The sequence below is a fragment of the Corticium candelabrum genome, chromosome 15, assembly GCF_963422355.1.
Source record: "Corticium candelabrum chromosome 15, ooCorCand1.1, whole genome shotgun sequence".
Taxonomy (NCBI): domain Eukaryota; kingdom Metazoa; phylum Porifera; class Homoscleromorpha; order Homosclerophorida; family Plakinidae; genus Corticium; species Corticium candelabrum.
The window spans coordinates 6,305,239-6,376,545 of NC_085099.1; the positions used below are offsets into that span (position 1 = coordinate 6,305,239).

Here is a 71,307-nt window from a genome sequence, read left to right on the forward strand (position 1 = left end):
TCTGCCGAATCTAAACTGCACATTCCTGACATCACACGATATGTGCAGAGAGTGTTGTCTATTGCGGGCGACGTCGGAAAAGGGAAGACTTTTTCTTATTTCCGGGTCAAAAAGAGAAGATATTTTGTCTCATATCCGAGTCTTGAAAAACGCCACAGTCATTTGCCCATCTACGCCCATCAAAGAGCTGCCAAGTTCGATACACCTGTTCCCCACAACACCAGCAATGTCTTCGAAGTGACGACGTTCAACGAGACTGTCGAAATGGCGAGAGTCACTGTGAGTCGTGACTTGGTATATATACGGGAAACAGATTATCCGGGTGAGTATGCAACTGCACGTGACTTCGAAGTTCCTGCTGCTCAGATATATTTCCAAATGGGATTCGTGTCAAATAGATGTCAGGTTCCAAACACCTGTTCTTCGCAATGGCAGCAGCAACGTCTTCAAAGTAATGCGGCGTCCAACAGGACCATCGAAATGGCTTCAACAGGACAGTTCGTTATGATTTATGATCCAAAGCTGAAAAGCCCTCTAAAACGTGACCATCATTGCACCGCTCATCCGACTTTAATTCTTTGCTTTTCAAATGTTGGTAGACTCATATTGAAAAGAAATATGAATATCGCCCTTTGATATTTTTGTCCCAAGCTAGAGATTTTGAACAATTTTCAAATGCACACTTAGGATCCGTACTACGAGGTCGTGTTGCACGGTAGTAGCAATTCTTTTCAGTGTTCATTGCACTATACAGTTGTCTGTGTAACAAAATGTAATATATAATTAGTAAGTTCGATTAGAACATGAAGCAACGTCAGCGTGATATAGGAAATCACTAATCCGGTACATTCCACAACACTGACCTAATGAAAACGTTTTGAGATTACTTTTAGTAGAAGTACGTGGGAACGTCAGAAGCAAGTACAGAACAAACAGGTTATTAAAAATGATGTAATGAAAGCATTTACGGACTGGATGTACATATGTAGTAGCGTCATGTAAATGTACTGATCGAAAACGAATGCACTCAACATCTACAAATGAAGTCATGAATGTAACTGGAAGAGTACAGCAGTAGCGTCAGATGTACAGTAATGGAAGTGCACTCAGCATTTTAGGTCATATTAGAACTGATGTCACTAGAAGTACCTCCAAAATAGTGCTTAGCGTTAAGTACAGAGTTTTGCATTAAGCTTTCAAATGCCATGCAGCTTTACATGACAAGTGCATGGAACTCAATGCTGGAGGTATGTAGCAGTCGGTTATAATTATTGCTTGTGAATTGGAGGCTACACAAGAAGATGCGAACACTCAATTGCCACTTCATGCAAGGCGGTGCATGCCACTAGTGTCCTAATTCCTTTACACGACACAAATTTCGCCATTATCTAGGGTGCACTCTTGCCTCACAATCTCCTCGTACAATAATATTTTGAACAGGAACAAAACAGCGAGTTCGCAGTATCGATTTGTCTGCAATGTCTCGCATTGTAGGCCCATACAGTTTCCCAAGCTCTCGTCGATTTGTATGCATTTACTGGACGTGATTCCATCAGTTCATTTGCAGTGTGCGATAAAATGCATGGATTTAAGCGGCTATATGGCAATTGAATGTTCATTATGTTACGAGAAACATATGACATTGATGAAAACCTTTTTGGAGTACGGGAAAAGTTTGTGCTTTGTAAGGAAAGTCTAGGCTTTTTTAATGTAAAGGAAAACGTAAGGTATTTCGAATGGAAGGTAGGGGGTCAAAAGGACTTTCGAATTGAAAGTACAAAATGGCGTATCAAACAAATTTTAGCTTCACTGTCTATTCGATATACTTATAGTCTATGATTCTTCTCACTCTCACAGAAATCGCAGCTAGGGTGTGTTTTATTAGAGAAACACTGTCAAGATTTTAGCCTTGGATACCTAGTGTCTGAACACCCCGCAAACTTGAACTTAGGTAGAAAATTTTCAAGTTCACCAAAACGAGAAATCATTGGCAAGTGCGATTTCACTCATAGTTATTGCCTTACCTGCCACGTTTTGGCAATAGATCGACTTTTGTCGTGCTTTGAGTGCCTGACTGCCGATATCATCATACTTGACTAAATCATTACGCATCGATTTGATATGTCGTGTAAGTTTTGCAAATATAGAGCAGGCATAGCGTTTGTTTTTGACTTCGAATGGTTCCTTTCTATGGCAAACACGAGCTCTTTACAAGCCGCACATGATGGACAGGAGTCCCGGAAGTTGTCAACGATATGACATCGATATCTCACAAGAGAAGCCACGGAGGTGCACATTAAGAAACAGGACGCCGCTGCAAGTGCACAGCAAGTGTTATGAAGACCATTCTAGTACGCGTAGTATCTAGTACGTGTTCTATCGTCACGAAATGCCATAATGCTGTCCTAAGAACCCCGATGTAAGTTTGCGCAAAGTGTGACACGCCTAGAGCGAAGAAGCATGCCCACAAATCTTGACACTGTCGTTTTAATGTGCAAAGTGTAAAACTTTTTCTGGTAATCAAGGAAGTGTTGCCTAACACCCAGGGGAGTAAAGGTGCCAAGTGCTATATGTTCACAGGGTAATATTGCCTTCTTGCAGTTTGCAATAAGAATGTACTGCCAGCTGAGCCTCTTTGGAAAGCCTGATTCTCGTAGAAAAGTCTATCAACAACACTCCGAGGAACAAGTATGACAAACTTGTTAGTGCTCTTGCAATGTGATCTGCAGATGTTCCATTGAGTGAAGTCAAGCGTTGTGCAGATATGCCTGTTATAAATAAGAGGACGTCTCCAGGTGGTCAAGTCCCCCACCTCCAGAGATCAACTATTATCAGATCTACAATACACCTGGAATTGCATCTATGAACAGCAGCAGAACTATGATTAAGACAACTCGGCTATTGCTCACTATTTCTGATTTTCACAAATCGCAAGCAATGGTAGATCTTCACGTCCTAATTTCAGTGTGCTAATTACAATGTACAATTACCTTCACAGATATCTGAATTGCTGCTGGTAAAATTGAAGAATGTTGATTTACAGATGTCACACCTCTGACCGCCTGCATTTCCTTTGCAGTCACAATAACCAGTCTCATTGCACTGAGGTGAGTTTGACCCAATGACATCACACATACAGGCTGCAATACAAATACACAAAATGTCAAAAAACAATCCTTAAATTCATGCTATCCTACTGTACCCTACCAAATTGCTACACATGCTAAAATTTGTGATTAAGTGCATTTATTCGCTTAACCAGACTAATCTAGTCAGAATGCAGTGTTTTGCCAGAGGGGCTATGACAGCGTTTTGCCAAGCTCACACCAAGATAACTCTGTCAATCATTTCCATTAATATTACATGTCATCGGAAGCACTTTTGCTGTAATTTCACAAATGATTATGTTTCCTAACCAGCAGCTGTGCCCATTCTTTCCACGTGATATGTTAACAGGACAAGCAACAACTATTTACTAATGTAGATGTTCCTTCTCTCGCTCACAGTCAGTTCTCTGTTGAGCGATACAGTCAATGGCCGCTACCGCCAGTCAAAGACCAGGTCAGGTCATTTCTACTCCTGAGGCACACATCTAGATATTTCTGCAATTTAGATGACAAAGACAAAGACGTCAAACACTTGTGATGTCATTGTCGATTGACGTAACAACTGAGCAAAAACACCGCTCATGGTCTACTACAAAGAACACAAACTGCTACAAGATACTGAGCTACATGTGTGTCTTTAAAGGAGAACTCTCACCAAATACTAAAAACTTGCTGAAAGAAAGATACAAGGCTAGTATCTTCTTGCAGGAAGCTTACGGTTCAGCCAGCCACAGAAGCTGAGAATGAACCATGAGTTGTTCAGACGATTTTCCATATTACCTTACTCTCTGTTCTCGTTTGGAAGTAAATACTTTAGGTTGAACCAAACCAAGTGCTCCTAACACACCCAAAATGCAACAAGACACTATCTATGAACTAATCTAAGAAGGGTCTCTTTTTGAGGCTCCATGGTTCTATTGACACAGTCGATACTTGCGTGATAAGTTTGGGGTTCCAGTTGTTTTAGTCAATAAATCACAACACATTCCTTACCTTGAAAAGTGCACAGGTATCGGGCTTCCTTGCCAACCAGCAATCAGAATTTACTTACTTATAAGGGTACTAAACATGCCCACACAGGTAATTTCAATGCTTTACTTCTCTGTTATGGTAAATGTCTGCAGTAAATGGTTGCAAAGGGTTGTGTCACAACGTGACTGCTTTCATCTGAGAGATTGTTGATTTGGTGAGAGTTTTCCTTTAATTAACCAGAGCTCATACGTTGCAAAATACCATTAAGATGAAATATTGACAGGGAATATATTTTGGTGGACTGGCAGATTTTCCAGTAAGCACTAATATACAATCTGCCATTCAGCTAACGAGTTATTGTGACGCCATTAATTATGTGCATCAGGCATCATTGCGATGTGGCGGTAAGTCACGCAAATGAGGCCAAACAAACGTTTCCTCTCAAACAAAGCTTTCTTTGCAAAATTGAGCCAATTTAAGCACCCACCCATATGATTCAAATCCATTCTGCCATGTTGTAAATCAAAAGCTTTAGAAGCCAGGTGAATCAAACAGCAAGATGGCATGCAGGCGCTCAATCACATGCACACACACACACACACACACACACACACACACACACACACACACACACAAATTACCTTCACAGCCAGCACTGTCAAATCCAAAATATGTGTAGTCACACGCTGAGCAAGTTCGAGTGACAATGTTTGATGCACAATTACACTGACCACCTAGCTTTTCACACAATTGACTAGAACCCAATGTTCCCACATTGTCACAACTACAATCTACACACATCACAAAACATTCTTAATTCAAAACTACAAAATCAAACAAAGATTGTCTTCATACTCAATGCTCCATTGAAAAGAGCGGCATTGATTAGAATAGTGATATTTCTGCAAAACTCTGTGAGACTTGCTGAAGACGACTGTGGTACAGATTCCCGCACATCATTGCAAGTGAATGGAAACACTAATTGATCACCAAAAGATAACGCCTGAAACTCAGGAAGATCGGTGTGTAATGGCATAAGTAGAAGCTGTAACAAACCCACAATTAAACAATACTTTATCCAAATGTCACATTCATCTAAAACAGACCGAATCAACAAAAAATCCGTCGACGGGATTTCCAGCTCCAGCATTAAGACTGTAAGTAAAGTTAACAATCAGTTCAGAGCCAGCAATCTGCTGTCCAATTAACGGTCTTTCGTGAGGATTGGCAAATGTAGGTGCAGATGGTAATATGCCTTCATCAGCAAGTACACTTGCCCCATCACCTGATCTCACTGCTGTCAACACGACACTGTCAAATGAACTTGGTGCCTACACCACATAATGACTTACTCTAACTCTGACAAGCCCAAGCAACAATTGCTCACCTCATAACGAATAATCAGTCTATACTGAATTGATCTCTGTGGAACGATCACACGAAACGTAATGCGATTACCATCACCACTCATTCTCACTCCACCCGTTCCAGTAAACTTGCTAAGATCACTGACTCGTCTCTCAACCATGGCTCCTCCCTGTGTTGGCAAGCACATAAACGTTTACTAATAACACAACACAAGTCTCTAACTTACACTAAGCCAAGCAGACTCTGCTTCATAGATGAGACCCTCTAAGAAAGGCAACCAGTGGAAGTCTTCGATGATGCCACAAGTGCGACCAGTCAAACCAGATTTACAAGGACATTGTCCTGTTAACTGGTTACATGACAGTGATACTGCAGACGACAGGGAGCAACCACATTGTTGACAGCCATTAGCAAAATCACTACCAGTCAGAAAGAACTCGTCCTAATATATCAACAAGACATGACAGAACTACATCATCTGTATACCATTACAATTCTTACTTGACAAGTGTCACATTTCAGGCCAATCACATCTGCCTTACAATCACACTGACCAGCATCATTACATGCACCCATCGATGCTGCAGTAGATCCATCAACATTGCAGTTACAAGCTACAACATGTGACATAAGTATCAAGATCTGTCACCACACAATTGCTTTCTTACGTTCACATCCATCAACATCTGATGCTTGCAGATTAAAGAATCCTGTCTTGCAAGTATCACATTTCAACCCCTTCACATTGGCTTTACATGTACACTGTCCTGTCGTAGCATTGCAGCTCCCACCAGCTGATGATTCAGAACCAGCAACATTGCACAAACAATCTGAAAGTGACACCAACATCAGAAGATATAAATTTGCCTTGCAAAGTCTATCATGATCATGATATAGTTTTCTATTTGCAAATGCCTTGCGTAATTAGAACAACTCTTGCTGTTCAAGTGTCTTCAGAAGACACAGCACTTCACTCCACATCTACAATGTGTTAGTTAGTGCACAAGCAAATTTCAAATACACAGACTTTTAAAAATGTATGTGGATGCGACCATGCAAATTAAAGTAGAATTTCGTAAGACACAATGTAGATTTGAGTCAAAGTACAAATTGGTTAGTTCAGATGCAGACTTAATGTGCCCGTAACGGTTACGTACTGCATCTATATATATATATATATATATATATATATATATATATATATATATATATATATACATTGTATATAAAGGAGAGCTGTCAACTTCTGTCTGTCCGTCTGTCTATGTGTCTGTCTATCTGTCTGCGTGCGCGTGCGTGTGCATCTGTGTGCGCATCCGTGTGTGTGTGTGTGTGTGTGTGTGTGTGTGTGTGTGTGTGTGTGTGTGTGTGTGTGTGTGTGTGTGTAAATCAGTTCTCCAGGAAGGGCGAGTCCGATCTTCACCAAATTTGGCTCACGCACGCCGAATCCGTCCATGTTGAAGGTGAGATTGTCGTCGTCTTCCATACTGCTCCCGCAAAGACACGATTTCCTGCGGATGGAAGTCTCCGCTCACACGCGAATATCTCAGTAATGGCAATCTCTGCCGAATCTAAACTGCACGTTCCCGACGTCACACGATATGTGCAGAACGTGTCGTCTATTGCGGGCGACGTTGGGAAAAGGGAAGATATGTTTCTTATATCCGGGTCAAAAATGAAAGATTTTTTCTTATATCTGGGTCTTGAAAAACGCCCACAGTCATTTGCCCATCTACGCCCATCAAAGAGCTGCCAAGTTCGATACACCTGTTCCCCACAACACCAGCAATGTCTTCGAAGTGACGACGTTCAACAAGACTGTCGAAATGGCGAGAGTCACTGCGAGTCGTGACTTGGTATATATACGGGGAACAGATTATCCGGGTGAGTATGTAACTGCACGTGACTTGTAAGTTCCTGCTGCTCAGATATATTTCCAAACGGGATTCGTGTCAAATAGATGCCAGGTTCCAAACACCTGTTCCTTGCAATGGCAGCAGCAAAATCTTCGAAGTAATGCGGCGTCCAACAGGACCGTCAAAATGACTTCAACAGGACACTACCAATCGATAATCCGATCAGCAAGATTTTCGGAAACGAGACAGTTCGTTATGATTTATGATCCAAAGCTGAAAAGCCCTCTAAACCGTGACCATCGTTGCACCGCTCATCCAACTTTAATTCTTTGCTTTTAAAATGTTAAAATGTTGGTAGACTCATATTGAAAGAAATATGAATGTTGTTGCCCTTTGATATTTTTGTCCCAAGCTAGAGATTTTGAAGAACTTTCAAATGCGCACTTAGGATCCATATTACAAGGTCGTGTTGCATGGTAGTAGTAATTCTTTTCAGTGTTCATCGCATTATACAGTTGTTCGTGTAACAAAATGTAATATCTAATTGGTAAGGTCCATTACAAAAATGAAGTGACGTCAGTCTGATGTAGGAAATTACTCAGAGGCCATGTTGCACGGTAGTAGCGATTCTTTTCTGTTTTCATTGCATGATAGACTTGTTCGTGTAACAAAATGTAATATATAATTAGTAAGTTCGATTAGAACGTGAAGCAACGTCAGCGTGATATAGGAAATCACTAATCCGGTACATTCCACAACACTGACCTAATGAAAACGTTTAGAGATTACTTTTAGTAGAAGTACATGGGAACGTCAGAAGCAAGCATAGAAAAAACAGGTTATTAAAAATGATGTAATGAAAGCATTTATGGACTGGATGTATATATATAGTAGCATCATGTAGATGTACTGATTGAAAACGCATGCACTCAGCATCTAAAAATGAGGTCATGTACGTAACTGGAAGAGTACAGCTGTAGCGTCAGATGTACAGTAATGGAAGTGCACTCAGCATTTTTGGTCATATTAGAACTGATGTAACTAAAGTCCGTTCAAAGAATGGAGAGCCCGTGGGAAAATTCTCGTATCTCGGCAAGTACACCCCTACGCCGTTGATAAACATATCATTCGAGAGCACGTGACTAGGTGGAGTCAGATCTCTGGACAAATTAACTCTATTAATCCTGGGTTAGTAGATACAGCATGCTTCCGGAAAGAGACTCCTCCCATGCATTACTGACAAAGAATACCGCCAGTAAATGACACCCATGAGACTAATTGTATTAATCATTGTTGTCATTCTCGTTGTCTCCTAGGAGGATCTCGTCACTGTCTGAAGAGTCCTCTGCACCTACTAATCTCTCTACCGCTTGTTCTACCACGCCGTCTGACGTTCTGTAATGGTTTTCCACTTTCTGGATGACGTGGTCGACACACTTCTTCCATTTCGCCTCTGTCACAATTTCAACGCCTTCTCTGGCCAGTTCGAATTGCAGAAAACTGTTGAACAGGACAGACCCTGACGTACTAAAGTAGATAGATAGTAGGCAGTGAAGGCTGGGTAGCAACTATTGCTCTAATTGCTCATGTATCGATTGTTAGTATTACAATCCAGGATGATAGCAATATTGTTGTTTCCGCCCTATATGTCTTATCTGGTACCCACATTTCCCATGGGCTCTCCATTCTTTGAACGGACTTTAGAAGTACCTCCAAAATAGTGCTTAGCGTTAAGTCCAGAGTTTGCATCAAGCTATCAAATGCCATGCAGCTTTACATGACAAGTGCATAGAACTCAATGCTGGAGGTATGTAGCAGTCGGTTATAATTATTGTTTGTGAATTGGAGTCTACACAAGAAGATGCGAACACTCAATTGCCACTTCATGCAAGGCGGTGCATGCCACTAGTGTCCAAATTCCTTTACACGACACAAATTTCGCCATTATCTAGGGTGCACTCTTGCCTCACAATCTCCTTGTACAATAATATTTTGAACAGGAACAAAACAGCGAGTTCGTTGTATTGATTTGTCTGCAATGTCTCGCATTGTAGGCCCATACAGTTTCCCAAGCTCTCGTCGATTTGTATGCATTTACTGGACGTGATTCCATCAGTTCATTTGCAGTTTGCGATAAAATGCATGGATTTAAGCGGCTATATGGCAATTGAATGTTCATTATGTTACAAGAAACATATGACATTGATGAAAACCTTTTTGGGGTACGAGGAAAAGTTTGTGCTTTGTAAGGAAAGTCTAGGTTGCACAACGTTTAATAACAGGGTTCGATATCAAATATTCTGCAAAAACAGCAGCAGTATCAATCAGTTGCCTCCACGCATGTCGTAATTCTCTAGCTATATCTGTTGCACAAATAACCACGCGGCAGTCTGAAAGTGTAGTCCCAAAATTCTGACTCCTGTCGGTCCGGCCATGGATGGAAATTTCGTTTCTAAAGATCCGACAACATCAGCTATGCAATGGTCAGATCAGCTGTCGGCTCCTGAAGTGCTAATGGCATTCATTTCATATTCTTGCAGCAGTAACTGCACTCTGCATGGGCGCTGCTCCTGTTAAGGCAATGGACATTTCCAGTGCACTGATGCTTCTAGGTGCTCCTAATAGCTATAGGTTGCAATGAACAGGCAGACTGTGAAATATGTGATAACGGTGTCATCTAAAGCGGCGATGATAACTTGATCTTGATGAAATTTTCTTTTTCTAGTGCTATACATTCTAAAGTTAGAATTGTTGAAATGTAGCTCTTCTTAGTAGATTAGTAAAACTATAAAGTCAATAAAAACGATACTACTCTACTGATCACAGCAGTTGCCTCGTATCAACCACCCACTTAGCACATCAAGTCACTATAGACTACTAAACTAAAAGTGTTGTGTTTCAGATGATTTATACTGCACTGCACCATATAACAAGGCAAGTACAGTAGAATACGTAGAGATGTTGTAATGTAAGGTTTTCGATAAAAGAAGTGGGTAAATTACACAGAAAAGGAGTGTATGTCGTGTAGTTGCCATGGCAATGAGCTCATCGTTTGTTTCCCTATTTAGGACACTTTAATCAAAGGGCAACATTTAAATTTGCAATAAGCACCTTTTAGTTAGTACAAATCCACTGAAAGACAATAGTCGGATGAGGGGTGCAATGACATGTCACAATTCTGGAGTTGGATTATAGACTATTACATTTTCTTTGTCTTCAACGGGATACTAGCTATATAACAATCAATAGTCTCAGAACAAGATAACATTGACCGGGATATAACTCTGAACAAAATTCTTCATTGAATTCTGTCCAGCTGATAATTCTTCAGAGATATACTTCATGATAAATTAGAACGGGATACTCATGCAACAACATATAACTTACATTGGGATACTCAATTCTTGCTAATTTCTCAGAACAGGATATAATTGAACGGAATATAACTCTGAATGAGAATTCTGTCTTGCTGCTAATTTTTCAGAAGAGTAAAAATGCATGTGAACTCATGCAACAACAGAAATTTGCATACAACGTTACATTAATTAACTACAACTAATAATAATAATAAAAATTAAAAAAACAATAATAATATAATAATACTGCCAGGAAGATCAAAGCCAATCGTCCAGACATCTGTCTCAGAAATAAGAAGGCAAACACTTGTCTTATTGATATCAGCTGTCCTGCTGATGGCAACATTGGTAAGAAACATGCTGAGAAGTTGGCGAAGTACAGCGACTTGCGAGTGGAGATAAGCTGCATGTGGCATTGTCGAACACTGGTGGTTCCGGTGGTCTTGGGAGCTTTGGGCAGTGCACTCAGGTATTGCACAGTGGCTAGACATTATTCCAGGTCATCACAACCTGCAGCACTTACAGAAAGCAGTGCTTCTGGGATCTACTCAGATCCTTCGTAAAGTCATGTCTTCTTTCTAGACAGCCGTGATGGTCTAAGTATTTCTGAAGCAGGGTTTGCTTCTGGTACTTGTAATAGACTTTACAAACCAGACTGATCTGGTTGAGCACGACAATAATAATGACTGCAACCTATATCGAATTGGCTAGTCATTGATCGCCGTGTGAACTACACAGAAACATGTACCCTGCTAGGCTCACCTGCCGGGTTGGTGGGCGCCCAGATGGGGGGTAAAGACCCCATTTGCCCATTATGAAGGGGCACAGCGACACATAATAATAATAGAAATTTACTAACCATTAGTAATATTGATAGCTAATCTGCCCGTGCGGAGAACGGGATGGTGATCTAGTTGTTGTATAAAAAAATTCAGCAATACCATTGTCAGTGACATTTTATGCAACTCTTGTTGTTGTCATTTGTTGTTAGCCGTACAGCAAAACCTTGCTAATCCGAATAGCACTGTGCCAAGCCCTGTTTGGATTAGTGGAGTTGTTCAGATTACCAAAACACAGACCCAATATACAACTCTGCCAAAACGCATAGCCTTGGAGGTCCAGACCTTGCCTTGAATAACCAAGATCACTGGTGCATTTACGTATGTTTCTACGTACACCTGATGTTAGTAGCAAACGACACTGTCACAGCTTCAACAATTACATACTTCTAAGTAATGTGGCAATCAGGACTTAGAATAGTCAGAGGTGCGAATTTGCTGAAAACTAGATTACTGCTCGTGGCAGCAACTCGGATCAGGAGGAATAATATGATCTGAGTACGAAAGGAAGGGCGCCAAAGGTAATTCGGATTAGCAAGAATTCGGATTACTTAGGTTGAGATTAGCAAGGTTCTACTGCATTACAACCCTTTTGTTTGTACCAGCAAAGAAGCTACTGACTGAAGTGATGGGTAGTGATAAACTGGTGCTGAGTGTTCAGATTTTAGTGTTTTAAATGTGTAAAATTAGTAGTCAGAGTAACATGCCATGAAACTTTGCATGTTTTATATGTCTGGTTTGATTGGCATTGCTTGGAGTGTGACAAAATCAACTCAAGAGTCTCACTAACTATCTACACTATATTATCATACAACTGTTTGTATGTTATTGTGCCTAGTTTAAAGGTGCAGGGTCACGGTTGGACATGCGCATTGCATCCCTTTGAAAACGGTGCACTTTGGTTCTGATACCTTTTACCAAGCATTTTCCTTACGCCTCGCATCTTTGTGCTCTCGTGACTTAATCTGCCACAAGCAGCCGTACCTATATGTATGCTGACTTCTGGATATTTACTCCCGGATTTGATATCTGTTTTGTCAATAAATAGCACATGCTTTTGGTAAACGTTAAGAGAACTTCTGGTTTGGACGCTTTAGTTGAACTTGAATCAATTTGCATCGGTGACACTGACAACGCTCATGACCCAATATGTAAACGTTTACAATATGAAACCCGTCTAAGCTTCCTTGCTCGCAAGAATGAGCGTCCCTGCCAGTGTTCTTGCTAGCATTTTCGCGAGCATCATCAGTGTCATATTGTAAACTAGGCTTTCGACAAGTAGCGTTAAACCTGTTAAATGCAAACTTAACAGCTTTACGTAAATGTAATTTAGAGGTAGTGTTTTAGTTTAGCTCAAGTAGTCTAAAGTCCATTCCCGAACAGGAGAATACGTGGGGGAAAACCGGTATCTCCTGAAACGGACGTCCTAGCGAGTTGATTCCAACATCATTGGAAAGCTCACAAGGAGGAGGTTCCAGATCAGTTAATGAATACTGTGATTGGTTCTTTATTACAGCACAATTAGTAAGTTCCTGTGTGACACGAGCTTGACTCTGCCCTACTCTTGCATTTACACCAGGTGTCAGAAAACTTCAAACTCACTGCTGTAATGCCTACTACTTGAAAGCTGACACGAACGTACTTTGAACCATGGATTGATAAGTAAAACAGCTGCAGCTAGCAAGCTTATGTAGAAGCATTGGCTAAACCTTCCAACGTAATTCATAGCTAAACGTTTCTCCACAAGAAGTAATGAACTACGCCCATCTCTGCTCTTCAATTCCTTTATCTATTAACAGCAGTTCCCACGTATTCTCATATTCAATGATTTGATATGTCTTTAATTTAATGAGCTACTAAACAGCCAACACACTTAGACTCGATCTAATTAGTTACGGAATTGTTACTGACAAACAAGTAAGATTTTACGTACTCACAGCTCAAAATTAACAGTAATTCATACCAGCCAATTAGCCTCATCCCCAGGCGTTCGCCTCGCTCCTCCGTGCAACGCTAGCTCGTCACATGACCAGGCTGTCGGAGCGAGGAGAATGCCTGGTATCTTCAGAGCACATCATGATGGCGTGGGACCCTTGATTCAATTATGTAAAAGATGTAATCTGACCCTAATGAGATAAAAAACATCACGTGAGGACTAAACTGTAAAGTCCCAAGCTAGAATGACAGTTGACAATGCCAACAGACTGAGGTGTAGACATCTAGATGATCCTAACCATGCATGTTTGCTGCAATTCCGAGCTAGCAGACTGTAAGAGTCGGGTGCAAAGTAACATTTTGTTGATCTAGCCCTTCGATATGTCATGATGTACGATGACCATGGCGCGTTTTGGCCACTGCAAGATGATCACTCAGATTCGTGTTGCTCAATCTCACCGAATTTACGCCTACACTAGCCAAAAACAAGACTTCTTTCCCCAAAAGAACAACAACAGAGTTCAAGAATCTACGCCCTTCGCCTACCAAGGCAGATCTATGCACGTCTTCAAGCTTCACAAAAATGGCTTCAAGCAACATACACCTTTGTTTGTCAACCGTGCTCAGCTGCTGTCACAAAAGCGACTTCATAGCAAGCTCATGGAAAAGCTGTCCATTAAACGAGCTACTTAATTTGCATGCTTCTCACAAGACTGCAGTCTAGATCACACCCATCAATTACGGGGCAAAATTGCTACCGTATGAGTGTGCATCTTTTAATTACATTACATAATTGTGCTTGAAAGAAACCAGGCGTTCTCCTCGCTCCGACAACCTAGTCATATGACGCGTGGGTGCTGCACGGAGGAGCGAGGCGAATGCCTGGGGACAAGGCTACCAACCAATGGCCTTGCATAATACAAATCACTTATCGTATGGGCAAATCTCAGATATTGTTGTTATTCCACCTCAGGTAAGTGGCAGCTAATTACCTTGGGGAATAGCAACGATATCCTCGACGTGCCCATACGATAACTAGTAATAAAAATCAGGCAGCCGAGACAGCGTAAGATGTTGCAGAGGGCAAGGAGAGAGTGATTTTTTCAACGTTTCTGACCACCAAATGCATTAATGTCTCATCTCTCACTGCTGCTGTTTATTCACTATCACTGTGCATTCCAACGTGTTGTCCGACACTCTCACCGTTCGACATAGCAGTAGAACAAATTACCGTGGTAAACGTTGAGATCCTGGATAAAGAAAACCGACAAGTGGAGGCACTGCCTAACTAACCATGTTTAGATTCTAAACACAATTTACATACAACCAGTTTAAAGCGCAACAAATGGAGACACAGTCTATACTTTCAGTTTTATAGAAGATGTTGTTTCATGTAAGTATCAGCAGTACATTACTTCAATGGCTTTGTAACAACAGAATTTTGCAGTCTACATTCTAGGCTAGTTTTAACTCACACAATCATAATACTTAGCTTTGCGTGAAAGATGAGTTTTGACGTTTTCTATAAGTCCAATAACAGGCAAGCTTTTCAAGGAGAGGGATTGCTCATGCTCATAGCTATGAATGGTATGTTGGGAAGAGATTTAAAGAAACACTTCACCAATTGACGCACTCGCAGTAGACGTTAACATACGCTAAGGCCTTGAGCTGCGAACCGAACGCTTGCTGTGTTGCGCTGCGCATTGCTTTGGTCTTGCTTCCGAGGCCAACTACTAGAACACACAAGAGACGGGTCTAGACGCTTCAGGTGACTCTCAAAGTGAAAGAGAAGTTACAGTTCATAAGCGGCTCAATCGTTCGTACGTTGTACTCCACATGGGTTGTCTTGAACGACTTGCGATCGCTCGGTCTTTCACACATTCCTCCGTGTTTCTTTCAGCCATACTACAGTACAAAAAGGCTTGCGTGATGCAAAAAACCCATGGAAATGCACATAATCACGTGACACAAAGTGCCTTCATTCTATACCTGAACCATCGCCGTGTGTGTGCTTTTCGCCCTCAATTGAAGGTGAGTCAGCAATGCGAAAGCATGTTTTACTTTCGCCTAAGCAAATTTCATAGTCTACACGAAGCGGTAAAATGAAACCTACACTTATTGGACGTTATTCGGAAAACCGCCTTTTTGTTTTCTAACCTTAGCATAATGCTCTGCTATCAAGTCTGCTCTGAGATAACGCCAAACTTCCCAACTTGTTGTGTGACCAGAAACGTTTAGCGCCAAGGGCAGAGTCAGAGATGCGCAGACCAGTGAAGTGCTCCTTTAATCTTCATAAAGAGCCACTGACATGCAAAAATCAAAAATTATTTTTTAAATTTCTATATGATAGTTCTAAAGGTTTACATACTGGGAAAAATATTTTAGACTTTTAAAAGCAAGGTTTTTATAAGAAAATTGTGCTGTAATGTGCTTCCGGTTTATCGCATCTGGTTCCAAGCAGTAGATTTGGGGAGTGTACACATGACGTAAAAGTGAGAACAGATGTCGTGTTACCGCAAAACGCTTTGATGACTACCTCAGGCAGTGAACACGACAGAGGAAGGGGCTCTAGTGACGAAGACGGCGGCACTCTCAAGAAAGCTTTGCGTAATCATACTCTTCATGAGGTACGATAGTTAGAGGGCAAAACACCATTGTTTACGGCTACGTCAGCCTCCGGAATCATTATTGCATGACGGCTTGAAACAGTCTATGTGAGTAGAACCTTCATTATCGTATCAAGTAGACACTGGTGATGTGGAGAATGGCTCAGAAGACCATGAAAGTAAAGCTGTAGAATAGTTGCAGCTGTCTATAACTTTGAGCCTGTACACCATCGCTGGTTGTACCCGAAGATGAGCAAAACAAACTACTACTTGATTTATCATGGCATTAAACAGTTTAGGATGATCTACAAGTCATGTAGTGGAATTTTGTTTAGGTGTACAACTACATGTATTTGTGGTTGCTGACCTCTGGTCATCATCATGGGTGTTGCCAGGACTTACTTGGGAGTAGACTGCTTTGAAGATGAGCCAGGATTGTGCAAGCAATTTAGTTTAGGCCACCGGGCACCAAAATTGAGACGAATGCCATGCATACTGATTGAGACAGCCCGAAGGCTGGGCAGTTGGAAACACCAAGATGAGATTGGCATACGAAAAACGTGAAAGAAAGAAAGTAGGTTGTATTTAGACTTTATAGAAGTGTACATAATAATAGTGATGAATTAAATTAATAATTAAAATATGAGCAACTAAACAATTTCTATGGTGGTACCGAATCTACTGACAAGAGGCATGACAGCCAGTTTACACCATCTTGCTAATTATGATGGTAAGAAGTATATCTGTAGATGTGTGGGTTCTGCAGACTGCATACAGCAGGACTATGGCATTGCATGAAACTGATCCTCCTGCAATTAATGAGAAACAATTTTACCAACAATGCTGACTTATACAGACATACTTCTTAGGGGTCGTCCATATTTTTCGGCATTTTCACAAGCATACAAAACGTACACTGGGGGAGGTGGTAAAAACCAGGTGTACGCTTTGGGAAAATGCCATTCTAGCGCATGCATAAAACTTTTCACCAAGGTAGTTCAATGGTATTACACACAGGTTCACGTGGTCAAACTAACACCCATTATGTTAATACCTACTACTGCTACTGTTAGCAGTCCACCACATCCGGGTTAATAAGCAATATCCAGGTTTCTACTTTCGCCTCGTGTCTTGATGAAGAATGTAGGAAATTTGGCAGAGTTGTCCAATTGTGCGAGCTCTGTCCATACGCACCCTGTCAATGCCTATCAGCGTTTCGTCAACGCTTTTGTTTATCTAAAATACCAGTTACAGCAGGCAAGATGCTGTCAGGAAGGCACAAGAGTTTGGAAGGTTGAGAGTGATGAGAAGGATTCCATTTTGAGAGAAGCTTTTCGGAAACTAGGGATGACAACGAAGAGACAAAATTACGTCGTATTTTAGACAAGAATTAAAGGAACAGTGTCATTTCTGTATCCTCTAATCTGCTCATAGATTTCTTATGCTGGTTCCTGTTCTCATGGTGTAGACGTCTTCTCAAGCTCAAACCGCTGTATTAATATTAAATCAGCATTTTTCGCGTACGCTTTCGGGAAGGGGAGGGGGAAGAGAAAAGCGTACGTTCTGTACGCTCGTGAAAATGCTGAAAATACAGTCGACCCCTTACCATCAATTAGCAAGATGATGTAAACTGGCTGTCATGCCTCTTGTCAGCAAATTCTGTACCATCATAGAAATTGTTCAGTGGCTCATATTTTAATCATTAATTTAATTCATCACTCTATGTACACTTCTATAAAGTCTAAATACAACATTCATTCTTTCTTTCTTTCATGTTTTTCGTATGCCATTCTCATCTTTCTTGGTGTTTCCAACTGCCCAGCCTTTAGGCTGTCTCAATCGTATGCACAGCATTCGTCTCAATTTTGGCGCCAGGTAGTCTAAACTAAATTGCTCGCACAATCCTGGCTCATCTTCAAAGCAGTCTGCTCTGAAATAGTGACTACACAAGACGAAGAATCACTTGGGGCTTCCTATCGATCTCTCATTTCTCTGACTTGATCTGAACACTTTTGTCTTTGTTTGAGGTCTTCGATAACCAAACGAGCTTCACGCCTTTTTCACAGTATTATAGCACCCAGCTTCGACACATCGTCTAACCATTCCAACCCTACCACATGCTTCAGTCTTGTGCGTTACCTATTTCCTTTGCACTAACGTGACATCCGTTCTCACTTTTATATCATATGTACATGCCCTGAATCTACTGCTCGAAACTGGATGCGATCAACCGGAAGCAGCACATCACGGCAAATTTCTTATAGAAACCTTGCTTTTTACAATCTAAAATTATTTTTCCCGGTATGTACACCTTTAGAACTATCATATAGAAATTTAAATAATTACAATTTTTGCATGTCAGTGGCCCTTTGAAGAAGAACTCTCACCAAATACTAAAACTTGCTGAAACTCTCACCAAATTCTAAAAATTGCTGAAACTCTCACCAAATACCAAAACTTGCTGGAAAAAAGATACAAGGCCCAACATCTTCTTGCATGAAGAGTATGGTCGAGACAGCCCACAGAAGCAGAAATGGGCCACAAGTTGTTCAGCAGATTACCCGTATGTATACAGAGCGTTACTCTGTGTCCTTGTTTGAAAGTAAATACTTTAGCTTCAACTGTGCAAAGTGCTCCTAACACACTCAAAATGCAGCGAGACATGATACATGGACCAATCTAAAAAGGGGCTCCTTTTGAGGCTCCATGGTTGTACCAACAGTTGCTACTTGCATGGTACTGTATGCTACTTTACTAGCAATGCTTTACCCAGATCATAGCTACATCTCCTCTATTCAACAATGTACAGAAATCGTACTCATCTCCCAATAGTATTTGTACCGACAACTATAGCAAGCATGTGTGGGCGTATACAACATATATTAGTAGTTGTCGCAGTAGTTATAATTATGGTCTTGAAGTGCATAGTTTGCAAAAATTTGAAGTGCGTAGTTTGAAGTGCATTAAGAGTGCCTAGTGCCCCAGGCTCACCATATGTGTAGCGCCTACATGACAAAACTTTTCCAAAGCAGATACTAAACGACTGAGAAATCGCACTCATTCTCGGTTTAAAACAGGTGTACCGGCAAACAGAAGAAACTTAGCACTAGCCTAACTAAGTTTCACAAGTGTAAAGGAAACACATCACGATAAGTTTGGGGTCCCAGTTTGCTTTAATCAATAAATCACAACTTGCAACCATACGTCTCACAATCCTTAAAGGTGCCGGGTCACGGTCAGACATGCGCACTGCATCCCTTTAAAAAGGGTGCATTTTTTCAAAACACTCAGTAACCACGAGGACTAAGACGCTCTAATTTGCACTGAACGCAAAAGCTGACTAAGGTCTCTCTCTAGCCTGAATTAGAACGATCAAGACGTTGCAGTATGAGGTTGCGTTAGACCGTGACTCTGGTAGCTAGATTCTAGGCTTTTAGATGTAGTTCTCGGAATTTTTCTTTTAAAATCTCAAATGAGGTTGCTACACGGCAGTTTCGGTAAAATTCGACAATCGCCCTAGCACTTCGAGCCAGATTAGAGTTCGTTACACTCTGCACGTGACCAGAGCACACATCATGTTCCTGCATGTAGCATCTGCAATATGCACGTTTCTCTCTCAGAATAACCAAGCGCAGTCAGTTCATAGTGAGCACCAAAACTTTGTATTGTTTAGAGCCTACACTGCTGCCGTGCCCATCAATCGACACCTAAATAGCCAGTTTTGCAGTAGTCTCGTCTATTGACCTTTGTGCATGCGTAACATATGAACAGCATTTGAAGGGCTTACTGGCGATCGAAACTGACTTTCTTGCCATGACACTTGAACATAAGTTACGTAGAATAGCTACGGCGCAAGAGCTACCTCACTTGAGATTGGCTCAAGTGCGCATGTCCAACCGTGACCCTGCACCTTTAAATATAAAAAATTGCACAAGTATTGATTGACCTTCCTTGCTAGCTAGCAATGAGAGTTACTCTGACGACACATACGAGTACTAAACACACCCACACAGAAAATTTCAGTGCTTTATTTCTATGATACAGTAAAAGTCTGCAGTAAACGGTTGCAAGAGGTTGTGTCATGAAGTGACAGCTTTCATCTGAGAGATGGTTGATTTTGGTGAGAGTTCTCGTTTAAACAAGCAGAGAAGTGACTTAAGCTTGGTTTACAATATGACACTGAGGACGCTCGCTACACTCATGACGACGCTTGTGAGAACACTGGCAAAGATGCCGAGTAAAGCCTGGTTCACAATACACCTCGTGTCGTGTCGTCTCGCATCAAAGGAGGCCGTTTCCGACGCAACGCGCTGGAATAGGAAAAATCCTATCCAGCACATCACGTTGCGTCGGAAACGGCCTCCTTTGACGCAAGGTGTATTGTGAACCAGGCTTGAGTGTCAAAATGCTGACGCTGACATTGTACCATTTACAATATCATTTGATGAGCGTCAGCGATGAGACCACTATGCGCATGCTCATCATAATCGTATACCACGAATACAAAGTCTGTGATTTTATCATTTCCTCCCGCACCAAGTTGTCACGAAGACGCTTCCACATTCTAAGCAGGCTGCTGCTGGGAGCCCAGTTTTTCCGATTCGTTTCATCTATAAGCTACTGTGACTTGATCTGCCACAAGCAGCCGTACCTATACATATAAACTTTCACTAAGTTTCTCTTCCACATTTTACTCCCGATTTGATCTCTGATTTGTCAACAATAGGCACGTGCTTGCAATAGACACTATAGTACTTCCGGTTTGGACGCTAGACTTGAACTTGGATCAACTCTAGTGTTGGCGACGCTGACGACGCTCATGACGCGATGTGCAAGTCACAATATGACGTCTGCTTGAGCATTAAAGTTAGTGTCATAAACCAGCGGCATTGTGAGCGTCGCCAGCGTCATATTGTAAACCAGGCTAGGTCATTCAACAACTGCCAAGAGGTAGAATTCACAGATAGAATGCCTAGTTGTATTTGTCAATGGATGTGTATGCTTCGTTCATATTGAGAGAAAAGGTGTTGAGTGCTGTATTAAGTATAGGGTTTAAAATTCCCGGTCGCCTCCGCGCCATTGGCGACTAACACTTGCGATTTGACAAGTGAACGTGGACCATTTGGTCGCCAAAAGATTCAATGCGGCATTGCACATGGTCGTCCTACTCTTCGTTCGTGTTGGTCTGGCCAACTGTGTAAAACCGCAGAACCTCCCATAACAACAGAAAAGATCTAGCTACCAGGGCTGCTAGAGTTCTGATGTTTGCGCGTACGTGACAGGATTTTAGCGGAAACAGACGGATCACAAACTGGAATTTGGGAAGGGGAACATGCATTGTGCAATAGGGCACATCGGTTTGTTGGACCAAACGACTGACCTGTAGGCTGTAAGTTACAGCTCAGCGGTATTATCTGAAACTCTACTGCCTCCTGTTTACTCTCTCAAGACATTTGGAAGTAATCGGAAACCTTATCTGAGACAGTGGATTGGGCTAATTACCAAACATTATCACGTGACAATATATGATTACAAAGCCTGGTCTTTTTTCTCATACACTTCAAGTAAAAGTGAGCAGAGATTAGGAGGATTTATAGGTAGTTGCTTTGTTACATTTAAACCACATTTAATTTCTACAAGTGCGGCAGTAAGGACAAGAGAAAGACCACACCTACAAATTCCGGATGTTTTTTCAGTTTCAGTTAGAAATGCAATGTTTGCACACTGAAATATAGCCTCGAATTTCCAGACCAAGTCGATACTAAAATGATTTCAGAAGTATTTACCAATAGCGATGCTAAATGGTAGTCTAACAGCGTAAAATCGTTTTACCTAGATCAACATATCATTTGTAAATGCCATGAGATCTCATGAACAAAGAAGAGACGTCTGCAGTGTTTGCGGCGATATCTTGGTGGACGACATGAAACGACGACTCTTTGATTTTTTGGCAGACCGCTAGCTAGTCTAACCGCTCGACCAGTAGTCAAAGGTGATGGTCTAGCAACGCTGCTGTGCATGTCCTGTCACCGCAAGCTTGAAAATATCAAAGAAATGACGCTGAAACTAAAACTAAGATGTGTGCGAGCACCAGAGTCTTCATCACGGCTCTGGCGTGCACTTAGCCGCCCACGGGGGTTTCACACGAGCACAATCAGCGTTGGTGCACTTAGCATAACCAATTACTGCTAAACCAATCAGAATTTACAACCGACATTCCTGCTATGAGGAGCTGATTGGCTTAGAAGGCTATTTCCGAAATCATTTTAGTACCGACTTGGTCCAGACTAGAGTTCTCGCGTTTTGTGCGCACTCTGGTCTGGAAGTTCGAGGCTAACTGAAATATAATAGGAAAAGTAGGCGTGGTCATAAATAAAGTGGGCGTGTCTTTACTTTTAATTGCTCTGCCAACCACCAAATTTCAAGAATTTTAAACCCTGAAGTAGTCTAAAAACAAATAGCACCTTGTTTAGTGATGTCTTGGAGCATAAAGGCTGGTTTACAGTAACTCGCGCAAGCCAAGCGTCAGCCCAGTGTATCGCCAATGTAGCGTCCACATCCTACTGCAACACCTTTCGTCGAGACACTACGTTCTGACAGGCGTCAAAATGGACTAGACCCAAGCTCTATTCAAGTGTCAACGTTACGTAAACTGGAAATAGTGTGGTTTGTAACTACCAATTGGCTGTCATACTTTTACTCACGTGATCCACTTGTCTAACATGGATGACGAAGAGATCATCAACAATAAGAAGGCATACAGCACAGCAGAGGTACTTGCTTCACGTGCGCTAAGAACGGCCTTCGACGCCAGACACTTTTTGCAACTGATAAGGTGTTGTTGGGTTGCGCTCAGCTATGTTACTGTAAATTAATAAGTTTCAGCACCTGACTACATTTACGTTAATGTTCGGCATATGCTCAGGTTGGGTAAATTAGTGTAAACCAGCCTCAACAGATACACCTACTACAAACCAAGAATTTTTGGTGGCGTAAAATTTTGGTACCTCTTCAAAATTCCGTTTCAATAGCGTTCTATTTTCAATGAAACTCTTCAAAGGCTCGACACTCCTGGCTGGATGCACAGTACACTAGACATTTACACAATTATACAACACAATAGTATACGTGTGTACTGCGTACAGTTAGATAACAATTGCAATAATTTACCATGCTCACAAAATCACTGTTGGCTCCTAGACTTTTGACGACTTTCGCAAATTTAGGTACCGTAGACATTTAATTTAGGTACTTCACAGGCTATACCAAAATCATCGAAAATGAATCGTCACCGAAATTTTCTTGGTTTACGCAGTAAGTCAGTGTCATACAAAATCAAAAACAACAAGTACTTGGGCAGATAGCTTATTTGCTCACTTCACAGAAACACAACAACAGATTGGAAAAATACACTGCTGTTCTACGGTAAAAGCACAATACAGAAAATAACTACATCTTAAAAGTATACAAGAAGAGACCCGTTCTTTGCCTGGGCTGATTAGATTACTTATTGTTAGTTAATATCCCGTTTAAGACAAATAAAAATGTAACCAAACATACCTTTGCGAGAAATTAGCAGTGAGTTTCCCTTTCAGAGACATATATCTGTGCAGCAAAAACTGGAAAGTCACATGCAGTCACTTAGTCACTCGTATAATCAGTTTCCCGTATGTTTGCCAGTCACGTCTCGCCATTTCAACAGTCTTATTGCTGTAGACTTTGAAGACATTGCTGCCGTTGTGAGGAACAGACATATCAAACAGAGCAACTATTCTACGTACATACACGGGCAAACAAATGCAGGCTTATTGTTCGAAGACCTGGACATACTAAAAAATATCTTGCATTTTTCGACATCGTCAGCGACAAAAATGACACAATTCACGCACACCATCCGACATTGGGAACAAGCATTTTAAATTCGGTGAAAATCCAATGTGCCGTTCCAGAGCAATTCATGCACGAGCAGAAGCAGGTTTGATATGCAGGAAATCGTGTCATCCTGGGAGAAGTCCAGAAGACAACGACAGCTTCACTGTCAAGCTCCGTCATTTTGGCGTGTGTGAGCCAAATTCGATGGAGATCAGACTCGCCATTTTCAAGAAAGGTTCTTACTGACAGATACACCGACAGCTCTTCATTATAGATTTAGTTAAGACAACTTAGTCATTACTGATAGCTCGTTATTTCTGATCTTTCACAATTGGCAAGCAAAGATATCTGCACGTGCTAATTTTGAATGTGCTATGAAATTACCTTCACAGATATCTGAATTGCTGCTGGTAAAATTGAAGAATGTTGATTTACAGATGTCACACCTCTGACCGCCTGCATTTCCTTTGCAGTCACAATAACCAGTCTCATTGCACTGAGGTGAGTTTGACCCAATGACATTACACATACAGGCTGCAATACAAATACACAAAATGTCAAAAAACAATCCTTAAATTCATGCTATCCTACTGTACCCAACCAAATTGCTACACATGCTAGACTTTGTGATTAAGTGCATTTATTCGCTTAAACCAGATTAATCTAGTCAGAATGGAGTGGTTTTGCCAGAGGGGCAATGGCAGCATTTTGCCAGTTCGGGAAACCTCACAGCCAGTTGAGATGCAAAATTCTTGGTCTTTGTCTGCTGTCCAGTTCACACCAAGATAACTCTGTCAATCATTTCCATTAATATTATATGTCATTGTTAGAAGCACTTTTGCTGCAATGTCACAAATCATTATGTCTCCTAAACAGCAGCTGTGCCCGTTCTTTCCACATGATATGCTAAAAGCAACACCTAGTTACTTACGTAGGTGTACCTTCTTTCTCGCTCACAGTCTGTTCTCTGACCGATAGCTTGCCCTGTTGTTGTTGCACATATCCTTGTCATCAAAAAGCTAGACGTTCTGTTATTGAATGACAATAACAAAACACTAGAATATAGCAACAATGCCAAAACACCCTAATATATGCCTCTGACATAGCATCAGAACCACCATTTGTGCACACTACATGTCAGCTCCTCGAAAAAGGACCAAGAATCAAGTGTGCATATTAAAACCACAAACATAAACGTTAGGACCTGCCTTTCCCAGTCATGCCCCCATCCCTATGCTGGGCTCTTGTGTGCTACTCAGGAGAACTATGCCTGTGCTTAGCAATCTCCTGGAGCCAAAAACATGCAAAAGCACCAGCTTGTCACACACACGCACACACGCATGCATGCATGCACACACGCAGCACACAAGCACGCACGCACTCACACACACACACACACACACAAACACACACACGCGCGCGCGCGCCTTCAACCTTCAACTGCCCATCCACATCGATGATGCCAAAATGTAAAAAGTGTAAGAAAAAGGAAGTCACTACCTGGTAAATACGTCACAAATCTAAATACATAGATGACATTTATGTCTTTTCTTGTCACTCTCTCGTGTGAATAAACGACCGCATCTGTCGCACTTGATTCTGGTCTTTGCTCATTCCCGGGGATCTAGGCGATTTTGTCCTCTGTTGCAATTGTCTTTTTTCCCCTGTTTGTAACTTAAACAGTTGCTTGCAGGTAGTGCACAGCAGAGGCTGTTGGTCTTGACATCTGCTGGGATTGGCTCTGTCACAAGCCTTCTGACTACTTTGGGCATTTTCTAATTCTACTCTTGAAGTGACGATTGAGTTAATTTTGCTAGCACAGACGTTCTTCCACTTCTGCCTGTCCTACACACACACACACACACACACACACACACACACACACACACACACACACACACACACACACACACACACACACACACACACACACAAACAAAACACACAAAAACAAACAAAACACACACACACACACACACACACACACAATGGACAGAATAGACAAATGTTAAGCCCTCCACGTCTTTAGACGTCGACCTTGAGGTCAGTTGCGGAGATAGCTCCCCCTGCCTCTAGAGACAGGACCTCCATGCGCTATGTGAAGTCTTGGGGCCAGTGCTACAATCCACCTGGAGCTTGGCCAAAGTCATCCAGGGGCACTGACAATGGCACAGCTCTGGGACTGGACACCAAGGCCCACACGTACCCGACTGCTGCATGATGTTGCTGCCAAGCCAGCGGTCTTGTCCACCCCAGTCAATGACCAGGTACTCATTTATACTCTTGAGTCGAGAGAAGCAAGTGTGGGTGAGTTTCTTGCTCAAGGAAACTGCGACAGTGTCGCCTCCACCAGGATCAAACCTTCAATCCTCATCACGGAATACAAGATCCCGGATGTCATCACCAACGCTCTACCATCTGCTCCACCGTGCCACACACGCACGCACGCACGCATGCACGCACGCATGCACGCACGCACGCACACATGCACGCACGCGCACGCACACACACACACACACACACACACACACAATTACCTTCACAGCCAGCACTGTCAAATCCAAAGTACGTGTAGTCACATGCTGAGCAAGTTCGAGTGACAATGTTTGATGCACAATTACACTGACCACCTAGCTTTTCACACAATTGACTAGAACCCAATGTTCCCACATTGTCACAACTACAATCTACACACATCACAAAACATTCTTAATTCTAAACTACAAAATCAAACAAAGATTGTCTTCATACCCAATGCTCCATTGAAAAGAGCGGCATTGATTAGAATAGTGATATTTCTGCAAAACTCTGTGAGACTTGCTGAAGACGACTGTGGTACAGATTCCCGCACATCATTGCAAGTGAATGGAAACACTAATTGATCACCAAAAGATAACGCCTGAAACTCAGGAAGATCGGTGTGTAATGGCATAAGTAGAAGCTGTAACAAACCCACAATTAAACAATACTTTATCCAAATGTCACATTCATCTAAAACAGACCGAATCAACAAAAAATCCATCGACGGGATTTCCAGCTCCAGCATTAAGATTGTAAGTAAAGTTAACAATCAGTTCAGAGCCAGCAATCTGCTGTCCAATTAACGGTCTTTCGTGAGGATTAGCAAATGTAGGTGCAGATGGTAATATGCCTTCATCAGCAAGTACGCTTGCCCCATCACCTGATCTCATTGCTGTCAACACGACACTGTCAACTGAACTTGGTGCCTACACCACATAATGACTTACTCTAACTCTGACAAGCCCAAGCAACAATTGCTCACCTCATAACGAATAATCAGTCTATACTGAATTGATCTCTGTGGAACGATCACACGAAACGTAATGCGATTACCATTACCACTCATTCTCACTCCACCCGTTCCAGTAAACTTGCTAAGATCACTGACTCGTCTCTCAACCATGGCTCCTCCCTGTGTTGACAAGCACATAAACGTTTACTAATAACACAACACAAATCTCCAACTTACACTAAGCCAAGCAGACTCTGCTTCATAAATGAGACCCTCTAAGAAAGGCAGCCAGTGAAAGTCTGCAATGACGCCACAAGTTCGACCAGTTAAACCAGATTTACAAGGACACTGTCCTGTCTGCATATGACACTGCAAAGACGTTGCAGTAGAGAGACTGCATCCACACTCTATGCAGCCGTTTAAGCCAGCTAATAAATAAAATCCCACCTACACAAACGACGTTTATTATGCAACCATCAGTATATAGATACTAAATAGTATATCATTTTCAGAATATCATCCTTACTTCACACTGATCACACTTCTTCCCAACTACATTTGGTTTACAGTTACAGTACCCCGTGCTGTTACAGGCACCATTGAAGGATGGATCAGACCCAGTCGAGTCACACTCGCAGTCTGCGACATAAACACACTGTAATATCAGTTAGCCTCACTATCCGGGCATCTTACCATCGCAACCATCAACATTAGTGGCTTGTAAGTTGAAGAAGCCAGTAAGACACTGATCGCACTGTTTACCGCCAACGTTTGTCTTACAATCACAGTATCCCGTTGAATTGCACTGTGAGCTCGTTCTTCCAGCAGCATCACAGTTGCAAGCTGCAGCCAACATCAACACACAATCTGTCAGCCACCAAAACCTACACTACACTACACCTAACTTAACAATGTTACAGTTGGAGTAATGGGAGCTGAACTGCAGTAGAATATTACATAATACATTACTTATGACATCACAAATACGTACACCACACATCACTGTAGTATGGCTGCCGCAAAACTAGCTGTGACGTTGCGACAACTTTGTCAACTTCGACTCTACAACACATTACAACAAAAAACAGAAACCGAATACAACACGAACGTGGCGGATCGTTGGGTATTCGCGTGAGCTGGTCTGTCGTCTTCCGAGACCCGGAAGTGAACGGCAAGCACCCAGTTCCCATCCAACAGTCCACATGAACGTCGACGACAAGTTGACAGTAAGCTATTCATACATCGATCTATCAAGCGTGAAGCAGATCTAGATGCGTCGCTCCCACTCAGAGTACCGATGCAACATTCGTAGAGAAGCTCACAAGTACACCACGGATGTATTCCATGTTAGCACACGAGTCTTGCCCGTCACAATCACGGTGCTTCTCTAGTCGTCTTCTTCGTCAAGTGAACTAACGTAAAAGACGCATGCAAACGAAATGAGTCAATCGCCCACAATTATTGAGACTTCTGGCATTCGGTAGAGAGTCGACACTCTCGATACCTAAATACAACCTGAACGTGACTATGATTACGTCCTTCTCGAGACAAAATGACAAACATCGGAGGAAGAAAATGCAACGAGACAAAGTTGCATTGCGCGCATCTTCGGTAACACTGTCGCTAGGGTGGTGACACAGGTATTCAAGCATCTCATTCCGCACCTACGCGTACGAGACACGGACATTGCTGCGGAAGTGAACACCGCGCACGCGTGGTGGAGTTGACCATGCCCGACTACGCTAGAAGAAACGGTCGTAGTGTAGGTGTATTCACACTATTCATAGAACGAAGGATTGTTATTTGCGAAGTCATAACACTTCAAATTTGCTTCGCTAATTAATTATGCGTTCTGCCACCAGCATGTGTCAGAGTGTCTAATCTAGCCTTGTCGTCGTGTTATACGGGAATTGGGCATGACGGCGCCAGAGGGTCTGGTACGAGGCTAAGATGTGACGTGTTTGGTCTCGTTTCGTTTGAGCATGTTTGTTAACAGTTCTATGGACACCGAGGTGTCTATTGTCTAGCCAGTAATCTTAGAACCCCAATCAAGCAATCTCGTCAAGCAATCTCGTCCCTTACTAATTAATTAATTAATAAGAAATTTTCAATGGGATGAAGTCAGTTGTCCATTCCATTTTCTAATAACTAACGAATTAATCAGCAACTGTCTGCCTTGCACGTGGTCTCGATTCGATGGAGCAAATCATCCATTTCGTTCTTCAGTGCATTCAGTGTTCCTTGCTGATTTTCAACAGTAGTCCTAGCCATCATATACTCACTAAGCAGACCTTCACAGCAACAAGTTTGTTGCAAAATCACACAATCATACAAATACACACAACAAATGCGGCTGCTAACAACTCACTCGTTAGAAGTTCAACTTGTGTGTTGTTTCTTGCTTGTTCATTTATATCTTCAATTTCTTGTCTCAGTTGTGTGACTGTTGTTAAGTCAGCAGCAGCTACTGTAGCAGAAGAATTAGCAGTCAATGTATTAGCAGCTTGAGCATAGGATGTAGAGTTCTACAATGAAAAACAGCAGTTCACACGACTGTGATACATCTGGTCACACAATGATGGCATACTTCCAGTACATTAAGACCAACTACTTGACAGTTGTGTAATGACTTTTGTTCGGTAGATCGAAGTGTATCTAAGGAAACAGTCCGACACCTTTCTACTCTCGACAAAGTGTCAATGGCACTATCAGCTGCATCTTTGGCTTGTTGAGCTGCTGCTGTTGTATCACTACTATCATTTTTAGCCTGAAGTACAAGAAAACTTGCTTGTTACATTGTTTACTTCATTTCAACAATATATAAGAGTCAGTAAAGTATGTGTGCATGTGTGTGTGTGTGTGTGTGTGTGTGTGTGTGTGTGTGTGTGTGTGTGTGTGTGTGTGTGTGTGTGTGTCTGTGTCTGTGTCTGTGTGTGTGTGGCGGCACCCAGAGTACGTTGTGCTCTGTTGCTGTTTGTCTTCATCCGGTCTCCTCTAACTCTAACCACCTATTGGGTGCCAGATACGATGAGGAGCTAGGCACACATAAAGGGCCCTACAGAAGGGGACCAATCTTGATCGTGAGTCCAAGACGTCAGTTTGATGGCATCACTCACATCAAACCTTTTGTACAACTGCAGAGGACTTGCATCCCTCTCAATTGCTATCTCATTTTGCACATAGAACAATGGTGGTGGTTCAGAGATCTAAGCAATAATTTTCGATCAACATTGGTGGTATGCGATATTGAGCATGGATGGCTGAATTGTTTTACAATGGATGAATGGTGTAGACGAGAGCATAGATGACTGATGAGAACAAAAGTGTAGATGGCTGATAAAGACAAGAAGATGGATGGATAGTGAAGGCGAGAGCATGAATGACTGACGAGGGTGGCAGCGTGGCAGGAGAAGAGACAGGAGGGAACTGTAGTTTATTACAAACGTTACATCTATTGCTTCAAACTTTTTTAACTTTTTTACCTTTGTTCCCCAGAATATGGGGTGGCAAAGTTGCTGATGCGGCAGCTCCCTATGTGGGGCGGTGTGACCAGATACCTGGCAGCTGTATTCATGTCATGTCCTGTGTGTGTGTGTGTGTGTGTGTGTGTGTGTGTGTGTGTGTGTGTGTGTGTGTGTGTGTGTGTGTGTGCATGTGTGTTCTACACGTAAGTGAATGTAACTGCTACCTTTTCTAGAGCCGTTTCTACAGCAGTTACAATAAACTTGGTGTTGTCAATAGTTTGCTGAGCATCTTGCCTCGCTGTAGACGCTTGGCTCAATGCCTCTTCAATACGAGCAATAAAGTCTGCAGCCCCTTGACTCACATTCCTATCAATACACAATAAATTCGTCAAATTCAATTCAAACATTGTGGTGATTGTCAATCAATACTGAGCTTCCTCGGCAACTTGAACCACTTCCAAAGCTTGCTTTTTGCTCTCTTGTGACTGGCCTATAGTTGCATTGATCTCAGCTTGGGGAACGATTGATTCATTAATCTGACGTGAGATGTTCTTCGTCTGAGACAGTGGAGGTAAGGACAGTCCCAACACATTAAAAGCTGTTGTATTGGCTTCTGTTAGAGTTGTTGCAGTCTTAGCAACATCATCTCTGATGGATGTCAAGTCAGACAGAGTTTGAATAGCAGTTGAATTGACTCTTGTGGCTTCAGCCTATAAAAAGTGACAAAGTTGGCAACAGTGCAATGGCCAAATACTACACCATACCTTCAAGACAGTTGCATTGTTGTACACAGAGCTAGCCTGGTCCATTAGTGTGGTTGAATCTACAAGCAATTGGTCTGCGTCTGCTTTGTCCTTGCTTGCAGCCTTCACTGATGCTTGTGCTACCTGGTACGCCATTCTAGCAACTACACTAGAAGCGGCTACCTGCACTGTTGCATTCTGGCTCCGTCCAAGATACAAACGAAAGCTGGAATTGAGTGAGTTCCGTTCAGCTGTGAGAGAATTGAGTCGTTGCGTGTTGTTCTCATATACAGAGGTAAAATCTGCTTCAATAATATTGACAGTATTTGTGTCATTACTAGCTGCTTCAAGCCCCTCTTTTGCCTTCATTACCAATTGCAAGGCCTCATTTGAACGATTCTTATAACTCCGGATGGTCGAATCAAATGCTTCAATTTGTTTCAAGTGTACTCCAGCAGCAGTCAGTGCAGAATATGCCGTCCTATTAAATGACTCAGTTTGACTTTCAATCTCCTCCGCAGTTCGGTACACTCCATGTTCAACCATTACGGTTCTGTCAAACATGCCAGTTCGATTCAAGCTCTTTTCTGTAGCTAAAAGCATTTCAGTTATTACGTCACGTAACTTCTCATTTAGCTCCAAATTGGTTGCAACCTTACAGACCACAAAATAATAAAAAGAGGCAAACATGTAAAGTCTTTAACACTTACAGCATCTAGGCTAGCACGAAGTTGAGATACCGAAGCATTTAGAGACATCGTATCAATGCTAAAGTTGCTGATGCTATCAAGCACCCTTTGAAGAGCAGTAATATTCAACTGAAGTTGTTCAGGACTAACATTGTCATAATGCTCATGCAGAAGGTCTGCAAGACGAACATCTTCCTTATCAATAGATGACATCACTTCATCGATAAGACGAGTCCAATTGTCATAGCACTCTCCACAGCCAATGCAGTTGGGAGGTGCACCTAACAATGCACAACTACTTAAATTTGATGAAGCCTTACAGAACAATAAAGATAAGACTTACCAAAAAAACCTGGAGTACATTCAGTGCAAGTGCGTCCAACCACGCCAACACGACAAAGACATTGCCCAGTCACCTTGTTACACACCGCTGATCCACCAAGGCTATTGGTAGTGTTGCAGTCACATGCTAGATTCAATAATTGATTACATACACATCAATAATGTCCAAACCATAGTTACCTTGACAACCAGCTGATGAAAGGTTATAGAACCCATTTTGGCATGTAGCACATTTCCTATCAGTGACATCAACTCCATTCTTACAGTAACACCGTCCACTGACTAAGTCACATGTACTATTCTGTGATCCCAGAACACTACAGTTACATGAATGACAACCAGCACCACTGTCATATCCAAAGTGGAGAGGAGCACATCGATCGCACTTGATTCCAATCACTCCTGGTCGGCACTGACATTTCCCTGTCACTTGATCACAAATGTTGTTCACAGAGCCAGTCAAGTTACAGCTACAACCTGCACAAAATTATAAAATGAATTCATAGACTAATATAATTTCAAACTTCCAATCACTTGCAAATAAATTCAATGCAACTAGAAATCAAACATTTACAATAACACATAAACAACAGATATAACGTCAACACTAGCAACAACACAATGACAAAAAGTACAATTTCATAATATTCATTAAGTAAAATATAGTTTAATTCATGCTTGAACCAATATGCATCAAGCAATCATCTACAAAAACAAACTCTGACAAATTTTAGTACCAGCAGTATTACAACTTACATAGTAACAAAGATACTGTATACAAAGAGATAGCAACATAGTCATATAACTATAAATAATTATAATATCTCTATTCACTAAAGTATACTCTACAAGCAGACAACACTAAATTTCCTAAATACTGTGCTGACAGCGTTACATAAGACGTATGCAGTTCTGTTGCTACCTGTGGCTCTTTCAGTAATATAGACTAATAGCACGTTTACATGAGCATTAGTAAGCAAGCCATCACGCTGTGCTGGCTCGGTTTCTATGGTACGTGTAAACGCAGGCCGAGCCATGCCAGCTCGGCTCGGTATTTCTAGCCGGGCCAGCCCGGAGCTGGCTCGGGTCAAGTACATCGTGTAAACGCATAGCATGCTGAAAAACAAGCCTCGCATGCTCATTTGGTAATCTCGCGTAGCCAGACCCCTTTCTGCCGCGTCATACTTCCAGGCGAACATGGTACAAATAGCATGGAGCGAGACAGAGACTCTGTTCTGTGTCTTATCCAATTATAGAACAACCAAGAAGTTTAGCTTTTGAACTCCATTGCCGCATGCGCGCAACAGTCGCCTGGCAATAGACCTACGACGTCTCGTATATGTCCTACACATTCTCGATATGACTGTTGTAAAGCCATAGAGAAAAAACGCGAGCAGCTTGGCTTCTGTCCATTGCAAACGTGAGCTAACGTAAGCTATGTCAAGCAAGCTCAAATACCAGGCATTTGCTTCCTTCTACAGTGTGTTGCGTGTAAACGCGGGCTGGAATACTGGGCTGGCATGAGCTGGCGCGACTCAGCTCAGCTCGGCTTGCTATGCGTGCTCTTGTAAACGGGGTATAACTACCAATTCAAGACAGTAAGTCAGCCAAGTAATCATCATTTGTATGACTATAGACTTTCCTTTTAAGAAGCCTACATCACTGTGCTCACCTGCTCCACAAGTGTCAATTTCGCACCTCCAAACAATAAAAACAAATGAAATTTCACACTGTACCATATTCGCCCGTAATAACGCCCTGGGTGTATAGAAAAGAAACACTTTTTTCTGGGCATATACTAGGGCATGGGTGTTATTTTGGTCCTAGGCATATACATGGTCACAAATGCTGTCGTTTGGCCAGTCATCATCTAAATACTTGAAGACAGAAATACCACAAATGCTTGCAATTATCCATTTGCAAGATCAAAGGTACTGGTATCCATTCAGCATCAATATACACGCAGAAACTACTATACACACGTGGTCGGCCTGAAGCCTGTCAAGAGCATCAGGGTCAGTAATTGCAACGAAGACATGAGTCTAGCGGCAAGCACTCTCACTCAACACCGACACCAGTTCATCAAACGCACACAGACGGAGACAAATGTTCTGTGAATCCATTTTGTTTTGTCTGCGCATGCGTATCCTGGGCTTATACTTGGGCATGGGCGTATAGTTGGGCATGGGCGTATAGTTGGGCATGGGCATTTTTTTGGGCTGAAAGTTCTGACCTGTCACACATAGGCGTATATACGGGCATGGGCGTTATTTCGGTATGGGCGTTATTACGGGCGAATACGGTATGTTAAATAAGTCTGGAACCTACAGTATCTCTTCACACAGAGAATGCAGCTCCTATTTCTAGCAACAGCTTCAAACTGTGACTTCTAACCATGGGCAGCCTATACTTGAAAGCAGCCTCCACAATGCTCCTAAAGTACAGTACAACTTTGATATTAAACTACAGTGCTGCAATCTCACAACGTCAATCGAGAATTGCCTTGCTCCAATTCAGCTGTAGTCTCTATTTGAGAACAGTATCAAATCAAATCAACACAATAATGGTGTAATCTTAGAAATTTGTTGTAGACAGCAGTATTTGGTACTTCTTGAAGTTTCTGTCCAAGTGAAGGTTTTATCGTTAGAATTGATTTCTATATACTGTAATCAAGTATATTTCGAAAGCAAAACTAATTCAAAAATTGAGCAAGTGTCTATTTCAGAAGCGATTTAATTTTGGAACCTGCCAAAAGGCAGTACCATACTGCTGCAGTAGTGCGTAGTATGTCGCACGCATGTATAAGTCATACGTATGTCTGAAAACGACGTAAATCCCCACGTGAGCAAACTCCCACAAAGCATGTCACTGATCATGTGGCTCAAAAGCAAGAATCCTCAGTTCAAGGCTCCTATAATGCCGTTTTTGCCAGACCCGAACAAGGAGGTTAATCATGAGTTTGCTGTGATGTGTGAGAAAGCAAACACTGGAGTGTGCAAACCATGAGTACTAGTACATACAATATCTGTATAGCATATGAGCATGTATAAATAATTTGCTGATTTCTAGAAAAATTAGGAAGCAATTAAATTTAGGAAACTGGTCAGTCCTTACGAAATTACAGTGACTTCGAAATACACTTGATTTAGAGTAGTCATTTTATTAATGCCTGATTTAGTCAGTTATAAGTAATGCAACAGAGTAACAACCACTATTCATTTCTTCAATAGCAGCCACTGTTGGACTACCAACATACAAACTTGTGAGTTTTGACAATGTCATATGTTTCATAATTGCTAATGGTGTGAACATTGTATAGATGCAGATACCCTAGCTATCACAGAAAATGAATCAAACTCCAACAACTAAACTGCCATAATTATTACCATAATTATTACCATAATCATCACCATGTCAACATCTAATAGTTACAAACTATGTTTATACACTAATAAATAGAAGCTTCATGCCAGAAAATAGAAGTAAAACAACTAGACAAACAGACAACTAATATACATCATCAATCAACAGATTACCTTACAGACTACCAACTGACCTTGGCAGCTGTCGTTCAATGCATTACCAAAGTAACCATCTGAACATCTTTCACACAAAAATCCACCAGTGTTGTTGACACACTTCAAACATTCTCCTGTTGTTGTGTTGCAGTTGCCACTCTCATTCAGATTGATATTGTTGCTACATTGACACACCTGACAACTTCCGCCAGCAATCTCAGGTTGTCCATAGTATCCGTCATCACAGCTCTCACATCGTCGTCCAACATGACCCACACGACACGAATCACATGTAGCCAATCCATCCAAATCAAGAAAGCATGTTGGACTAAACTGATTAGATGTATCAGTCAGAGGACATGGACATTTTTGACAATCATCAGCTTTTCCTTGTGTAGCATTTCCAAAATACCCTGGAACACAATGCTGACAAAAGTCTCCATCAGTGTTGTCACTGCAGCTTTGACAAACTCCTGTGTCGACAGCACAAATAGTTGCATGTTGGTTGCATTCACAAAGCACACAACGCTCATAAACTGTGCCATTAACAACAGCTCGTTTGTAGCCTGACTGACATTGTTCACAAGACAAGCCAGTGTGACCTTCTGGGCATGTACAATTCTCCACATTAGATAGCTCAGTTACATTTTGCACAGCAATTCCAAGTACAATGTTATCAATATAAGGATCGGCTGTAGTCTAAAAACAAATTAATGTTTCTGTAACCTAATTGCAAACGTGTGTGTGTGTGTGCGTGCGTGCACACACACACACACACACACACACACACACACACACACACACACACACACACACACCTGCTTAGTTACAACTTACAACAATCTTTATGCATAGCATAATCTAGCAAACATAACTTCAAATGTGTCATTAACAACACACTAAATTTCTTACTAATAAAGCTTAGATTTAATAACACTTCAATATCTGCAAAAACATGCCATTAAATCAATGGTGTTGTAAAATCTGAGGTACTGCTAGTTCTACTTTTCTTGGCAATCTCTAACATGACATCTTCACCACAACAAAGTCCTTGTATTTGATGGAACATATACAGCATGAACAACAATAGGTACTTGCAAAAAAAAGTTGTCGTCAGATCCAAAGTCATTATTAAATCAATAGTTAGTACACAGAGAACAACAATACGTGTACTCCTTGCAAAGGACTTGTCATTAAAACCAAAATGTTGTTAATTAAACCCAAAATTGGTAAATCTGAAATCCACTGTATATTTGACTTTGATGTCATGCAATCATTATGAGTTGCCTGTTGCCTAGCAGTCTGCATAATTTAAGCCTACCACATCAACTACCTTGTTCTTATATCATAAAAATAACAACTGCAAGTGTTGCATACCTATGAGTTTGAAACAGGAACTTCATAAGAATCACTTTTCAATGGTTTCAAGAAACCTACTAAATGCACAAAAGGCTGGAACCTGGCACTACCATCCCCACAGAATAAATATGGTAACAAGTCTACCTGTTACTCAAAACTTGAATATATAAATGTAGCTACTTTTAGCAACTGACTTAAGAAAGTATACTTTACACCATTACCTAATGTGATCATGCATTACTGTACGTGCTATGTCAACATAATAGCTATACGAGTCTGTGATGAATCAAACCAATAATTTTCTACATGATGCCTCTTCTTCTCCAACAGGAAGAAGAAGTTACTTTGTGCAGATCATTCTTAATTTGCTTGCACCTCCAGTACAGGATCCCATATAAATACGAGTGTGAACGATTATCTTATAGTGTGTAGTCCTGACTGTTACCCTATGTCCACACAACTGTATGGCATGCAATTAGCATGCCTGCAAAAAGTTAACTGCTCTATCTACATCTACTCTATCTCTATCTCTCTATTTTGAGTGCTAATAATCATCCTGAACATCATGCACAAGCTCTGACAACAAAGAAAAACGATAGTGTTCCCCTACTTGTCCATAGTTGCCACGTATCCAAAGATACTCGATGTCAAGTAGAGCATCAAACATTTCTTTCACTGTCACCTGTCGACTATTCATATCACCCCAGTAAAAATTAGTCTCCACCAGTTGCACCTAAAAACAATACAGTCAACAGGTGACACAACACATACAAGAACAAGCCCATAAACTAGCACAAATATACCCACAACCACACATACCTAGGCACATAAGATATACGCATGTGTGCACATGCGTGCACGTGCACACACACACACACACACACACACACACACACACACACACACACACACACACACACACACACACACACACACTATATATATATATATATATATATATATATATATATACATATATATACATATATATATATACGTATATATATACATATATATATATATATATATATATATATATATATATATATATATATATATATAAACAAGAAACATAAATACAGAAAACTACAAACCTTAAATCTGTGAAACTGTGCAGTAGGAGTATGTGGCAAGCTTGCTACAATACGTGTTTGCAATGAACGCCCTTTTATGACTACATCTCCATCCCTCATACTCATTGCCATTGTTATCTCTGGGAGAAGTGATACCAAACGAAGATCAAAGCTAAGTGTCTGCGCATAAGACAATCGTTTATTGCCCAAAAATCTCTTAGAAGCACTGAAATATCCAAATGAATTGAAACGAAAGCCTTGCAGGACAAATCGATTTTGCAACATAGGACTTATAAAAAAAAGAAACATGACAGCATAATATGACTACTAATTGGCTATAGAAAACTTACTCCAAGTCCAAAGTGGGAATAACTGGAGAAGAAGACCCTGATAAATCAACCCCTGTCCAGCCATTAGCATTACCATCTTCGAAATCATCTTTGATCTCAGCAAGACTGAACCCTGTTGCAGACAAACATTGAGTTGAGTGACCATAACAAAAACAGGTGAGGCAAGCCTCATTGTTATCTAAGCTAAAATCAAAGAATCCATCCTGACACATATCACAAGTTACTCCAGTAGCACCACTTCGACAAGAGCACTGGCCAGATGTGACATCACATGATGCATTGGTGCTGCCCACTGCATCACAGCTACAACCGCTGCATCCAGTGTCACTTAAATTGAAGAACGATGGCAAACAACCCTCATCACACTTATCACCACCAACAGCGTTCTCGCACTGACACACTCCTTCACTGTCACACTGAAGTGACCGAGAGTAGTTGGGATGACAACCGCACTCTCTGCAGCTTGACAGGTTGAAGTAGTTACTTGCACAAGAGTCACATTTGACTCCAATCGTAAACGGTCGACACACACATTCGCCAGTAGATACATTACAATGACTTTCAACACTCCCCAGAGAAGAGCAGCCACATTCTACATTGCAAGCAGTACAAACATTATATGATACCACATTGCAACTTGACTAACACAAAATACCTTGACAGCCGGATGGACTTAGATTAAAGTAGCTATATGCACAGTCAGAGCACGATCTGCCTATAACATTGCTTCGGCAAAGACAATCACCTCCAAGTGACTGGCACATACTTGACATTGATCCTTCATCATGACACTGGCAATCTATATCGCATTAAAGAAACACAAGTCCAATGCAGTACAACAGTGCCACGCTACATTTTATTTGCTGCAAAAGCTGTTGTGCTTGCACTTGGTACTACAATAAGGTAGCCTTTGATAGTTTTCAATCACAGCAGAATTAATGAAAATATACAAAAGTTGTCTATTACATATATTTAGTACCGAAGTGGCACTACATTTGCAAAACCTACGCTGTAATTCAAGTGCATTATCTGTATCACAGGCTGTCAAACTGTAAAGCAGTTAGAAAATTCAAATTCAATGGCTACTCTTGTGCCTTGCATTTTTTGTCACAAAGCAGAGTTTGATGTGTTCATCCAGCCCTTAATATTCATAAAGTACCGCCCATTTTAACATCATTTCTGGTCATTATCTTCCCGCTTGACCCGTCTGTTTGTCTGTCTGTTCATTTGTCTCTGTCTGTGTGTCTGTCTGTCTGCCTGCCTGCCTGCCTGCCTGCCTGCCTGCTTGTCTGTCTGTCAATACATATATTTTCCCTTTAAATCAAGCATTTACACCATGAGCAACTAAAAGAGAAACTACCACGTAAAGTAATACAACAACAATATTACGATTCTGAAGCTTTCAAATTATACTTAGTACTTACTACGTTTTGATGATTAATACCGTGTTTACACGGGCACAGCACGGCACGTGTGCCGAGGTGAGCTGAGCCGAGCCGTGCCTGCTCAGTGTGCCAGCCCACGTTTACACGACACATTTGATAAAGTGGGCCTGATGGGCGTGATTTTAGCGTGCTTTAGCTTTTGAGAGATTGCCATAGCTCGCACTACATCCAAATTGACAGAAGTCACGCTGTACACGTTTTCTTCTCTATGGCCTTACAACAGTCTAATCAAGAGATTAGCAGGACTTTTACGAGAGGATATGGTATTCATAGAAGGCGTAGGTCTACCGCCAGTGGACGCCGCTTGTTCCAGCTGCAGCAAAGGAGTTGAAGGGCTGTGCTCCTTGCTATCTTCTGCTCACTTCTCCTTTTTAATGTTACTTCCCCAGAAAGATACATTTGGAGCTTTACTAGGTAACGATAAGCCTTTGTCAATATCTTGATGGTAAAGTAATAACCAGCAGCTACGCCTTTATCAGGTCAGATCACTGGTGGTCAAATATAGTGCAGCGCACCTTTACTTCACAGGATTGAAGAGAGAACTTCAGAATGTGCAGGGAAACGTTTCTGTACTTATGTGAGCAGTTGAGAGGAGACATTGAACCTGAGTACACAAACATGAGAAATTCCATTTCTCTTGAGAAAAGAATTGCTGTCACCTTGTGGTGTTTAGCAACGACTGTAGAATACCGCACCATAGCTCATCTGTTTGGTATTTCCAGATCGTCTGTCTGTCTTATTGTCCAGAACACACGTAGGGCCATCGTTCGTCGACTGATGCTAGTGTAGATCCAATTTCCTTCAGGAGATGCACTGGAAGCAGTTGTTCATGGCTTCCAGCAGTTATTCAATATTTCTCAATGTGCAGGAGCCATTGATGGAAGTCATATACCAATTACCCCACCTGCGTTGAATCACACCGACTATTATAATAGAAAAGGGTGGTATTCTGTTATTCTTCAGGCTGTTGTTGACCATCAATACCTGTTTCGTGACATTAATGTTGGCTGGCCAGGAAGTGTGCATGATGCTAGAGTGTTGGCTCATTCTGCGTTATTCAGGAAGGCAGAAGAAGGGACGATTTTAAATGGACAAAGCAGACAAATTGAAGGGTGCACCATACCAGTATTCCTTATCGGAAATTCTGCATACCCTTTGCTCAAGTGGCTCATCAAACCTTACCCTGAAAATGATCACATGACAGAACAATGCTGGAACTTCAACTACCAAATTTCTAGAGCTAGAATTGTGGTTGAGAATGTTTTTGGACGCTTGAAGGCCAGCTGGAGGCGACTAATGAAGAAGAATGACATGAATGTTAAAAATGTCCATCACGTTGCGTGTTACACAACTTGTGTGAAATACATGGGGAATCTCTTGATGACAATTGGATCAGTGGGGATAAAAACAAACTACAACAGCCAGCCGTTCAAGCGTCCGCAGGTGCACATGCTACCGTTGCCGGACCAGTTGCAATTAGAGACGCTCTTGTCAGAAGTTTCTTAAATCACAATGACTGACCTACTCAGAACATGTTTACAGTGTCAACTATTCGTTATAGCTAAACTACTGACTAGTTCAGTTTGGTTGATTTTGACCTGGGAATCCCTCATCATGAAGCATGCTTGAGAATGAGAAATAAGGTGTTTGGCCTCAATTTCCTGCACCCATCAACAACTGCATCATTTGCAGTTGAAACACTCTTTCCTCCCTTCTCCTTCTATCTTCATATTCCATCTCTTGCATTCTTCTTCGTTCCTCGTATTCTCGTTCCTCTTTTAGCCTTTGGTCCTCGTACGTCATCCTCTTTTCCTCCAACTCAATCAACAGTGATGAATCCGCCTCCTTCACCTCCTTTATTGTTTTCATCAGAGTGTCAGTCATGTATTTCATTTTTGGGTCACGCCCGTACAAACCTCGTAACACCGTTTCAGTCCTTTCTTTTAGTAGTTGTGTTCTGCACACGGAAACTCTCAGACTGTGAGCTGCCCACCTCAACTTCTTCACGACTAGGTAGCTCAGCTGTAACATCTCCTGGAGCACTTGCTGGCGTAGATGGTTCTGTTGTCGACCAACTGAAAGCTTCCTCCTCGACTTCTACATGTAGTTCTTCTTCAAGAGTATCCAACAAGACAGGAGGATAAGTGGCAGGTCTGCAGCCAAGAATTTCATCCATGGCTTCAAACACTCTCGTAGAACGGCGTTGTTGTCCAGTTTCATTATTGTTATCCTTGATTTTTCTATAATCCGCTTTTAGTTTCTTTATTTTCTCTCCGCATTGAACACCCGTACGAACGTAGCCTTCATCTCTCATTCCAGCTGCCAATGTATCGAAAACCTCTCTGTTCCTTTCACAATCTTCGATTTACGCTTGGATACCATCATCGCTCCATAAGCGGATGAGACACAGCATCTCCTGCTCGCTCCACGCCATGTTGAACGAAATGAGCATGCGCAGCTCTAATCCCGGCCTCGGTACAGTACGTATACCGTTTACACGACGTACCTGGCCTGGGTCAGCCCAGGCTGGCCTGGGTCAGCCCAGGCTGGCCCCACCATTCTATAGCTGAGCCGGGCCAGCACGACTCGGCTCAGCTCGAAGGGCGTTTACACGTAGATTTCAAACCGGACTGACAAGGGCTGGCCCGCTTACAAGTGCTCGTGTAAACGGGCTATTAATCTGGCTATAATAGTCTGTATGCCTGCCTGTCTCTGTTTGTCTGTCTTATAAGTTTGCAGTGACATAAATTAGTGAATAGCACTTTGAATGTCTCTATTGTAAAAGGGTACTTGCTCCATTACAACTACTGTCAAAAGAAAGTCTCTTGATTTTGCTAAGAATTTCTCTGGCATTCGATGTTTGAAGCAAGACAGTTAATCTCTTTTTCTCCAGTAACCTTTTAATTCTGCTAAATATGGTTTTCCACAGTCATCTCTTGAGTGTTTGGCTAAAGAGTCTATGTAATTTAGAGCTTTCTCATTATCTAAATGCTGTTTCATTTTACTAATATAAATATTACTGTTTGCAAATCAAAATCCCATAATCACAAAGTCATTATAAAGCAACTGAAATGAGGCATATGACACACAATCTGCATCAAAATTCAAGTCAAACACATTCGGCTCAAGTCAAACCCATTTGGAAAGTCAAACGCATTCGACAAGTCAAATGCATTCGGCTTAATTAAGTCAAACCCATTTGGCAAGTAAAACCCATTTGGCTCAAGTCAAACCCATTCGGCAAGTCAGCCAAATGCTTTTGAATTTGAATTTTGACGCAGATCGTGCACCATAATGAGGCACACTGACATGAATTCTTCATTTTTATTACCTCAGTGTAAGTGCAATAGTTTGGCATTAAACAATACAACTTACCAACAGTCCCGTTGAAGAGCCAGGCATTAGCAAGAAATGTGTGTTGAGTACATGATGGGGTGAGAGAAGAAGGATATGAAGACACCAATTCTCGATTAACGTAGCAATTTGATGTCTCCTGCTGCTGAGGAGAGCCTTGTGACAACTCAGTAAATGGTAGTACATGTTCACGATTTGGCATCAAGACAAGCTATAAACAATAGACAAATGTGAGACGACAATCACTGTTATATGCTACGAGATGTACATACAGAATCAATACACCACTCTGTTGTTATATTATCTGGTTGATACGTTAGCTCAACTTGAATTTTCCGATTTGCCTGCTCACAGGCCTCAAACAGTGCTCTACCACTTCCTAAAGCTGCTGTCGGCCAAGATGTTCTTGTGTACAATATTGATGTTCCAGAAAACATTGAAGACAAGCCTGGACATATGTAGGGCTCCATCAATGGACCTCCTGTTACATTCACTGCAACACTGTCCACATTAGTAGCGGCCTAATACATATAATTTCATGAAAGTAACTTTTTCTACGTGTAAGTAAACAAAGAGTATACAAACTCGATAGCGAATTATTATTGTGTAATTGATTGTCCTGGGGGGTACAGTCACAAGCCACACCACACGATCTCCAGCTTTGGAAAGACAAGCAAAGCCGGTTCCCGTAAATAATGAAGCAGTTTCAACAACACTAGCTGCACCCTTCAAAAAGAGAAATAAAGTCAGAACACAGCAGCAGAAAAACAACTCATCAATATCAACACATGCCTGCATGCACAACAAAAAGAAAGCACAAATTCACTTACAAACAGCTGTGCTCTTTCTGCCTCATACACAAATCCTTCCAAGTAAGGAATGTACTGTCCACTTTCAGTTTCATTGCAGGTACGACCAGTGAGACCTTGCCTGCACCTACATTGGCCTGTGAGCTGGTGACATTCCAATGAAAGAGCTGTTGATAGAGAGCAGCCACAAGCAGTACAGCCAGCCGGGTTAAGAGCATCCAAACTATAGTAGCCAGCCTAGCTCAAAGAATACAGTCCACACAATCTTTCACTAATCTTCTACCCAAGCATTCATTACCTTACAGCTGTCACACAAGAAACCAGAAACATTACTCTTGCACTGACATGAGCCATCGATTTTATTACAACTAGTACTACCGCCCTGTGTTCCTGCTACTGAGCAATTGCATGCTAGACAGACAACAACAAAGTGACAACACTTTTCGTACTAAGACAACACAGTCTCTTATACCTTGACAGCCATTCACATTATCAGCTTGCATGTTAAAGAATCCTGGTTTGCACTCGGTACATTTCGTACCCTCCACATTTCTCTTACACATACAACTTCCCAAGCCATCACACTCCATAGACGAAGAGCCACTTGCAGAGCAATTGCACTCTTAACACAGTTAGAAAGCCACAATAAGACAAAGACATTAATCGCGTACACAATCATGCAAAGTGCATACTACCCAACAAAGATGCTACAAGCAGATAAATACAGATATGTTTCACAAGGTGATGAAATCACTGACCAAGCTAGTACACAGCAATTCCGTTTAGTCTTCCTTGTTAGCAGTCGTACACGTTAGTAAACAGCTGCTCATAATGAACATTTTGGTTAGTTTCACAATAACCTATATCAGTAACAATTTTGTTTAGTCAAGTCCCTAATAATTAACTACCACTTAAACGAGCCCACAACAGAAATTAACTGCCACTTAAACGAGCCCACAACAGAAATTAACTGCCACTTAAACAAGCCCACAACAAAAACACTTACCAGCACAGGCATTGGGACTGTCAAAATTCCTAGCAGGATCAGCATAGAACGTTGATACACATCTCTCGCACATCTCTCCTTTTGTATTATGCGTGCAGTTCTGACACACTCCGTATCCTCTTGATGAGTTATACACACAATTGAGGCTATGCCCGTGACATTCACAAACTAAAACAGACAACAAACAAGAGAACTCAGAGAGCAGACATCCACCCCAATAACAAGCAATATAAAAATCTGTATTTGTAAAAATTTCTCAATTAGACTGCGCAGATTTAAGATCCCAGGTAAGACAGCATTCCTTTCTCAACAAGTCGTTCATTTCTTTGTATCACTCCTTACAGAAATATGCATGCCACATTTGACAGAGATCCACTAATAAATATACAGGTGTCACAAAGGTAGGTCTAATCGGCAAAAATCTTCAATCTCTAGAAATGTTATGAGACAGGACAACCTTTTTACTTCTCATGGGAATGTTGTTAGTGTGCATAAGTAGGATCTGGAGCTGCACTGCCTCCGACAAGTTGTCAAAAAATTGTATGGTAGGGTTGACCCTCAAAACTGCCTTTAATATCGCAATCACCTCCAAAATTAAATCACTTTTTTATTAGACCAAGAGCCGCCTCTAGAAACAATTTCATAAAAATCAATCCTAATCATTTGGAGTTATGTTGTTAACAAATATAGATACATACATACAAAGAAACTAACTGTAAAACATACATTCAGTAGCAGAGGTAATAATAATAAAATTCATCATAGACAGGACAGCCATTCACGTGACTAACGTTCGCATGGATTTGAATGAGTGGAATTTCCTTTCTCAAATGGCTTGTTGTTGTACAGAGGAAGACACTTTTCACAATGATCACCAGTTGTATTATGTTGACACTCACATCCACTTAAAACCTATGCTCAACACAAATACCACACACTTAAATCGCCATCCTTACACAAACGATTAATTATCATACCTTTCCTCCTGGTGTTGCTTCTCCACCTCGTTGTACACACTTTTCAGCGTGACCATTGCAGTAGCAATGACCCTCTACTACCCACTCAGTCACAGAATAGAAGTATTTCCGTAAAACAGATTCAGACTGGTCGACAAGTTCATCTCCAAGTGTATACAATCCACGAAAACGAGCACGAATATTTGTAATAATAAGATGATTAATGATTGTCTGGTTATCAAAACCATTATTGCCAAACCTCTCATCAGCTCTGAATTCAACCTACACAAAGACTTGATTTATGACATTTAATAATAAAATCTCCTACCAAACAAAATATATGAAATTATAAAACGTTCTCTACCAACTCCTTGGAAATGATTTGGTCAATGGCCTTTTTATAAATGCACATTTACACTAGCAAGAAATAAAAACACTTTTAACATTATTTTTATTTTTAAATCAGAACAACTTGCATTACCACCTGTATTGTTTGCTGTAGCTATTGTAGGCTATTTTAGACCAACTACATCAACTCTAATGTATATAAAGACCTTCGACGATTGTTGGCCAAAGATACAGTCATTCATAGACGCAACATGGCACCAGGAGATCAACTGGCTGTTGTATCTCAATTAATTCTTGACAAAACTGAGAAAGTTGCCTCCATTACCATCCTTGTTTAGGGAATAAACACTGATTTTTGTCTATAACGTGCCTTTGACTTCATGTTTTACTCTTTACCACTAATTTTGGGCCACATGATAATCACATGGAGATGCGTTGCCACAAATAATTGACGGATCTCACAATCAGCATCACAATAAGTGGTGCTCTACCTGTACACACAGTAAGATTGTTTTGTACTACAGCATAACTAATTAACTCAAATGCACTATTACTACTATTAAAACTGAGCAATTTCAAACTATATAGCTACATAGTGTTATGCTATACATATTATGTATGCTATAATGCTATATGCTGCCATTTTGCCCAACACTATAGCTTCTAAGCAACTCCTACATCAAGCAACAGAGTTAGTTGTTAGCAGTATTAACTATAGTGTTGGTAAAACATGTCACTCTCTACCTAAGCCCCTATGCTGTCTGTCAGTAGTGTGACTCTGCCTTTGCCTTCTCCACAAGTAGTCACCAAACTGTCAACAACAGAATGTGTACACAGAGCAAATGTGATCAAATTCTGGAGAAATGGTGCAGAATGAACAAGCACAATAATGTGATACCATGCTATTACACTACAAAACATCAAGAATTATAATTCTTCCAGACTGCCTAAGCCACCTGCTTCATCGAAATAAAAATCAAAGTCTGTTGTTTTAGACTGCCACGTGTCATGCTATTCATAGTCTATAGTCTGAACTCTGATGCTAGCATGAACTACATGATTTACAACGCTAATCAATCAAACACATGCTTTTATAATTTTAGACTGCATAATGGTCGTCTTAGCAGTTTATTTCCACATTTTAGTATTGTGTAACTTGGTTTAAACCTGACACGTCCAAACAATAGTTGAGAAAACCAAGTCCAATCAAATCAAACAAAAATCCCGACAAAATTGAGATGCTTGGACAGAATGTACAGTACTCTGATTTCAAGAACATCTTTACTCAACACAGCTGTCCTATAACCATTTATAATACCAAGTAAATAGTCAACATAAACTTATAAAATACAAGGTACAGACATTTGACAGTAAGACTGATCAATTCTGGACTAACCAAGCCCTCAAAAGCAGCTCAGTGTTCTCCCCAGAAATCTTAAAAGACAGAGCGGAATACTCCGTGAAGTGAGCGTTCCTCAATGCCACGCCCAATGGCAGTTAGAAATATTTTACAGATCAATGAGGCTCAGCTTTGTCAAGCTCTAGAAATTTCGTTGTCCTTGCCCGACAGTGCACGGGTTGCTTCTTTAGGGACAGCTGATTCATGGCACGAGCGTCTTTCATGCTCTAGTAGACTTTGCAAGTGATCGTTTTACATGGGATATTAATCTAAATAGCTTAGTAGATGGTGTCTTTCGACAAAGAGAGCACAAGCAATGACTGTGTCTCGTTTTCTGCCTCACTACAGAAGCCATGGGAGGGTAGCCACTGGCAATCTACTCCAGTCGTCCTGTGCTTCATCAGTTGCCACTCATTTTCTTTCAACAATGCAGGTGTTCTTATCTTCGACAGCGTTGCTCGTAAAGAGAGACTCAATAGTTCTCTGCGACGCCGACATGACATGTGCATTTCGCTGACATGTACAGTATATGCATATACCAACTTGCACGTGAACACCAGCTGCAAAAGCATGGTTCAGGGCTGCATGCGTGGGTGTAAAAGTGTTAGTGTTGCGCACAATTAGATGCCACCCGCTGTCTTAGTTAATTAATTTAATAAGCTTAGTTTTAGATCCTCAAGTCTTGGCATTTGGATGATCTACTTTACCTAAAAGCTTAATTGCTTAGAATAAGGCACAGCGGCCCGCTCTGCCAAAAGATCCTGGGGAGAACACTGCAGCTAGAGAAGAAGGCCTGGTAAGTTGTTTTCAAATGCTTGCATGTGTATGTACACCCTGAAATCGAGGTAATATATGCACGCATACTGAACTGACGTCTGGAACTTCGACCCGATTAAGAAGCAGTGCAGTAACAATGGCACAGCTAGTGAAGGAAGCGATTCTGCTTTTGATATAGCAGTCCAGTACACTTTCGATACCGTGTTAGAGCTAAAACAGCAGCAGTGAGTAGTTTTAGTGTAAAACAAGAAAGACTTGTTAATCTGGTTACCAATCGTGACCGGATACAGAAAGTTGTTCTGCTCTCAACTACCATTCTTGTTTAACTGTACATACTAAGGAAATGTGACGCAAAGCCTTTAAGGTCAAGGCTTATTGTAAATTGCTGCCACAACTCCAAAGTCAATACTCATCTTTCAAAACTGGCTTACTGTCTATGGAACCCATGTGTGCAATGGCTTCATCAGTTAAGCACAGCAATTGTCTTGCCATCCATATCCATTTGCAACAAGCACTGGTTTGGGCACTGCTTCGATCGGCTCGTAGTTTCAAACATTGTTACAATGTAAATTTTGTATGCATACATACATTACTTCAATTTCAGGGTAATCTATGCGCTCGTGTAAAAACGATGTGTACCAAGACCTCTTTCTCTGGCCATGCATAAGGGCCTGGGTACAAGGCTGGTCTGAACCCTACTTACTACATGCTAGCCAACTAAAGCCCCAGTTACGAGGCCTGTTAAAATGTGGCTCGGGCTCAACCCTGGCATATAGTCTCGAGGCAGGACCTGTTCTGCATTCACACGTGCACAAGTACGGCCGATTTTGAATGCTGGGTTGCAACTCGTTTATGAAATAGCTTTGCCCATCATTGATTAGCATGGGCATGCACTTATAATCACGGCAGAAGATCGTGAGATATTTCTTCAAACTCCTTTGCGTTCCTTGTCATGCCATCGAGCTGCTATTGCTCACTCTCATCTCTCCATATCCCAATGAGTGTCGTCACCTCTACATCAGTCCATAGTACACTTCTGCATCTCGCCATGATTACAAACCAAGTGATTGACTCGCACTTCAGACTCTGCACATATAACTAAGATGCTAATGGTGGCTATGGATGTGTGAACGCAAACAGGGCCAGGCCCGAGACACAATTTAGCAGGCCTCGTATAAACGCGGCTATAGTTGCACAAGATCTGGACTGCAAGCAAAGCCGTATCTGGGTATGCGTGAATCATGATTGAGCATGACGAGCAAAGCTAACTTGTGTCCCAAGCTCCACCTGGCATTTGAAAAGTGAGCTGTGCCCACAGGTCAGAGCCCAACTCAGCCTGAATAAAGCAGCATTTACACAAGGCCTGCTAAATTGTGTCCAGAACTCGACCTGGGGCCGGCCCTGTTCAGATCGGGTTTGTAGTGCGAGTCAATCATGTGGTCTCAATGAAGAAGCATATTATAGACTGATGAAGAGATGACAGCACTCATTGGGATATGGGGAGATGAGATTTATTTGAAAAGCACATAAAGATGAGCTTACAATCGTCCACCACGACTATTAACTGCACGCACTGCACGCACGTGCTAGTCAATGATGGGCGGAGCTATATCATAACTGGGGAAGCCCAACCTGACATTCAAGTGAGGCCGTTTTCCATGGGCCTGAGGCCCAACTCGGCTCAAAAAATTGTCGTGACACGGTTGAGAGTTCTGCCCGAGTTCCAAAACGTCATGTAAACAGGGCTTAATTGTCGTGTAAACACTTAGACTCAGTTTCGTCCTGAGTCGAGTCTAGGTTCTCTAGTTATCATCATGTAAACGGGGTAATAGTAGACTTAATCAAAACATTCAGAGCATTTGCCAACAAAAATCTTTAGTTCCCTCAGTATAGTCACGTGACCACAAATTACCAATTGCCTGCAAATGATTTCCAATGCTACGTTGTAGCTGCTTTTATAAAACTCTACTGCACACACACGCACGCATACACACGTTATAAACCTACCGTTCCAAACTGATCAGGATTGCCAGGAATAGAATCACTTCTCACACAGAACGCCTGCGTTGAGTGGTTTGACAACATTCCTCGCTCTCCAACCGCCACTCCACGGAACAATCCATCATCCAAATTTTGGCAAGGGAACGCATAGTACTGATAGACAGTCCACGTAACACCATAATCACTCGACTTCTCTAGCACCATACGACTCGGTCTGTACGATCTGAACGTCAACGTCGACCTCTCTAGCCGCATCGGAAAGCTGAAATTGAGTTGTAATGTAACGAACGAAGTGAAGAGTTCAGACAACCAAAACGTCGCTGTGTCGTTGTCGTTCACAAGGTCGGCCGGGTGAGACTGAGCATCAATGGTCGAGTTGCAAAAGTCGACCGCTCCCGACATCGCAATCTCGAATTCATGTGCTGGATGCCCGCATGTCGAGTTAGCATACGCTGTGCGAGCGAAAGCGATGTTGCCAGACGAAGGGAAACACCCCACATCTGGTGGACAAATTGCAGACGTCATATGCTTGCCTAGCGCCGTCGCGACGACCAGAAGAGCGACGATGTACATATTTCGTCTGTCTGCTGATGCAGCGAGGTCCTGCAGCGTGAATAACAGAGCGAACCGTGGCAGACAAATATGCGTGGGACGCCATTGCCGTGGAGACCCTTTCGTGCATCACGTGCACAGTACAGTCGCGCGCAGCTAGCCGGAAACATGATGGCGGGTAGAGTCTGGCTACGCGAACCTTCTCACGTGACAACTTATCTCACAACCTTTTCCTTCTTTATCTGGACAGATTACCACTACCATGCATGCTAAACGTAATTAGCAACAACAACATTCCAATTTTTTAGACACATCACCAGAAACCATGACTATCTAAATTTTTTAGATTTGATTTCATCACATGCACACATCACGTGACCAATACCATTATTTACTTATTTGGCTAAAACCTGATTCATATCCCACTGTAGTGTATTATTGCTGTACAAATTCTATAGCGATTCGTACAACACCAAATCAATAACAATCAATAACAACCACATCTCAAGTGCAGATACACATGTGCACGTGCAAGCGTACTAAAACATCTAAACCGGATCTCCACGAATGCACTTGTGGAATCTCGTCTCAACAAAAGCCTACATAACCAACGTATCCTAAAATCTATGAAATCAATAAAACGTAGCTCAACAAAAAGACCGTGCCCCAGAATGCTCACGCACACATGCACACACAGACGCATGCACACACATAAACACACGCCCACACGAACGTACACACAAACAGAGTACACAAACTACTGCAGACAGTTGCCCTCCATCATTACAACTAGTGCACCATTCAGGGGGCCGGACCAACTCCGACACAGCCGTCTTGGCCGACTGCAACCGCCCGTTTCAAATTGTCAATGTCTTGCTCGAGTTGCATAATCATCTCATCACATTGATTCACTTCGGCTTCGTCTTCTTCGCGCTGATCTTCAAGAGCCTGAATGACGGCGGCGAGATCAGCAGTTGTTATCCTGTCATCCAGTGCAGAAATCATTTGCTGGAGATGTTGTACCTGCTGGGGATCAAGACGCTCAATGTTGGCAATAAGATGTCGGAGACGTTCAACATCGTCTGCAGACATTTGGATCTTTTCTCGACACATCGACTGATTCCTTACAGCATCATGTCCTTCAGCAATAGCATCATCAACAGCATCTCTTCCCGCCAAGCAAGTTGCCAAGAGATCATCTGCTGTAGTATTGACATTAACAGCATTTGTTTTCACTTCATCTGCATTGTTCTTCTCTTCGTTGGCATTCGAAAGTAGAGTCACGATGGTGTTACGAATTTCGTTGGCTCTGGTAAGTGAATCGTTTGCTAGTGAGAGAGCCTGTTCGGCGACCTGGACTGCCATCATGACATCGTCGTGTGCCTTTTCGTGATCATCCAGTATCCTCTTAGCAATGGCTGTAGCATTCTGGCTAAACTCTTCAATTATGCCAATTCGTTCAAGTGCTTGCATTGCACGACTACGTGTTTCATTAATCACCTGACTGAAATTGGTAAGGATATAGAGCATGTCTACGGCTTCGGCGATAACATTTCTGCCATCTTCTACTGAAGCCATTGCCTTAGTGTATGCGTTGTCTGCACGAGTCTTGATGTCATCAGCCTCATCAGTGGCAACGACAATGTCTGCAGACAACTGGGTGATGTCTGAATAAGCTGCATTGATACGGGTGACAACAGACGAGTAGTTGTCGGTTACATATGTCAGACGATTCTGTATCTCTGTTGTCTTCTGTTGTGCCGCAGCAAGCTGCTGCTGAATTTCACTCAATCCCAAATCAATCTGAACTTCTGACGCTCTTGTGTGGGCATTGTCTGAATCGTCACGGGCCATCTCAACTTCGACTTTGGCGTTCATGACATCTTCCTTGGCTGCATCACGTCCGAGACTCCTATTAGTCACAGCTATCATAAGTTGCTGCAAAGTTCGCTTGTCAGAATTTTGTGACGCAACGGCATCTTCTGCGTTCATCTTGGCCTCTATGGCTGTTTCATATGCCATGCTAGCTGTGCTATTCATACGTGCCGCTTGAGTCTCTTGGTCTGAAGCTTCAGTTTCGGCATCATTAGCGAGAGTTGCTGATTGATCGGCTAGAGTCATAATCTCTGTTGTAGCTTGTTGTGCACTGTTTACTTTCGGTTGACCCTCATTGCTCAAAAGATCATATGCCATTTGGAGTTTTGATTTTACCTCACTAACCAAAGACTCGATCCGCTTTGCTAGTTGATAAGCAGAAGAAGCTGTTGAATTTGCCATGTTCAGAAGACTAGCAATTTCATCCAACTTTGCTCTAATTTCATCTAGCTTCTTTGCCACTTCCTTGAGACGTTCATCAATGTCATCAGCTTGCATGTTTGCAGCATTCACATCAGTTCGTAACATCTCTAATTCTTCTTCTTGCACAGCCAGGCGTTGTGCAAATGTGTTGTTGGGCAGATTTCTAACATACCGTATTACACGTTGCACTAGAATATGAAACGCTTCTCGTTGTTGATGAAGAGCAAGTCGAACTGCTTCATAACATCCATTGCAAACTAAACAACCACAAATAATATAAAAGTGACACTAAAGTCCACAAGTTCACAAACACAGTCAACAAACCTGAGCACTCGTTGGGATTGTCAGTAACACACGGGCACACACGAGTTGAATCACACCCATACAGAATTGAAGTTGATATTGGTTCAATATCTGACATCACAAAAATAAGTCAAACAACACCAATTAGACCTAGTTAATGTTATAACCCCAAGTACGGTTATCCAACTGGGACAGAACTGCAGCAGATTCTTTATTACCCCTACAGTTACCATTACCTACTTACCTACCTACCTACTTACCGTCCCTACTCTACACATACCATACACGTTACTATCAAAATATCCTCAGCTAAAAAGACTCCACAGAGCTCTCTCGTCTCCTGTCACTTTCGTCTGCAGCTTTCAGCAAGAAACGCTACAGGCAAGAGGATCCAACCAACGCCCGTCTCCGTATCCGTATCCCGGAAATGGTTGTATTGGCCTCACCAACACCTCATTGACATACCACACCTGAAGAAGACGGATGTACACATATTTTAGATACTCCTAAACGCAAAATCCAAAGGACTGAGCCACTTGTGGCATGACATCCGCCAGCGTTCGTGCCTTCTCTAGCGTTCCCTCAAGTTTCCTGGAAATCTAGGATCCCATGAGATCTCAGATGTTTAGGTGAGATGTGAGATGTGACCCTACACACACAACTCGAGCACCAGCTAACCTACGTGAATAAAAAAGCAGTCAAGAAACTAAAATAAATGTAGACACAGCAGAGAGATACCAGTACGTAGCAGTAGAAAGACACAGATGGAAGGAAATGCTGGGACGTTACACACGCGCCTTTATCTCGTAGGTTGTGAATACTACGTCACACTTCTTCACGTGTTCTTCATAAGGCAACAATGGCGAAGGTTCGTTGCTCTGTGTCAGAAATACTGGCCGTGACATGACGGACTGACACTAAGGTTTCCTAGGATACCTCAAGGCATGACGAACTTGGAGTCCCAGCGTAGCGCGGCTTGTGCATTTTTTCAAATTTAGTTGCTTTTTGCAACTGGACCTAAGATTAGAATAGGTATGTCTAGTTCGCAGTCAGTTTGTGTGCTGATTTAACTTTGTAAGCATAGCTGCTAAGTTTCTTCTTTAGACTCTAGCTAGTAGCTAATTAATTAATTAATTAAATCAAAAATAAATATATTTCTTATCGCTGCAATTACAGTTGCAGTTCCCGCAACACAAGACGTAACATAAAGCATACCAACAAGACTAGAACAGAACACAAATAATTAATTAAAATATTACATAACTATCATTAGTCCATTTGCAGTGACTTTTTGGGAATGGCTGAATGAGTATCCTATACTCTAATACGCCAACCCACGCGATCGATCTGTCTGTCTGGATGGATGCCTGGATGTCTGTACAGACTGTAACTCGCCGATCGACACGCCGCCGCTCTAGAATCGTCGCGAAACGCGGCGGCCCGGTCGAGTTAACGTTCGGCCGTTGGAGACGAACGGTCGAGTTGGATTTGCCTGCGACGGCCAGAAACGAGACTTTTGGCGGCCTGAAATGTTCAGCGCCAGAGTTTGTTTGTTCAATTGGCCGAGTATGCAAATGTCACGTGGGCTCCCCAGCCACGTGCACTACATGCCATCCTCTGGTCTACAGTAGAGTGCAAGATGCGCCTGCTGCAGTCAGAGGGCTCACCGGGCGCCTGTTCATGGGTGCGTCCGTCCGTACATACATTACATGTATAGGTCACGGAAGACGCGTCTTCATTGCGGAAGTGGCGTCATTCTCGATGCACGAATAGGTCATGACGTTTTATGTGGAAGAGTCTGAGCTGTCGAGTTCATTATGAGTAATAGGACGCGTGTATTGTAAACGCCCGAAGATAGGGTCGCCCACAGGGCGGGGCGATGTGACGCGAGCTCGCCAGTCACGCTATCCTCTTTGGTATACTACTAGGGTATACTAGGGTATAGTAGAGTGCAAGATGCGCCCGCTGCAGTCAGAGTTTAACTAAAGCAATAGGACGAGTGTATTGTTGTCGAGTGTAGCGAGGTTTCTAATCCGGGTCGCACAACTGAAATGAGCGTGATCCTATGTCCATCGAGCTTTTGGTGTGGTGTGGTGTGTGTGTGTGTGTGTGTGTGTGTGTGTGTGTGTGTGTGTGTGTGTGTGTGTGTGTGTGTGTGTGCGTACGTGTGCGTGTGCGTGTGCGTGCGTGTGCGTGCGTGTGTGTGTGTGTGTGTGTGCGTGTGTGTAGCTATAGGGATTGTGTCACTGTGTACCTAGATCTAACTAGGACGTGGCGTTTCAGTAGACGGTCAAAAAACTCTGTTGGACGTGTTACTCACCAATAATTAGGCGAGGCGCCTTACGGATACCGTAAAACTAGTCTCTAGGACGCGGAATTGCGCAGCACAGGGAATGTGACACAAAACCCATCTAACTCAACATGTGTTATACATGGGTTTCTGTAGATCGAGTTCGTAAAACCCATAGAAAACACAGCATGAAACGTTCAAACACACAACATGGGTTTTATTCGACGCATACGCAGCTGGTAATGCTGCATGAGACAGACAGAATAGCTAGAATTCGTAGACATTTGTAGTTTGTACTCGCCTAATCTTAGCAACTATTTATTTGAGCTCTAGAGACCGCGTATATGGCTACGCCTATACGAAACACAAGGAATATGGGTTTTTAGGGTTCTGATGAAAGAACCCACATAACAATAGTTGGGAAATCTGAAACCCAGTCTGAGCAGAGAACTTATGCGTTTGCAGTAGCTAAACGTCAGGATAACTGCTAATCAAAAGTGATGTAGTAGTGAATGACCTCCGCTAGCGTTTTGTTACAAAATCAACTTGACAGCAGAGCACGACTGCAGATTACGAAAACCCACTGGAACCTTCGAAACACACGCAAAACCCAATGCAGTTGTTAGTGAAAACAGAAAATTCAAATGTTGCAATGTTTTGTTGGCATGTCATCTACCACCCTGAGTGCACTCGTGATCCAAGTCACGCCTACCAACCAGACTGATAGTGTTTACTTTCATACTTAGTGGATCGTAGAGTAGCAATTAGCAAGTAAACAGCTACCACCTTGGGCCTCCCAAGATGTGACCGTAAGCAGCAGGATCAAGGAGGATCGAAATGAACCAATCGGCGTCACGCTTGGAAAATGCGTACCTGAACGGCAGCCTTCTGTAGCCAATCACCATCACGCACTGTTCAAATTGCAAATACGCGGGCACTAGGACTCAACCGGCAGTCTGTTTTGGCGGTTCGCTGTCGCGGCGTCTGCAAGAGGATTATGCTTTCACCTACCACATGTACAGCGCAGTCCAGCGACTTGGGTCCTAGTTGACGTGGTTTGTAGAGATGTCTACGTGCCGTGAATGTCGCTCTTCAGATGTAGAATGAGTTAGGCTGTTTCACATTTTCCTGTTGATATTGTACGTAGATGAAACCATCGATGAAGAAGACTAAGCCAGCCGAAAACAGAAATGTCGGTAGTTTCTTCAAGTTACGGACATGGATGGAGCTTGCCAGGGATTGTGGCTTTTGAACAGGATTCAGGAAAAACAAACTAGTAGGTACCTCTTGTCTCTTCTTGTCTGTATTACTGCAGTTGCAACGACTGCTTCCTACTAGAAAACGATAAAATCCTCAAGTACAGATGAATGCTCAACCATGCAGAGGTCGCTCGTCCTACGACGGTTCAACTGAAAGAAACCACATCAGCGATTCATCACCTGGGCAAAAGAATCATCAGTGAAAAAGCAGATAACTGACAAGGACTGCTACTGAACGTGAAAAGAAAGCAGAGACACTACACTTCTAGAGTGCATTTTTTTGCTAATCTAGAGTAAGCGTGCCAAATGGTTAGTAGCACGTAATTGCAAGATGTGGCGATTAGATAAGGTAAATGGAAACATAATCAGACATGATTACAATCAGTTCAATGTCCACTTACCGTTGCAATTTGCATTGGCGGTTCCATGGGTTTTCAACCGATAATTATAGACGATTGAATTCAATAAAAGCAAACTCAACCCTACATTAAAAATCAAAATGGCGGGCCTCTAATTAAAAGCGTTTTCCATAGTGGATTTCGCAGGTTTATGTATGGGTTTTCTTAATTTTACAAAACCCTCAAGGTGAGTTATGGTGGGTTATGATAGGTTTCTTAAGGTTTTACGTGGGTTTTTTGTGGGTTTTTGCAAAGTTTCTGTGGGTTAGAAAACCCACATGTGGGTATTTGTTTCACAAACCCACACATGGGTTTGCCTCGTTTCCCACCCAAATCCTCATGAAAACACACACAAAAACACAAGTGGGTTTTGTGTCACATTCCCTGTGCAGTAGACGGTCAGAAAACTCCCTTGGACTCACCAACGGGAGGCGCCTAGAGATACCGTACATATACTATAGAATTTCAAAATAGGTTGCGTCGACTGGCACAATACGCATCCGGTACAGTCCCACGACAATAGAAACCAAAAGACATAGCATATGTAAACGTCCGCGTCATCGCATACTTTCTTCGTCGCTGCGGAAACCGTATGTTGGTGAGAAGACGTGTTGCGTGCAGCTGGCAAGAAAGGGAATGTCTCTCATAGCCTGTATTGCCGTTTTCTTCACTTTCGCTGTTCAAACGACACAATCAGTATGTCCATCATCATCCGGTTGTTTCCCATCGCCCAGCAATCTCGCCATTGGTCGAACTCTCGAAGCCAACTCGACTTGTGGAGATCCAGTCAGAGAATTCACTATACCTCTTGCTGCAGGAGATATCACTCTCACTTGCGATGCGTCTGTTCCTTCAGATGCTCACCCAGCGAGTCTGGCTAACGACGGCAACTCAAGTACGTGGTGGCAAGCGGAACGGTATGAGTTTTTTGTGACGTTGCAGCTGAATTTGGCCTTTCCCATGCTTGTCGAGCGCTCCACCTTGACGTTTCGATCATTCAGACCGCGACGTATGATCTTGGAGAAATCAGACGATGACGGTGTGACGTGGGTTCCGTATCAATACTATTCTACCTTGACTTGTGATGGTGCCAACATCCCAGACGGCGAATTTCAGAACCTAATGGAGGGAAACCGAGGAAACCTACCCGCCGACTCGACCGAAGCATTTTGTATTACCGCCGACTCTGTTCTCACTGACCCACAGGAATTTGGTACCGTAAGTTACAATTTATGTTGTCACACGCCATTGCTTGTGTCTAGCAAGCGCGAAGACTGTTGGACGCTGCATGTGTTTTTAGATCGCGGCCGACGCCATTTGATTCTTTTGTTTCGTGCAGGTTGAATTTCGAGCTGCGGAACGGTTTGGGAACAAGAGATTCGATGATGTAGCGATCATCGACCATCTGATGGTGACCAATCTTAGAGCGCGTTTCCGACTATTGCAGACACAAGGAGATGACGGTCCCGGGGCCGATGCGAGTATCTTACAAAAATACTACTACTCCGTGACGGAATGGGATGTACAGGGGTATTGTCATTGCAACGGACACGCGGAGACGTGCGTTCAGAGGGGAGGCGAATCAACCCCAGAAGGAAAGGCAAGAAATAGAAGGATGGCTGTTGCTCAGATAGGCAGGCTTCTCAACTATTTTTGTAGGTCTTGAGTGGTTGTGATTGTCAACACAACACAGACGGCGTTAGCTGCGAGAGATGTCTACCGCTCTACAACAACAAACCTTATGGGAAAGGAAATTCAACGGATCAAAACGCGTGTGAACGTAGGTTACGCAATAAGACGCACAGCCCGTTGTGTGATGCAGTTTTGAATTTTTTTTGCAGGCTGCGAATGCAATGGTCACAGCTTGAGTTGTACTTATGATTCAGCGAAGGGCCACGGAGTTTGTGACAACTGTATGGACAACACTGAGGGTGATATGTGTGAGAGGTGTATTGCTAACTTTTTCCGTGATCCAACCAAGGCTTTTGATGATCCTGACAGCTGTATTGGTAAGATGACATAATTAAAGGTGGGGTCCTGGTGGTCTAACTGGGGGGCTGAACTGCAGCAGAATATTGTAGGATAATCTATACTATAGTTACTGTAAGTTACAAAAGCTTGTTGTAAGTTGTATAAATAATGTGTTTCTATGTGCATTGAATCTTCGGTGTTGAAGGATGTAATAGGTTTCTGACATGATGCATAATACCAGGTAAGCCAAATTGATATATTATGATGTGATTGTGAAATGTCTTATGAATTCTGATGTTCATACTGCCATTTGGTATATTATCCTGTATGTCTGGCTAACAAACAAGTGTTTATATTGATTGTAGAGTCTGGAAGATGTTGTCAACACTACAAGACTGAAGTCTCTAGTTTCATAATTTTAATAGTTTTAGCTGAGTTTGTTGTGTCTATATAAAAAGTCAAGTCTGCCTGCATGATCAGATGCCCGTCACGTGAATACCTAGGCTTGTTGGAAGCAAACAGGCTCATCATATCTATACTAGCAAATCAAGTCCGTCTAGATTGAGTTGGAACCTGGGATTTTCTCTAGAGGTGGTAATAACGCCAAATTGATGCTCTAAGCCCCTCGGTCCTGTTCATCCGGCATTTGTAATGATCAGCACAACCGTTTTTTAATTACTTACTGGAAGCCATGCATGAGCAACACGCGGAAGGATTCTGTTGAGAACAAGTCTACAGGAGAGACTGACTTGTTTGGCGACGTGCCAACATGCCAATAGGCTTTTGGCGAATTGTTCCGGCATAATTTTAGCATAATAGCTAACTTCTGGCGTAGGAGACCAGGCTGGCAACACTCATAAAATTAGGAGGAATCTGGTATGAAGAGTCTAGTGCACGAAAAATTCAAAAAAAGAACTTGACACAAGATGGTACACAATTGCAACACAGAATTTTCATCGAATGCTCACTGTGGCAGGTGCCATGACATGTGAATCATGACGCAGACATCTGCCAGAGGCAAGCAGTGATTGCGCTTGCGCGCGTATGCACGTGACCGCCGTCAACTAGGAGGGCTTTGTTGGCATGTAAGCAACCTAACTAGCTAAAATTAAGATACGCGGTAGTTGAGCAAGTTTGCCAAAGCCTACTTGCCAGTCATTCTACAAAGGTAGTTGTACTCTGCAGGAAAGCTTTTTGTAGTCTTGTAATGTAAATTAATTAAGGTTGCATTAATTCACCACGCATGCGCATGCACACCCACGTAATACTTGAAATTATGCTTGTAGGCACATATTTATCCATTTACCAGTTTGAGATAACTTGCTGCTAAACGACAAAGCGAGCTTTTCCTTGTTGCGCGTGATCCAAAAATGGGTAGATCACAGCGCAGACAGACATCTACCAGGTATGAAGTAAGACTAGCTTATCAGTGTATTAACGCATGGATCTTAATTGCGGTTATTACCCGAGGCCCGGATATCCGGGTTAAGGGTATAGTAGTCGGCCGACGTGCGACCGTATCTAGCTAAAATAGTATACTCGATTAGCGCAGATGCAAATGAAGGCATTCCCACCAAGACGAGAAGTAGTGTCATTACCGACCAATAGACGAACGTGATGTCATCATGAGGCTCCACCTCTTTGGTAGCTGGTACTGTACATGGTGTTTAGTTGTTAGCACATGGAACGCCTAGTCTACATTTGCACGTGCATGTTTTCCCAACAACAACCAGGCGCGATGCGGTACTTGTAGCTGTACCTGACTTGTAACAGTTTGCTTGTTCCACACGTACAGTGTTTCTGTATAGTGGTTCTGCAGTCTGACGGCTTGAATTTCCAGTGTGCGTTGCTGAGCGGCTGCGGTATTCTTGCAAAATCACTTTCAACAGAAATTTGGCGCTCCATGGGAATTTGCGAAGGGGAAAGTGCATTGTCCATGACAGCGTGTTTGTCGGGCGAAGCGACTGACCTGTGAGTACGCTAGTGCGTGTCTATTCATTTTTGTTACGGTATCCAAAGTCGGAGCGAAGGGAGGAGATGAGAAGGGTAAAAGCGTACGTTTGTACTGTACGCTCGTGAAAATGCTAAGAAACATTATTATAGACGACGCCTAGAGGAGTTAAGATTGGTATCATTTTCGCATTCTTGCATGCTTAGTTAATTGTAGTTAGAAGACAAAATGTAATAAATCCTTCCGGAGAGAGGCAAAGGGTCTTTGATAGCGCTCTCTTACGTATTACGATATTGAACGGGCGAGACAGACGAAGTCGTTGGCAAGTGGGGCCTTGGCCGAACCTCCGGTGGGTACATTCTTCTGAGCGATGGCACGAGCGAACATGAGCAGTCTCACAATCCACGTGCTAACAGAGTTGTGTTATGGGTACTCAGTTGGGAGGAGCTATACCGTTTTAGCTCATGTCAGTAATAACTATAATGACTGAGTAGGGCGTGGTTTTACCGGTAGTTACCCGAGGCCCGGATATCCAGGCTAAGGGTATGGTAATCCGACCGTACAACCGTATTTATACTCGATTAGCGCAGATGCAGATGAAGCTATTCCGACCAATAGACGGGATGTGGTGTCATTACCGACCTATAGACGAACGTGTGGTCATCATAAAGCTCTACCTTTCTTGTTTGGTGGCTGCTAGCGAGAATACGGCCATCGGGCGTCCATCCTGTATGGTGTTTAGTCCTTTGCTTTACATAGGGGTTTAGGACATAGAAACAACGTCTAGTCTACATCTGCAAGTGCGTATTTTTCCACAACAACCATGCGGACAGCAAAGTTGCTGGATTCAGGCGACGTGTAGCTGTTTGTCGGACGAACCGACTGACCTCTAAGTACGCAAGTCTGGAGACGTGGCTTTGCATCTTTGTTTAGCTAGACGAATGCATTTGAAACCCTAACTGAGACGAGTGGGTTGGGCATAGATAGGCGATACCTACACCGCCCGAGGGTTTAGCACTGTAATGTGCTTCATTCATTACCCGAGGCCAGGATTTTCGGGTGGAGGGTATAGTAGTCGTTCGATGATCCGACGTCCGACCGTATATATAGTTGGTTAGCGCAGATGGAAATGAAGCTATTCCGACCAATAGACGAGAAGTGGTGTCATTACTGACCAATAGACGAACGCGATGTCATCATGAGGCTCCACCTCTCTTTGATAGCTGTTAGCGAGAGTTCGGCCATCGGGCGTCCGTCCTGTACATGGTGTTTAGTCCTTTGCTTTAAGGGTTTAGCACATAGAAACAACGCCTATAGTTTACATTTGCACGTGTATGTTTTCCCAACAACAACCAGGAGCGAGGGTGTGTAGTAGCCTTGACACTAGGCCTCCCTTTGCTTTCGGTGGTCCGACCACGCGAGGATAGCAACGGGACTGTATCACGTGATGTTCTCTCCGAAAAGCAAAGGAGAGAACATCACGTGATACAGTCCCGTTGCTATCCTTGCGCGGTCGGACCACCGAAAGCAAAGGGAGGCCTAGTGTCGAGGCTAGGTGTGTAGCTGTACCTGACTTCTAACATTTTGCTTGTTCCACAGTGTTTCTGCATAGTGGTTCTGCAGTCTGCCAGCTTGAATTTTGGGTGTGCGTGGCTGAGCGGCCGTGGTGTTGTGCAAAAATCACTAGTGTCGTCTTCAACAGAAATTTGGCGCTTGACGGGAATTTGCAAAGGGGAATTTGCAATGTCCATGACAGCGTCTGTTTGTCGGACGAAGCGGCTCGGCTGACCTGTAAGTACGCTAGTGCGTCTCTATTCCTTTTTTGTTTTAAGGTATCCCAAAGTTAGCGAACAGACGCCTAATTAATCTAGATGTGCATGTGCATGTTTTCTCACGTTGATGTTTTGTTTGGCTCTGGGGTCACCTCATTACAACAACCAAAATTGCGGATAGACGAATAGCTGTGTAAATACGGTACAGTGCACAGTAGGCGACATCTAGCTAGAGAAGCGGCACAAACAACAAGACGCCTAGAGAAACTGCACAAAGAACGAGACTCTACATTCTTGTGAGCTGGAAAATCGGTGGTGGGCTGCTTGTTTGGTCTACATTTGTAACCTAGGTTTCCCACCAATACAACAAACAGAACAATGATCACGCCCGTTACTTCATCACGTAAGGCGAAGATTGCCAGCCGGCCTAGCGTCGACGCTTTCCGACGTGTAACATTTGGCTTGTTTCATCACTTGGAAACAACTACATTTGTAACATGCATTTAGTAACAACGCCTAATCTAGCTGCATTTGTAACGTTCCCACATCTAATTTTGTTACCCACATCATGCGTTTCTGTCATGCGTTTCTGTCATACGATTTTGTCATAGCGCGACTAATTTACCTTCAAGGTGCCTACTGGTCGAGGGTTTGCACTTCTAGTGCTCCTTCATTTATGGTTGTAATGACGAGAGAACGTTGCGTTAGTCTGTGTGAGTTGAGCAGAGAGAGGGATAGATGCTCTGAAGTTACTAGTTAGTCTCTGATCAAATTTAACTATTGAGTTCTCAGTACCTCTCTGCAGTGTCAGGTCGTGTCACGATTTTAGAGAGCAATCTAAAGCCGACATGCTGTGTCCTAACTTCTCATGCGCGCGCAACAGCTGGAGGATCAGGTGGGAAAGTTAGGAACTGGGGGCTGGGGGGCAGCAGCTCCTCGCTCAGTGTAGGAATTTAAATTTTCTGTGCTAGTGACTTTTGCAAATCTGTTTACGGTCTGGCAAGCGAGGTAACTTTTGCTTACTAATGATGACATCCACGGTACAGCCCTCTCCCCGCTCGTGAACATCTTTCTAAGCCACTGAGTTAGCTGAAGTACAGAAGCAAGACAGTTGATTGTAAGTGAGACGTGATGGAGCGACTGATTAAATTGAACTTGGAAGGTGCAGTGGATTACGAAGTGGATTATCTGGGATATCGGATATCAAGTGAAGGTCTGCGAACGGCTCAGTCCAAGGTGAAGGCCGTACTAGATGCACCAACTCCAAGGAATCTCTCTGAACTGAAATGCTTTCTGGGATTAGTGAATTACTATGCTCGATTTCTTCCAAGTTTAGCAGAAGTATGTCATCCACTGAATGACTCGATGAAGAAGGACGTGGCTTGGAAATGGTCTAAAGCATGTGAAGAGGCTTTCCAGAAATTAAAGGAGCTATTGACGTCAACCAAAGTGTTATGTCATTATGACGTGAAAATGCCTCTAACTTTGGCGTGTGACGCCTCATCTCACGGGATAGGAGCCGTGATTTCGCACATACTGCCCAATAGAGAGGAACGTCCAATAGCGTATGCGTCTAGAACATTGAGCAAATTCGAGAAGAATTACGCTCAAATAGAAAAGGAGGCACTGGCAATAGTATTTGGTGTAAAGAGATTCCACCAATTTCTTTATGGAAGACAATATTGCCTGATCACGGATCATAAGCCTCTAGTGACCATATTCGGACCGGAATCTGGTATACCACCCATCGCTGCCGCACGTCTGCAAAGGTGGGTCTTGATTCTGAGTAGTTATCGGTACACCATACAGTACACGCGCACCCAGGAACATGGAAATGCCGATGGACTTTCGAGATTGCCAACAGCAGAAGAAGAGCACGAGGACTCTAGTCAGAGGGAAGCTGGCCTGTTTAGCTTACGGCAGATCAATATGTTGCCAGTCACCGTCAAGGATTTAGTGCGAGAGACAGATAAAGACAGCCTGTTGAGTCAAGTCAAGAAGCATGTTTTGTCCGGATGGCCTAGTCGAATGGACCAAACCAACCCATTATACCCCTATTCCAGTAAACAGACACAGTTTACCCGTGAAGCCGGATGTTTGATGTGTGGACACCGAGTGGTAGTTCCAGAGTCTCTAAGGGAGCCAGTGGTACATGAGCTGCATGAGGGGCACATGGGCGTGGTACGAATGAAAGCATTGTCAAGGATACATGTATGGTGGCCTCAAATCGACAAAGGTATCGAATCCCTTGCTAAGAGTTGTATGGCATGTCAGCAAAATGGTAGGGCGCCGCCCTCTGCGCCACTACACCCCTGGAGCTGGCCATCAAAACCGATGTATCGCTGTCACGTAGATTTTGCGGGACCGTTCATGGGTAAAATGTCCTTGTTGCTTGTGGACGCATATTCAAAATGGTTAGAAGTGATCCCAATGACAACCACATCTGCAGCGAGCACGATCGATGCGTTGAGGAGTATTTTCGCACGTTTTGGCATACCACATCAATTGGTATCCGACAATGGTCCGCAATGCGTTTCTGCGGAATTCAACCACTTCATGGAAATGAATGGAATAAAGCACATACGGAGCGCACCGTACCACCTTGCAAGTAACGGTCAAGTCGAAAGAGCCGTACAAACGATGAAGAAAACGCTCAGAGTAATGCAACAGGAGGAAGGGTCATTGACTCGGAAGCTTTCACGGTTTTTGCTAAGCTATCGATCCACCGCTCATTCTACTAACGGTGAAACGCCCAGCGATTTGTTTCTAGGAAGGAAACTGAGAACAAGACTCGAATTTTTGAAACCCAGTGTTCAGGAAGTGGTTTTGGACCAACAAGGTCGACAACGACAATATCAGGGAAGACGTCAGGAACGGTATTTCAACGAAAAGGATACGATATGGGTACGAGACTATAGGTCTATCCAACCTTGGGTACCTGGAAAGATAGTAAAGGTCTTGGGACCGCTCACATATGAAGTGGAAGTCGAGGGGACAGCCTCTACTTGGAAACGGCATGTAGATCGGCTGAAGCATCGGAGTGTCGAAAGGTCGCCAGAGGATAAGCTTCAAGAGGAAACAGAAGTAGGAATCGTTCTACCTACCGCGCAACCTAACATGCCAGCACAAGCTAGTTCAACGCCAAGCGTTCCAGTGCCAACAGTTTTGGAAGCTTCATCATCATCTTCAGACGAGAAAGACCAAAGAGTCATGGTGGAGCCACCTTTACCAGACCCTCCAGATGAGAGCGATTCTAGTGGGAACGAGACGCCCAGTCCACTAGCGGAACATCCACCGAGGAGAAATCCAGTCAGAGCAAGGAGACCGCCACAGAGACTGGACCTCTAAGTGTTGTAGTTAGCTAAGAAGGGGGAAGCTGTAGTGTATCGGTATATGGTATAATAGGCGGAGACTTGTCTATATAGTGTCTAGTGGCATGCGTTAGAGCCTGTCTACCGTAGAGTACGTTGTTGAATAAACCAGGGTATATAGTACCTTCCCAGTGTCTACGCGGATATTATCAAGGTTGTCGATACACGACACTTAGAAATGTGTCGGAGGACGCAATTCCGATTTGTTCGGCGAAGAAAACTGACGGCAGTAAAATGTCTCTGCAGTGTACCGGCAGTTACACGCGTATTGTCATTGAAAACATGGCTGGCTCGCGTTATTTTAGCAGGATAGCGATCCGGCACAGGGCTGACATCATGTAGCAGTCACTGACGCCGACAGAGAGAGAACAGCTTTCCTCACTTTATCTGCATGGGCTGTGGCAATCTACCCGCGTGCCGTTTGCAATTAAGGCGCACCAGCAGCTCTTCGCAAACTGATGAACCGCGTTTCTGATGGCCTTGCGTTCGTTTCGTTTGCCAAGATGTTAGCTAGTTGCTACTGTTACAGTTGTCTAGACCAGATTCCAACTCACGGTTTTTCATTGAAACAGCCTGATGATAAGTAAAACCTTAGACACGAGACCTGTAGCTACTAGATCTATGTGGTGTATTGCACTCAAAAAGCAGAACAGAGTACCTGGTGACTTTTGCAAGACGAGCCAGCCTAGAAATAGTACTAATAATCAAACTGTTGTGTTCAACTGAATAGATGTCTCTCATGTTTCTCTAGCTTTATCCATGAGACTATGGCTCGTTTCAGTCGTTGGGGAGTTTCTGTGGTCTGGCGAACGGTCCGTTGACGATGACGTTTAGTGCTTTCCTGGTGGTCATTGATATCCACTAGGCGTGTGGTATCGAGTTTGCGGTCACCCTAATGCCTGCAATCTATATTGAATTGGCTAGTCATTGATCGCCGTGTGGACTTTACAGAAACAGAAACATGAAACCTGCCGGGTTGGTGGGCGCCCAGATGGGGTAAAGACCCCACTTGCCCATTATGGAGGGGCATAACGACACACCTTTTGTAAAACATTTATTATATAGCCACATCTGCATACTAATTGAAGACAATCTAGCTTTCATCAAGGTTAGCTAAAAGATCTATTGCAAGAAGTTGTCTAAGTTTTCTAAGACCTTTAGCAGACAGTGGCCCTAGGCACAGTGATTAGCTACAGATAAAACACATACATAAACATCAATCACACCCCGATACATATGTCGGCACCAGCAGCTACTGTCTTTTCCAAATTGTCAACATCTTGCTCAAGCTCTGAAATCAATGAATTGCAATTATTGATTTCTGTAAAGTCTTCTCGTTGCTGTGTTTCAAGGGCAGTAACCATGTGAACAAGAGCAGAGTCAGACAGCTGATCACTGAACCTAGTCAATTCCAATTGTAATGATGCGATCCGTCGGTCATCAAGTTGTTTGAAGTTAGTGATATCGTGTTGAAGTCGTTCAACCTCCATTCCAGATCGACTGATAGCAGTAGAGCAGTCTATCTGGTTTGATATGGTGTTTTTTATGTCAGATACAGTAGAATCAACTTGCGCTGTTGTATTGGAGCAGCTTAACAGTAGCCCATAAGCTGTCATGTTGAGTGTAGTTGCATTCGATGAAAGTCCTTCAGCTTTATTTCTATGTGCAATTGCGGACGTCTTCAAAGCCATGATGTCATTCTGGATTTCTGTGGTCGTCATCAGAGCATCTTGTGCAGTCTTTAGTGCTCCTTCTGCAAGCCTCATTGACATCATGGCATCAATGAGTGCCTGTTGATGTTCCATCGATATGTCGTGAGCTGCAGCAGTTGCGTTGTGGCTTAATTCTTCTATAGTATTGACACGGCGAAGAGCTTTCATTGCTCTAGAACGAGTAACATTGATTACCTGACTAAAGTTAGTGAGGATATCCAACGTGTCCATAGCATCAGAAATGATTTTCCGACCTTTTGCCACACTTTCCATGGCTTTGTCGTAGGCTTCATCGGCACGGCGTATGAGGTAGTCTACTCTATCTACAGAAATGTGGATATCACGAGACAGACGACTAGTGTTTGCACGAGAAACGTTGATGGCATTGACTACAGATGAAAATCTGGTCGTTGTAGTAGACAGTTGATTCATCAGAGATGTTGTCTTACGTTGAGCATAACCGAGTTGTTCTTGCAGCCGACCTAGTCTCATGTTTGCATGTAACTCGGTTGCTCTCGTATGAACATCTTCTGCTTCCATAGCAGCCTTTTCAATGTTTACCTTCGATTTCGTAACCTTCGACTTTGCTTCAATGTACCCCAAGCTTCTATTTACGCTAAGAATCTCAAGGGTATCGAGCTGCTTCTTGTCAGAATTTTGGGATGCAATTGCGTTTTCGGTTGTCAGTTTTGCATTAGCTGCCGACTGGTGTGTCCTATTGGCTTTGTCATCTAGCACGGTTGCCTGACGTCTTTGCCTAGATGCTTCGTTCTCAGCATCGTGGACCAGACTTGAAGCTATATTAGCCAATTGAACAACACTGCTTTCTAGAGATCGAATCGTGTCTACTGTTAGTTGGGAGTCGTTTGTCGACAACCTATAAGCTCTGATTATCTTCACTTTACTCTCATTTACCAAATATTCAATCCTAGTTGCAACATCACGAGCAGAAACAGCAGTCGAGTTAGCAACCATCAAATGACTCCATATTTCACCGGACTTGTTTCGTATTTCATCAATACTGTCGGTCACAAGCTCCAGCCTCTGATCCAGATTGCCCTCCTGTGTACTAGCATTACTCACCCAACTAGAAATCGTTTCCAATTCGATACTTTTATCGTTTATACGCTGAGCAAAGGTCCTGTTCATGGTCTTCATTGAAACCATTGCATTGAAACGGTCGATGTCTTCTGTCAGAGTATTCACAAGTTGACGTTCTCGACGAAGAGCAACCGTCACATTCTCATAGCATCCGTTGCAAGCTTCTCAAAAAACGCAAATTCAGTGCATTCATGTCAAGTTTACTACACACGCATGAACATGCAGTCAGTCGATGACTAACCAGAGCATGATTTGGCGTCATCGTTGATGCATGGGCACACTCCACTTGAATCGCAGCCGTGCAAGGTAGCAGCTCTAATTCCGGCTAAAATTTCAAACAAATATTCACACGTTTGACTAAGATCCAGAAACGCCTACCAAAAACGCCTGCAAAAGCACACTTAGCAAAGTAGTGCAACACAGCCTGCCACTATCAAGGAAATCACACGCGGCAAAAATTAACCGTTCGGCATCTCATCGGTCTAATTTTAGCAAACGCATGCAGTGGTCATGGACTCTTCACGTCAACATTATCTCACAATCAACTTACCTTCATTAAAGGCAAACATCACAGCTACGATTAGATGAATCGATGCCATTTTCGACAAGATAATACGTATGGGCGACTTTCACAACTGCAGTACCAGTGTAGGCGGTTTATTTCCGGCCATGCGCACGTATGTGGCAACGCGCTTGCCCGACAGGTCCGTGGGCGCGGCTAAAAGTTAGTCGACGCCAAAGAAGCACGAAAAATAACCTATACACATGTCGGTAAACACAAACATGTAATGGGTATGAAAGTTTCTAAATCAGTCGACATGGTAAAATAGAGCGCGACCAGAATGCAGTCGTTTTCGGACCATGCAGCCTCCCGGCCCTTTGCAATGCACAGCAGGATGGAACGAGAACGACGGGATCTTTTTATTAGACGCTAAACACTGGAAGTGTTACCTACACGACCGTTACGTAACGTCTGACGTCTCTAGTATACATGTATTTCGTAGCTACGTTGTAAAATAGCATGATACCTACCGTAGTGCTAAAAGGAGTGTGGATACGACTACAACTAGCATGATTAAACGTCAAAAGCCGAAACCATCACGTGCTAGCTACCACAATCTAGAGCTATAGTGCGCATCTGCAACCTAGAGTAGGACACATCTAAAAATGCATGGTACGGTGTAATTGGAATTTTCTTATGTACATTTACAGTGTAGGCTACTTGTACAGTAATGACATTTCAAAGCTCTAGTGAAATCGACAGTACGGAGAGAGTGTAATGGGAAATCCCCCTGTGACGTCCTGTAGCCGCGATCCAAGGGCGCAGCTCCACATATTTACAACCCGAGTGACACTAGCGTTGAACCTGTTTAGCTGTAAACGTAAACAGCTTTTGCTAAACATGTCTCACGAAAGGTAGAACGGTCACTTGATAGTAACGCGCGTTTCACGACAATGGATGTTAGTTGTTTCGTGCTGTTGTTTCTATTTCTTTGGAGACTAATGGAAGAACAGAACTAAGAATTTTTAGG

The 71,307-nt window shown here is 42.6% G+C and overlaps 7 protein-coding genes across 7 annotated transcripts in view; 2 read left to right on the forward strand and 5 right to left on the reverse strand.

Moving 5' to 3' along the window:
• Positions 1–6,588, reverse strand: part of LOC134191570 (uncharacterized) — a 21,678-nt gene extending 15,090 nt beyond the window's left edge. The window contains exons 1-8 of the mRNA XM_062660192.1: positions 6,116–6,588; positions 5,949–6,061; positions 5,674–5,889; positions 5,467–5,616; positions 5,186–5,410; positions 4,935–5,124; positions 4,721–4,870; positions 2,991–3,140 (exon numbers count right to left, since the gene is read on the reverse strand). Of these exons, the coding sequence (XP_062516176.1) occupies positions 2,991–3,140; positions 4,721–4,870; positions 4,935–5,124; positions 5,186–5,410; positions 5,467–5,616; positions 5,674–5,889; positions 5,949–6,061; positions 6,116–6,296 (1,375 nt within the window). The 5' untranslated portion in view covers positions 6,297–6,588. The remainder of the gene's footprint in view (positions 1–2,990; positions 3,141–4,720; positions 4,871–4,934; positions 5,125–5,185; positions 5,411–5,466; positions 5,617–5,673; positions 5,890–5,948; positions 6,062–6,115) is intronic.
• A 17,636-nt stretch (positions 6,589–24,224) lies between these two features.
• Positions 24,225–28,769, reverse strand: LOC134191405 (laminin subunit beta-2-like). Its single transcript, XM_062660017.1, has 8 exons — positions 27,858–28,769; positions 27,691–27,803; positions 27,402–27,611; positions 27,195–27,344; positions 26,914–27,138; positions 26,663–26,852; positions 26,449–26,598; positions 24,225–24,445 (listed from the first exon to the last, which is right to left on the reverse strand). The coding sequence occupies exons 1-8, from the start codon at positions 28,018–28,020 to the stop codon at positions 24,237–24,239; spliced, it is 1,410 nt and encodes a 469-aa protein (XP_062516001.1). The 5' UTR covers positions 28,021–28,769; the 3' UTR covers positions 24,225–24,236.
• A 365-nt stretch (positions 28,770–29,134) lies between these two features.
• LOC134190982 (laminin subunit gamma-1-like) lies at positions 29,135–51,414 on the reverse strand. Its single transcript, XM_062659539.1, has 24 exons — positions 50,804–51,414; positions 46,294–46,554; positions 46,108–46,228; positions 45,317–45,484; positions 44,783–44,932; positions 44,609–44,721; positions 44,332–44,547; positions 44,087–44,227; positions 43,774–44,022; positions 43,523–43,712; positions 39,358–39,501; positions 38,703–39,294; positions 38,374–38,641; positions 37,890–38,012; positions 35,959–36,619; positions 32,583–32,879; positions 32,404–32,529; positions 32,082–32,341; positions 31,393–32,025; positions 31,058–31,338; positions 30,853–30,994; positions 29,752–29,931; positions 29,533–29,689; positions 29,135–29,455 (listed from the first exon to the last, which is right to left on the reverse strand). The coding sequence occupies exons 1-24, from the start codon at positions 51,368–51,370 to the stop codon at positions 29,325–29,327; spliced, it is 6,171 nt and encodes a 2,056-aa protein (XP_062515523.1). The 5' UTR covers positions 51,371–51,414; the 3' UTR covers positions 29,135–29,324.
• A 349-nt stretch (positions 51,415–51,763) lies between these two features.
• On the reverse strand, positions 51,764–54,432 carry LOC134191241 (uncharacterized). Its single transcript, XM_062659841.1, has 2 exons — positions 53,972–54,432; positions 51,764–53,904 (listed from the first exon to the last, which is right to left on the reverse strand). Exons 1-2 carry the CDS (start codon positions 54,066–54,068, stop codon positions 52,151–52,153), a joined length of 1,851 nt encoding a protein of 616 aa, XP_062515825.1. The 5' UTR covers positions 54,069–54,432; the 3' UTR covers positions 51,764–52,150.
• Positions 54,433–58,485: 4,053 nt separating this feature from the next.
• Positions 58,486–60,547, forward strand: LOC134191248 (laminin subunit beta-1-like). Its single transcript, XM_062659847.1, has 5 exons — positions 58,486–59,115; positions 59,237–59,497; positions 59,557–59,677; positions 59,739–59,906; positions 60,234–60,547. Exons 1-5 carry the CDS (start codon positions 58,534–58,536, stop codon positions 60,320–60,322), a joined length of 1,221 nt encoding a protein of 406 aa, XP_062515831.1. The 5' UTR covers positions 58,486–58,533; the 3' UTR covers positions 60,323–60,547.
• Positions 60,548–64,722: 4,175 nt separating this feature from the next.
• Positions 64,723–67,070, forward strand: LOC134191571 (uncharacterized protein K02A2.6-like). The gene has a single exon (XM_062660193.1). It carries the CDS (start codon positions 64,723–64,725, stop codon positions 66,937–66,939), a length of 2,217 nt encoding a protein of 738 aa, XP_062516177.1. The 3' UTR covers positions 66,940–67,070.
• Positions 67,071–68,005: 935 nt separating this feature from the next.
• On the reverse strand, positions 68,006–70,449 carry LOC134191173 (uncharacterized). Its single transcript, XM_062659753.1, has 3 exons — positions 70,326–70,449; positions 70,017–70,100; positions 68,006–69,936 (listed from the first exon to the last, which is right to left on the reverse strand). The coding sequence occupies exons 1-3, from the start codon at positions 70,372–70,374 to the stop codon at positions 68,183–68,185; spliced, it is 1,887 nt and encodes a 628-aa protein (XP_062515737.1). The 5' UTR covers positions 70,375–70,449; the 3' UTR covers positions 68,006–68,182.
• Between the last annotated feature and the right edge of the window lie 858 nt (positions 70,450–71,307).

Bases quoted from the DNA above. Each gene is read 5' to 3' on its own strand.
- LOC134191405 (XM_062660017.1), bottom strand. From the start codon at position 28,020: ATGTTGGCTGCAGCTTGCAACTGTGATGCTGCTGGAAGAACGAGCTCA. The intron at 27,612-27,690 runs GTAAGGATGATA...TCGTTTGTGTAG, and splicing joins AGAAGTGTGATCAGTGTGAA to GTGGGATTTTATTTATTAGC. The intron at 27,139-27,194 runs GTGAGCAATTGT...TATGTGGTGTAG, and splicing joins GACTGATTATTCGTTATGAG to GCACCAAGTTCAGTTGACAG.
- LOC134190982 (XM_062659539.1), bottom strand. From the start codon at position 51,370: ATGTACATCGTCGCTCTTCTGGTCGTCGCGACGGCGCTAGGCAAGCAT. The intron at 44,933-45,316 runs GTAAGTGTTTTT...AACTGTGTTAAG, and splicing joins CAGTCCCAATGCCTGTGCTG to AGTGCAATTGCTCTGCAAGT. The intron at 32,530-32,582 runs GTAACTATGGTT...TATTGAATCTAG, and splicing joins TTCATCAGCTGGTTGTCAAG to CATGTGACTGCAACACTACC.
- LOC134191241 (XM_062659841.1), bottom strand. From the start codon at position 54,068: ATGTCAGATATTGAACCAATATCAACTTCAATTCTGTATGGGTGTGAT. The intron at 53,905-53,971 runs GTTTGTTGACTG...GTGGTTGTTTAG, and splicing joins CAATCCCAACGAGTGCTCAG to TTTGCAATGGATGTTATGAA.
- LOC134191248 (XM_062659847.1), top strand. From the start codon at position 58,534: ATGTCTCTCATAGCCTGTATTGCCGTTTTCTTCACTTTCGCTGTTCAA. The intron at 59,116-59,236 runs GTAAGTTACAAT...TGTTTCGTGCAG, and splicing joins ACCCACAGGAATTTGGTACC to GTTGAATTTCGAGCTGCGGA. The intron at 59,498-59,556 runs GCAAGAAATAGA...CTATTTTTGTAG, and splicing joins AATCAACCCCAGAAGGAAAG to GTCTTGAGTGGTTGTGATTG.
- LOC134191571 (XM_062660193.1), top strand. From the start codon at position 64,723: ATGGAGCGACTGATTAAATTGAACTTGGAAGGTGCAGTGGATTACGAA.
- LOC134191173 (XM_062659753.1), bottom strand. From the start codon at position 70,374: ATGGCATCGATTCATCTAATCGTAGCTGTGATGTTTGCCTTTAATGAA. The intron at 70,101-70,325 runs GTAAGTTGATTG...TTGAAATTTTAG, and splicing joins GATGTTTGCCTTTAATGAAG to CCGGAATTAGAGCTGCTACC. The intron at 69,937-70,016 runs GTTAGTCATCGA...TTTTTTGAGAAG, and splicing joins TGACGCCAAATCATGCTCTG to CTTGCAACGGATGCTATGAG.